General features: G+C 42.7%; 6 protein-coding genes and 3 pseudogenes across 6 annotated transcripts; 5 read left to right on the plus strand and 4 right to left on the minus strand.

Annotated features, from left to right (window-relative positions):
- Window positions 1–4,547: 4,547 nt before the first annotated feature.
- Window positions 4,548–5,180, plus strand: LOC146667378 (histone H1.4 pseudogene; annotated as a pseudogene).
- A 2,962-nt stretch (window positions 5,181–8,142) lies between these two features.
- On the minus strand, window positions 8,143–9,032 carry LOC146667379 (histone H2A-like). The gene is made up of 2 exons (XM_085408385.1): window positions 8,971–9,032; window positions 8,143–8,628 (listed from the first exon to the last, which is right to left on the minus strand). The coding sequence occupies exons 1-2, from the start codon at window positions 9,030–9,032 to the stop codon at window positions 8,256–8,258; spliced, it is 435 nt and encodes a 144-aa protein (XP_085264511.1). The 3' UTR covers window positions 8,143–8,255.
- A 2,369-nt stretch (window positions 9,033–11,401) lies between these two features.
- LOC146667380 (pre-mRNA-splicing factor SLU7 pseudogene) lies at window positions 11,402–12,206 on the minus strand (annotated as a pseudogene).
- A 683-nt stretch (window positions 12,207–12,889) lies between these two features.
- Window positions 12,890–13,360, plus strand: LOC146667381 (histone H3-like). The gene has a single exon (XM_085408453.1). It carries the CDS (start codon window positions 12,890–12,892, stop codon window positions 13,298–13,300), a length of 411 nt encoding a protein of 136 aa, XP_085264579.1. The 3' UTR covers window positions 13,301–13,360.
- A 7,863-nt stretch (window positions 13,361–21,223) lies between these two features.
- Window positions 21,224–24,655, minus strand: LOC146667382 (uncharacterized). Its single transcript, XM_085409073.1, has 5 exons — window positions 24,439–24,655; window positions 24,018–24,105; window positions 23,510–23,939; window positions 21,556–21,715; window positions 21,224–21,363 (listed from the first exon to the last, which is right to left on the minus strand). The coding sequence occupies exons 1-5, from the start codon at window positions 24,653–24,655 to the stop codon at window positions 21,224–21,226; spliced, it is 1,035 nt and encodes a 344-aa protein (XP_085265199.1).
- An 18-nt stretch (window positions 24,656–24,673) lies between these two features.
- On the minus strand, window positions 24,674–26,764 carry LOC146667383 (uncharacterized). Its single transcript, XM_085408386.1, has one exon. It carries the CDS (start codon window positions 26,762–26,764, stop codon window positions 24,674–24,676), a length of 2,091 nt encoding a protein of 696 aa, XP_085264512.1.
- Window positions 26,765–41,886: 15,122 nt separating this feature from the next.
- On the plus strand, window positions 41,887–42,874 carry LOC146667384 (RNA-binding motif protein, X-linked 2 pseudogene; annotated as a pseudogene).
- Window positions 42,875–43,164: 290 nt separating this feature from the next.
- Window positions 43,165–43,492, plus strand: LOC146667385 (histone H4-like; the record flags this gene model as incomplete). The annotated part of the gene is made up of 1 exon (XM_085408454.1): window positions 43,165–43,492. A coding segment is annotated over one exon (300 nt), but the record flags the coding sequence as incomplete, so codon positions are not given.
- Window positions 43,493–44,611: 1,119 nt separating this feature from the next.
- Window positions 44,612–45,115, plus strand: LOC146667386 (histone H4-like). Its single transcript, XM_085408388.1, has 2 exons — window positions 44,612–44,621; window positions 44,739–45,115. Exons 1-2 carry the CDS (start codon window positions 44,612–44,614, stop codon window positions 45,050–45,052), a joined length of 324 nt encoding a protein of 107 aa, XP_085264514.1. The 3' UTR covers window positions 45,053–45,115.
- Window positions 45,116–72,089: the final 26,974 nt, after the last annotated feature.

A 72,089-nucleotide genomic window follows, 5' to 3' on the forward strand; every position in this document is an offset into this window, starting at 1 on the left:
AAGGATGCCCCCTGGGCGCCTCCTGGGTGAGGTGTTCCAGGCATGTCCCGGGAGGAGGCCCCGGGGAAGACCCAGGACACGCTGGAGAGATTATATCTCTCGGCTGGCCTGGGAACGCCTTGGTATTCCCCCGGATAAGCTGGAGGAGGTGGCTGGGGAGAGGGAGGTCTGGGCCTCTTTGCTTAGGCTGCTGCCCCCGCGACCCGGCCCCGGATAAAGCGGATGAAGATGGATGGATGGATGGATTTAAAGCCATAATTTGTGTTGCAGGAACATAATTGCAATGTGTTTACATTACATAATATCATTGCATACCACTGGCGAATAAAAATAAGTTGGTGTTAAACATTAAAATATATTGACATTATACAATACATTGATATTATGATAACAGATTAATATTAGTACATCAAACATGATTTTTTAAAGTAATCTGATGTAAATAAAATACTTTGATTTGACAAGCATTAATTACTTGAGGGAAAGTGGAAAATTAAATCAGTCATACTTATTCATATTATGTGGGACCGATGTACACAATAAAATCAAGTAAATTGAAAGAACTATTTTTTTCAGTGTACGCTCTTTTTGTGCTGCCACTTTATTCACTTTTAGTCACTTAGTTATTTATTCACCTATTCAGTCACTTTAATTTTAAAACTGTATATGCTGTGTATTTATTATCTCATTCTTATTGCCTGTTTATGCCCTGTCCTTGTCTTCAACGTCATGCTGCTCCATTGTATCTTATTTGCCCCTTGGGGATAAGGGCTGTGTGTGTGTGTGTGTGTGTGTGCGTGTGTGTGTGTGTGTGTGTGTGTGTGTGTGTGTGTGTGTGTGTGTGTGTGTGTGTGTTATAATATAATACAAAGAAAATTCCAAAAAAAACCCAAATTGAAAACAGTACTTTTTCCACAAAATACCTGAACACAAGTGTTGCTCTGGCCAGTTAACTCATTTTGACAGTTTCTTTACTGTGTGTAAAATGGAAGTGTTTGGGTGTTTTATTTTCTTTTTTTTCTGATATCCAAAGTTAAGTTTGTCATTTCACAAAAAATTTGCATAGCAGAATCCAAAGAAGCAGTAAACTTAAAATTTAGTATCAATTTGTCTGTATCGTTCTGATCTGGGGTTGCGCCGTTTTTCTTATGTTGTACATTTGCACTTTATGTGGTCCTGTGTTGATTGTCCTATGTAGCACCACGGAAGAACGCTGACTTGCTTCACTGTGTACTGTAGCACTGCACATGGTTGAAATCACAAAGCCACTTGACTTTATGTGCTCGTTAACACTATAATCACACAACTAGACTAACAACTATGATAAAGGCGTGGTTTGTTTGGCCTGTTAGAGGGCAAACATTAGCTACCCTAGATGTCCAAATGGATACTAGGAAAGGTATGAATTACTACCATTAATATATATTTTTATATTAAGTTATTATTAATATGTTTTTGTATTTATTATTATAAGAAAAGGAGTCCAATGTGTTTTCTCTTCCCCCACTTGTGGTACCCCTGGATGGAAGGCATCTTTACCATTTGCCTATACTGCCTATCCCACAGGCAGGCTCTGCTGTGTCCTACGCATCCAGCTTTCCTAGCGATGCTCAAAGAGGAATTTCCGTCAAAGCTATCTTCAATCTAATTCATAATTTGTTGGCTCCGTAGCCACCTTTCTATATGCCTTTAGATAGTACAACTATTGTAGCAAGTGCTGTGAATAAGATATATCTATCTGCTTAGCACTTTTATTTTTTATGTTTAGTTAAGTGTTGTCTTACAGTGTGTTTTGCACTAAGTACCGAAGCAATTTCCTAATGTTGTAAACCTGCTCAACATTAGGAAATAAAACCCATTCTGATTCTGATTCAGAGGTGAATTTTGGTCATCTCAGTCTCTCACTAAATGCTCTTCTGTGACTGGTCAAGCACACGATGGGAGAGTGGGAGGTATTGTGCAGCATTTTACTTATCTTGGACAACAATCTGTGGTTACATTTTTTTAGTGGGTGGAAGAATAATAGAATCCTCCAGAAAAAGGAGCACAGATATACTGGGCATAATTAAATGCACTGTACTAGATTAGACTGAGGTCGCTATCCAGGACATAAGATAAGCTTTATTAGTTTATTAGTCCCTTTATTAAATGCCAAAAAATAAGAGCAATATTACTCTGATTAAATAAATGAAATAGATATAAAAATACGTTTGACTAGTAGCGACAAAAAGAGAATGTTTAATAGTGAGATGTTGGATGGTTTTTGATTGATTGATTGATTGATTGATTGATTGAATGCTTTATTGGCCATATGCAGGTTGCCCCGCAGAGAACTAGGACCCCCCCCCTCCCCCCCCCCCCCCGACTTACACACACAACAAAGACATCACATGGGAATACAGTCGGAGATCGGCAGCGTTGCAGAGAAAACACTGAAAAATTACACAACAATGGGAAAAAGTACAAGAGGAAAAAAAGAGACCTCTTCACACGCTGGGCACCTATGGGAGGACAGCATGAGAACAGGAAACAAAAAAACTCCTCTGCACAGAGAGCACATTAATGTCCACATCACAACATTAGAGCACGTGACTAGCCACAGGGGTGGATAGGGGGGTGGGAGGTAATCCGAAGGAACACAGCAGTCGTCCTACACAGCGCTACCATTTCAGCGCTGCACGCAGACCCGCCGTCTTCCCCCGCAGGAAACAAGCATCGAAGGCGTTTGGAAAGGGAGGGGGATGAGTGCGTGCTTATCAGTGTAAGTGTAAGTGTGTGCGTGTCCATAGTTCAGCTGAGACAGTGTCCTTCGCCCTATCAGGCTAAGTAAACAGTCTTCCAGCCAACCCAGGTGGCCTTGCATGGGATGGGAAGAATAGTCATCACACAGTCGTTATCAGGGAGTTGTTTTGGTGGGCTCCAGCCTTGGGCCTGAGCAGCTGGCGCCGTGGTGTCCATATGTTGAATATTGTTGATTTCTCCTTTATGCGAGCAGCGAATTTAGCACTCTGACACTGGTCTCTCGATCTCCCGTTGGAGAGCCGCGAGCCTCCCCATGATGGTATCAAACTTCTGTTCCGTGGTGTTGTCATTCTTTTGATTCTGAGACCTCACTGCAGTGAGCCGTTCTGCGATGTGTTCCAACTTTCGCTCAAGGGTGTCATTGTGAGCAGGCCCCTGTATCCCATCATACGCTCAATGGTGTTAGTTTGAGTCTTCACGGCAGCTGTAAGCGTCTCCAAGGTGTTAACCATGCTGCGTTCGTTGTGAGAGGTCGCGCCTCGTCCCGTCGCTTCAATTCCAGCGGTCAGCCTTGGGGGGGTTTGAACAGCTGGTTCCGCTCTCTTATTTCTCCGATAGGTCAGGGCCAAGCCAGCTCCGATCAGCAAGAACCCTGTTATCATGGTTCCGAATAGGTAGATGTCTTCAGCGTCCTCGATAGACAGTCCCGCCAGGCACAAGATCCTCCAGGTCTGCCACCCATCCATCGTGTATCCGGCAGGGAAAGTCCCTCCAGGGCACTCAGGCTCTCCCGAGCCCAGACTTCTCGTTGAGAAGAGGGTGTCAATAGCATTCAGAGACCAGTTGATCAAATCCATAATTCTCTTTTAGGTTTTAGAGAACGACAGTGAGAGACTGTTCCAGGGAAAGTAATGCACACGAGACAAGACAAGGACACAAGAGGCTAAGCAGGGAAGATAAGGGGAAGGAGGAGAGGAGAAAAGTGCGACCGCCTTCACCAAGAGCCAAGTATTAGCAGGTATTGAGTATTGCACATTGAGATACTTAGTGATCAGTTGGTGGATGTGTGTATTCACGTGTTCATTCGCTGTTGTTGTTTATAGTAGAGTCGGTAACTGTAGCTGGAAGGAAACGGACTGATGCAGACTAAGAGATCAGGGCCAAAGTGTGGAAGTGAGCTGCCGTAAGGTGACTAACTAATGGTGATTTCTGATATACAACAACGTGAGTGAAACTCGAGGCCGCTGTGCTTTGGTTAGAAGTGAGCAGCTCTCACAGAAGTCTCGCTGCACCGTGGGCGTCCAGCTGCATCGGTGTGTTTGCTGGGAGTTCGCGGCGTCACTTTGTCCCACAGCTGCGCTCACCAGATGCTGCTTTTAAGTCAGAGTGCGCGAACGAACATGTGTCTGAGCTGGAAAAGGGCTTTTCACGGAGCTGTGCTGCGGCTCCTTTGTTTTAGGAAAGAAAAGAGCGCAAAAAGCCGCCGAGCAGTGCTGAGCTCCGCACTGAGCTCCGCACTGAGTCGCTGAGCTTTGGAGGCTCCACAAAGCAAGAGCAGAGAGCACCAGAGCCCGACACGAGTCCGCTGTGGACTGCTCCACTGTTGGCCTGCAGTGCTGCTCACACACTCACTTTGAGCTCTTTGATCCCGAGACACGAAACACAAACTGAAGCATTGCGTGGCGCATGCGAGAGTGGCGCGCGCTACATTCACTCTCCACGGTTCTCATGGTGCGTTTAAGTGCAGTGTGACGCTTCCGAGTTGCCATCACTGCACCGTGACTCGATCAGAAGGAAAGAGGAAAATGTCAGAGGAAGCACCCGCACCTGCTGCTGCCGCCGCCCCGGCCAAGGCGGCCAAGAAGAAGACGATGGCTTCCAAGCCGAAGAAGGTGGGCCCCAGCGTGGGCGAGTTGATCGTGAAAGCCATGGCCGCTTCCAAGGAGCGCAGCGGCGTGTCCACAGTCGCTCTCAAGAAGGCTCTGGCTGCCGGAGGCTACGATGTGGACAAGAACAAGGCCCGCGTCAAGACCGCCATCAAGAGCCTGGTGGCCAAGGGCACTCTGGTGCAGACCAAGGGCACCGGGGCCTCCGGATCCTTCAAGATGAACAAGAAGGCTACCGAGAGCAAAGCCAAGAAGCCCGCAAAGAAAGCCGCTCCCAAAGCCAAGAAGCCCGCCGCTGCCAAAGCCAAGAAGCCGGCAGCAGCCGCTAAAAAGTCCCCCAAGAAGCCAGCGGCAGCCAAGAAGCCCGCAGCCGCTAAGAAGTCCCCCAAGAAGGCCAAGAAGCCCGCTGTGGCGGCCAAGAAGCCCACCAAGAGCCCCAAGAAGGTCACCAAGAAGCCTCCCGCAGCCAAGAAAGCCCCCGCCAAGAAGGCCGCCAAACCCAAAGCCAAGAAGGCGGCCACGCATAATAGCATTATTGTCAAAGCAAGATAAGATACTTTTTGGGTTTGTTTTTTTCTCATAACACTTGCAGCTTGTATTACTATCATGGCTCACATTTCACAATCAGAAACAGTTTTATTGCCAAATTGGGGGGGGGGGGGGGGGGGGGGGTTATGACATTAGGAAATTGCTGCCATACTTGGTGCAAAACAACCCTTAAAAATTAAAAGTGCTCAGGAGGTGTGTGTGTGTGTGTGTGTGTGTGTGTACATGTGCGCAGGTGATGATCAGCGCCACAATGGAACAGATGCAGAGAACACAGTATAGGGTCACGTGTTTGTGGTGGGAACAGTCATATGTACACGAGTGCTGTGTCTTCAGAAATCTACAACTATGTTTACAGTCACACCTTCATAGTCAATACATCAAACCACTTCTTATCTCTTACTATGAAGCATTATAATACAAGAAACCTTTAAAAGTCATCACCTACATCTTTTTTTTTTTTAATAAACAACAAATATGACTGGAAATAAATTAATAGATGCATGTTATTATCATCTACGTATGGAATATTTTTCCCTTCTATTTTTATTTCTAAACAGCTGTTTTAGTGGAAACACACTGTATATTTTAAGAATACCGAGCCAATATAATCAAATTAAATGCTCCACTCTACAACCCGACCTGACTAAATCTAGGCCAGTTGAACTGATATTAGGTGATTTCAAGCACACACTTTACTCCAAGCTGAACCCATGCAGCTATTTGTTGTCGCATGTATTTATTTCATGACTAATGTCATGACCATTTTGATTAATGCACATTTCAACAAATGGGCTTCCTTGGCGTTAAGGATGCGGGGGAATTCCCATTATTTCAAAATATAGACACAAAAACCTAAGCCTAGACGGAAGTGACTTTCCAAAATTTCCCAAATTCAGCAGCAGCGCTGAACACGTCGCAAATGGCTCCACATTTTCCTCCCTCTGCACCTGGATAGTTCCTGCAGCACCAGAGTACGTCCACCACACGTCCCCCTCCCCCTCTTCTGTGTTATGGCTTTTGCGTTTGACAAAGTTTGTGGTCTTGCCTCATGTGTCATGAACAATGTTCCCTCTAAGCTGCGCGCATGCGTAATTGCGCACTGCTGGCACAGTCTCTGCGCACAGAAAATCTGCGTTGCGCACAAAAAAAATCTAACCTGAATTGAAATTAAAATTAAAACTTTAACAATTCTGTTTTGCAGTGTTAGTCAGTAAGTGACTGGCTGCTCCCGTATGGGATTAGAACAATGCCACCTTATCCCATAGTCCAGCCGATAATGTGATTCACATTCGTATATACGCAGCTAATCAACGTTGTTGACAGGCTATGACAGCGTCCTTATGTGCTGACACCGGTGTTTTAGCTAGCAAAGCGGCGTGGCTGATGTGGAGTGAAGCCACGGTCATGACAACATGTACAATCTTTGGAGATGTAAGCAGGACAGACGGAACAATTGGTGGAAAAAGTGTGGACTTTATACCAGTTTTTAAATTGTGTTGATCGGCCACATAAAACCAGAGTTATGATAAAAAATATCTGCAATGTTTGGTTTTCTTCCTGAATACTGTCGTTGTTTATATTTACTGCGGGAAGAAACGGTAAAAATGGCGTTTTATAAGGAAAACACTCGAAAGCCTGTGAGCAAAAACAAAACACCCCCCCCCCCTTTCCTATTGGTCAAAAAATGTACCGTGTCAACCAATGAAAAAATGATATGGCAACAGTTTTTTAGGAAGGGGAAAAGTTTTAGGAATGTTTTGAGATGTGAGAGATTTGCGATGTTTAGCGCAAATCTTGTGTAGTGTGTAGTGTAGTCAATAGTTTTGTTGTGTGTGTCAGAACAACGAGGCGACTGCTGAATGTTACAGGTGTTACAGCAGTGATACATCTCCTGCTGTCAGGCCTGCAGGTATCAGGCTGTTGTTCTCCTTCATCTCATAGTGGACAGAAATTATTTTTTGGAGTGGCACAAATAATTTGTGTGGATTCAGATTTGATGCAGAACAGCTGATTGTTCTGTAGAAAGTTTGAAATGTTTATTTTAAAAAAACGCCTTGGCTGCATTTTTAGATAAACAGCTGCAAAAAAATTTGCAAATCTCAGTTACTTTTTTGAAGAAGTAACTATATAATTAATTGCCCAACATTGGTCATTGTATGCTGTATTTTGCAGACAGAGAGTTACAGGACTCTCTCCCAGACCACAGACTCATAATACAAGTCAGAGCTTTATATTAAAAAAACAAAAAGTTGTGTTTTCAAAGTTGGAGTTCAAGTTATTTTTACTTCCAATTGTGTTAGCATACTACACAGGTCATGAACAAGATTTTTTTTTAATTTTCATTGTAAGTGGGGCTAAAGCACTTAATTAAAAGTAGTCTAACATAAATGTAAATGCTGTAATTTGATTACTTTATTAAACCATGTAACTTGGATGGATTTGATGCCTGCGTGACCACAGTGCACACGTCTGCTGTTGCTCACAGTGGTCCAAGTGTCCGCTCAGGGAGTTTGTGTGTTCGCTCAGACACATGAAAAATTAGAGGGAACATTGGTCATGAACCACGTCGTGTCTGTTTCCACGAGCTTAGGATCTGCTTTTAATGTCAACCATGATGCATTTCTACGGCCGTAGTTAGCATGTCAGTAATGAGTAGCTCCGAATTGTTAAGACCGTAAAAATGTGATGTAGTCAGTTGTGTTGAACGTGATCTTTTGACCTGAGCAAGTTTGTTAGAATAAAGTGACAGATTTCTGAAAGATACAAGCTAACAGAGGTCAAAAAGGCACGGGCATCGGTCACGCTGCGAGAGAGACTGCAAGTGGTTTTGATCCAAGAAGAAGTGTTCAGTATTACATGAGTTGCTGAAAAGAAATATTTTCTGGAATCATTTTGAAAGAGTAATAAGAGGTAAGTAACTAAAAGGTAATGATTATACATACACACACACGGAAGTCGGCGAGAATAAGGTAATACTACATTTCCATATACACAAGGATGTTTGCTCAGAAAGAAGTGTGTGGCTCTGAAAAGAGCCTTTGTTTATTTGTTTCGTGCGTGAAGCAGAGGCTTTGGCATTTACTTGGCCTTGACAGGCTTCTCGGTCTTCTTGGGCAGCAGCACGGCCTGGATGTTGGGCAGCACACCACCCTGGGCGATGGTGACTCCGCCAAGGAGCTTGTTGAGCTCCTCGTCGTTGCGCACAGCCAGCTGCAGGTGACGTGGGATGATACGAGTCTTCTTGTTGTCGCGGGCTGCGTTGCCAGCCAGCTCGAGGATCTCAGCGGTCAGGTACTCGAGCACAGCTGCCAGGTAGACGGGGACGCCGGCACCCACGCGCTGCGCATAGTTGCCTTTGCGCAGCAGTCTGTGGACACGACCCACGTGGAACTGGAGCCCGGCACGGGATGAACGGGTCTTAGCCTTAGCTCTGGCTTTGTCTCCGGTTTTGCTTTTTTTTTTTTTTTTTTCCTCATGGATTTTATTATAAAAAGAAATGCAGTTACGTTTCTCATGTTTCCTGTAAAGACTGAATTTGAAAGGTTTGAAAGTATTTAAATGTCTCCTGTTGAAGTGAAACACCTTTTTTATTGTTGTTCTACATTTTATGGACATGCAGTTTCAAAACAATGTGTTAACATTAACTTTTACAAAATACTGTACAGTTTCTCCAGCACTTCTTTCCAAAACACAAAACTTGAGTGAATGTGGGATTTTATATTTTACTGAGTAGCTGCTCTAGTAGAGTCCTTGGGGAGAGTTTAGGGGAATCTGCCGGGACTGAAAAGGTCACTGTCCCAAGAAGGAAGCCATGGGATCATCTGGCCTGCTGCGTTTCATGCGGAAGGCCTCCATTGTTACGGCCCTAGCAGGGCCTCTCTCTCTCTCCTGAAGGTGCCTGTATGGGCATGTCCCACTACCTCCTCTGCCTGAGGTGCCACCTTTCCCTCCTGTACAGCTGACTCCCATCAGCAATTAAAGGTATTTAAGCCCAGAGCAGGGTGAGCTCTGGACCAGAGTGCCATTTGTGTGGGTACAGCTAGTGAGCTGAGTGGTTTTTCGGTGTTTCCAGCTGGTGAGCTGTGTTTTGTGGTTTTCAGCTAGTGAGCTGCGTTTTCCTTTTGACTTTTTGCATTACTGACCAACGCCTGAGTTTTGTTTGTGTTACTTTTATGGTGATAGCGGCTTGTCCGTCTCTTTTAGTTGAACTTCTTCAATAAAATTGTTTTATTCAATTGTTTCGCCTCCTTGACTCCTTTTTCTGACCCGGTCACTTTTGTTACTTCCCCCTCCCCGCCTAGACCCCCCCCCCCCCAGGGGACCGTAACAAGTGGGGGCTCGTCCGGGATAATTGAACAAGGAGTTCTGTGCTGGATTTGGTTTTTGTTGTTTATCTCGCTTTGGCACCTTTTAGAGATTCCTAACTTCCCAGTTAAGGTAGGTGAGTGTCCAGCTGAGCTTTTTAAGTTCCTCCTTCGGGCACTCTTTTGTTATTTTGCCTTTGTTATTTTTGGAGTAATCCTGGGTGGGGATTAATTCTCTGTTGGGGGTAGGCAATTCAGGGCTCCGGTCGCTGAAGTTCTGCCTTTAAAGTTGCCTCGAGCCCAGCACGCTCCGGAAGATAGGCAGGGCAAGGTTTTGGAACTGGGTAAGTTGTTTTTGTTAACGGGTGCGTGGCGAGAGGTAAGTTGGTCAGCTAAAGTAAGTTGTGTAGTTGGCTGTTAATTGTCTTAATTAAGGGTGTGTTTTCTAACCCTTCACCATCCCCAAAATGGATGACACAGCTGCTAGTGTACAGGTGTCTAGAGGCTCGTTTGTGAGCAATAATATTCACCTGGTTCCAGTCTTCTGCGAATCCAGTGTTCACAGCTTTTTCAGTGTATTCGAACGCCTAGCAACTGCACTGCAGTGGCCTCAAGATGTGTGGGGGGTGATGTTGCTGTGTAGGTTGACAGGTAAGGCTCAAGAAGCTTGTTCTGTTCTGTCTGGGCAGGATGGCCTAGTTTATGGAAAGATCAAAAGTGCCGTCCTCCAAGCCTATGAACTGGTACCTGAGGCCTATAGGCAGCATTTTCGAGGGTTGGAGTTGGCACAGGGACAGTCCTATCTTGACTTCGCTAGGGAGAAGGCAAAGCTCTTTGATAGGTGGTGTTCTGCAAGCCAGGTTAATGATGTGGGGTCCATACGTGAGCTTATGCTGGTGGAGGACTTTAAAAACTCTGTTCCTAAGTCTGTTGCCCTTTATTTAAGTGAACAGAGGGCTACAACTTTACAGCAAGCTGCCACCCTGGCAGATGAGTTTAAGCTGACTCATAAAGCAAGTGCTGTCGGATAGGATATCCATCTGCGCTATAGCGCATCCTGGACAGGTAAGAGTGGGCCAGCTAATAAGGAAAATGCAGTTATGGTTTTAAGACCTAGGCCCAAACTGTGTTTTTTCTGTCACAAGCCTGGCCATGTGGTTGCCAATTGTGTCAAACTGGCACTCAAACAGAAAGCCCACTCAACACAAAAGGGGCCTGTTTTGAGAAAAGTCAGTCGTAGCTCTCAAACTGACAAGCTTGCCAGGCCTACTGAAAGGCTAAACCTGGAGCACAATTGCTCGGTAGCACCCCGTAATCAGGGTACGAGGCCAACTAACCCTGAGCTGCCCCTGGTTGACCCTTTCTCCGGTTCATGTTCAAAACCACCCTTCAGATCTGCACCCCTTGCTAACAAGTATGTCTGTGTTTCAGTGAAGCCCGCTAGCTGCCTGCTGGGTTCTCCACACGTGATAGTTCGAAGCCCTGGCTATCCCATGGGACACTGTTTCGAGGGTTTGGGGCCACTCTCTGGGAATGTTGTGAACCCACTGAGATGGGATTGGCAGTTTCCGCAGGCAATGCCTAACCGGTGCTATGGGGTTTGGTAGGTGGAAAACCTGCAATTTCTTCATGAAACGGCTATGGAGTCACTTTGTGTTATCGTAAATTTGACAAACCATGGGTTTGCATTTATGGGAGGGGGTGTTACGGCCCTAGCAGGGCCTCTCTCTCTCTCCTGAAGGTGCCTGTGTGGGCATGTCCCACTACCTCCTCTGCCTGAGGTGCCACCTTTCCCTCCTGTACAGCTGACTCCCATCAGCAATTAAAGGTATTTAAGCCCAGAGCAGGGTGAGCTCTGGGCCAGAGTGCCATTTGTGTGGGTACAGCTAGTGAGCTGAGTGGTTTTTCGGTGTTTCCAGCTGGTGAGCTGTGTTTTGTGGTTTTCAGCTAGTGAGCTGCGTTTTCCTTTTGACTTTTTGCATTACTGACCAACGCCTGAGTTTTGTTTGTGTTACTTTTATGGTGATAGCGGCTTGTCCGTCTCTTTTAGTTGAATTACTTCAATAAAACTGTTTTATTTAACTTTTCGCCTCCTTGATTCCTTTTTCTGACCCGGTCACTTTTGTTACTTCCCCCTCACCGCCTAGACCCCCCCAGGGGAACGTAACACCATCTCCTCCTCAGTGGGCGCCTTTACTTCAAACAAGCTGTTGTACGGCCTCTTCCCCTCATCCAGCTGCATTAGCATCTCCACCTGCTTCACCTGCTTCACCCGCTTGTCCTCTGCTTCTAGAGCCTTCTTCAGCTTTTCCTTCTTCTTCTCCTCATCCTCCGAATCACTGCTGTCGGAGTCGAGCTTCTTGTTCTTTCTGTTCTTCTCTTTCATCTTATCTTGATGCATTTCTAGCAGAGTCTTGGGCTGTTCCTCCTCCTGTGGCTCAGTTATTGCCTCTTCAAATGGAGTGCACTCTGAGTTGTTAATTCCAATTCCAGCTGATCCTGTGCAGTAACTCTGTTTGACCATGGAGTGGCAACACTTGTACCCCTAGAAGCCGTCTTTCCAGTAGGAACCCCAAATACAAGTGTGGTTGTTGATGAGCACGTCCTCCTCATATTTGGAGCGAGCGACAGCCTTTTCGAGTCCTTTCAGCACAGCGCCGTGACGCAAATACTCCACGTAGTCCTCCGTCAGGGCACACAGCAACTCCCGCGGTGGTGCATCCAAATGCCAGGGTAAATGCCACCCGGGGGATTAATAAAGTTTTATTTTATCTAATCTAATCTAATAACTTTAATCTCAGCCAAACCGATTTACTTACGAACAAACAAAACACTGAAAAAAGCCCAACAATAACATTTTTAGGTTGTCTAAGTGACTTATATATTACGTTTAACCCGAGCAGCGAAAGTCCGCGGTGATCTGAAAATGATGTGCCGGGAGTTGTGCCGTTCTCAGCCGCATCACTAACCCTCGAGCTCCCGGTTAGCTGTCGAGCTGGTGGGTAGCAGACATCTCCGAAAACGTCGAAGCACTTTTGCAAATATGCGATATCTTGATAAACCGAGCAGATATTTGATGTTTACACAGCTACTTTCTCGCCTGAAAATATGTTAAAAGTTTATTTGGTGACCCAGAAAGATTAGTATGAGTAATTTTAAAACTTAGTAGCATTGCTGGAAACTGGAGTTTGGCTGGGCGCTATGAATTCTGGGATATGGTAGGCCACGCAGGACACACCCGACCCATCCTTCAAATTCGGGGAAAAGGAGGACACATTTGTCGGCTGCATTCGGAGGAGTCTACGAATTTGGACAGCCTTCGGCGCGTCGCTGTGACGTAATCGGTCTACAAATGTGGCCTCAGGAGGATGCAGCCCATGAATTTGGACACGACCAAAGAGAGAAAGAATGGCAAGAACCAAGCAGACCGCTTGCAAATCCACTGGCGGAAAAGCCCCCAGAAAGCAGCTGGCCACCAAGGCCGCTCGTAAGAGCGCCCCGGCCACCGGAGGCGTCAAGAAACCTCACCGTTACAGGCCCGGCACCGTGGCTCTGCGCGAGATCCGCCGTTACCAGAAGTCCACCGAGCTGCTCATTCGCAAGCTGCCCTTCCAGCGCCTGGTCCGCGAGATCGCTCAGGATTTCAAGACCGACTTGCGCTTCCAGAGCTCAGCTGTCATGGCTCTGCAGGAGGCCAGCGAGGCTTACCTGGTCGGACTCTTCGAGGACACCAACCTGTGCGCCATCCACGCCAAGAGGGTCACCATCATGCCCAAAGACATTCAACTGGCTCGCCGCATCCGCGGAGAGAGGGCTTAAGCTGTCTGCACGCCCTCCTACAAACAACGGCTCTTTTCAGAGCCAACACACTCACACCGAGAGCGCGCTCCTTTCTTACAATAACATTAACCTCATACAAGACAGTACAAGACAGTTTTTTTTTTATATAATAGAAGCCATATGCTTGGCATGAAGGTGGCATCCAGTAACTTGATCTAAGCACCAGTACTTCCAATTCTTTCCTGCTACACATAAGTTTACATTACTTACAGTAGAAGAAGACTGTGACACCCCTGCTCTAAAGTACCTTTAGAGTTGTTTAAATTGGCTATAAACTATGAATGTACATAACAATAAGCCTAACATGGATCAGATATTTTTCACAGTTCATGTTCAGTTCACAGGTGCAGTTGTTTTTTTTTTTTTTTCACTCCCCAAAGATGTATAAAAAACTAACAATTTAACACAATTCTTTGAACTAACTTTGAGCATGGAAACACAGCATCGTCATGTTCCGCTGGCGTTGATCCAATACCTAGGCCACATCGCTGATGTTGGATTGAAGCTGACTTTTGGGAACTCTGTTAAACTAATCTCACTGCACAAACTGTGTTCAGACTTTGACACTAACATTGATAACATACAGAAAAATTATACTGTGAAGCTGTCCAGATCAGTCCAGTCAAGTAGAGATCATAGATATAGTGCTCCCACAGTATGACTCCCCGCCGCTTTCAAGTCAGAAAATATAGTATTGACATTCTGAATAATCTGTTGCGATCATCTGTGAATGCTATTGCATGTACTAAAGCCAATATAAACACACTTCTAAAACTACATTGATTCTGGAAGTATGGACGTTCTGGTATTCAGAGTTTCAAGGTAAAACCTCATTAACAACCTATTTGATCTGGGGACAACTAATAATATTTCATGGCATGACCTTCCCCCCCTATCTGGCTCCGTTGGAGGCACCACTGGTTATTGGCCTTTAATAAAGATATTAACTGGATATAAACTGTTGGATTGTCTCTGTGACACATGTAGTACTCAATCTCATATCGTGTACAGTACACAGCTACTGCACCCCAGGCACAGTCATGCTGTTCCTCATTTCCGCCAAAGGCCAGTAGATGGCGTAGTTGCAAGCACTCCTGTTTTCTTTTACGTCCACAAATCAGATGTAAATTCAGGAGTCCTTCAAGCAACCCCTCACATTTGTTTCTGTCTGTTAGTTATGGTTTTTTTTTCTCTTAGTCTCGATACTACGAAGAAAAGAACCTGTCAAAATGAGTGGGCGCGGAAAGACCGGAGTAATTGGTTATTAGTTATGTAATCATGCCCCCGTATGCCCCATTATCGTTTGCTTCAAACTTCAGCAATTTATGGGTGAGACTTAAGTACATCGGAGACGGGGACCCCCCGACCCGTGATTATGTTGCTGAAGAGCTGATATTGCAAACATCATGGCTGAATGTGCAGGACATATACTCCTTCATTGCTCTCCCCAGTAAACGGGATTTTGAGCTGTGTTTCACCGAAGAGGCGCCCTTACGTCACTTCTTAGAGATCTCTCTTTCCAACGCATCACATCCGAAATGGAAAGACTGGCAAGTGGAGTCTTCTGTCCAGGTAGAGGTAGTGACTCTTGTTGTTAAGTTCTGGACTGGAAGGATTCCAGACCAAGATATCGAGTTATATCTTAAAAGGTATTGCGAGATTCTTCAACCCCCAGTCAAGCCAGTGGATAAATTCGGATTCTGGTATGGAGTCCGAAAATACAAAGTTCGGATGTGTAGAGACGAAGCTGGACATATAATCTCTATCCCTAATTCCATCTCGTTGGGCCCCTACAATGGCAGGATTATTTATCCGGGCCAATCGGTGAGGTGTTTCATCTGCCAAGGTCCAGACCACCAGGCGAGAGAATGCCCCACTGTCAAATGTTGGAAATGTGGTGAGTTGGGCCACAAGGCTAAAATTTGCCAAAACGAAAGTGAGTGCTCCCTCTGTGGTGCGAAAGGGCACACCTTCTTTAAATGCCCCAAGTCTTTTGTGAATATACTTAAATCTTCCCAACAACCTCGACCTTCTGCCACCATGGATTTCCCTTCTTTGGTGGATCCTTCCCAAGTCTTGGATCCCCCCGTGAGTGACCAGGTGAGAGAGCCCCCTCCCTCTACTCCCCCCCACCTTCCTCCTACGGCTGCCTCACTGTCACTCCCAGTTTCGCTTGGATTGGACAATCCACAAGTGGATGATCAGGATACCCAGTCTAGCCCTGTTCAAAATGAGTTACCATCTCCACTGTCTCAGTCAAGTAAAAAAAGTGACGAGAGTGATGAAGAGCTAGATGGTAACCTAATCATAGAGACATCGGATGGTGAGAATGAAAGCGATAGTGATGACGAAGAAATTGACAGCGAGCAGACACCTGATGACGACGGAGATAGCGAGGACCATGGATCCTTCCCTCTCTCAGAGGCGGCATCTCTGGCTCTTGCTTCGCTGCCCGGGGAAACGAAAGTAAAACGGAAGACCTTCTTTAGTGGAAGTCACCCAGCCCTCAACGAGCACGTCAACGAGGATACGAGAGGAAGCAGAAAAAGGAGCGTTTCTGCTTCTAGCTCTGGAAGAGATAAGCGGAAGGATAATAGACCAAGTCCTCCGTGAGTAATATTTCTGAGATGGTCTCTCCTTTAGTCAACCTATGAGTAACATCAAAATAATAACATTTAATGTCAGAGGTCTCCAATCAGATAAGAGCAGGAAAAGGAAGGTTGATTTCTTAAAAAGACTTGATTATGATATTTTGTGCCTTCAAGAGATGAGATTAAAGACACACGTAGATGTATGTGAATTAAATAAAATGTGGAACACTGCCCATTCAATAATATCGATAGGGGAAGACAGCTCTGACGGAGTGGGTATTTTCTTTAAAAAAGATGCGGTGAATATAATCAAAAGAAGAGACATAATACCGGGACGACTCCTCCTTGTTGATTGCTGTTATTACGGGCAAAGGTTGCGTATTATTAATCTTTATAATGCACCGGAACGAACGAAAAAGATACAATTGTTGAAAAAATTGAAGTATTTATTAGAGATTGGTTTTAATATAATTCTATGTGGAGATTTTAACATTGTTACTGAAGCAACTGATAGAATATCCAAGGTTGAATTTAGAGAACTGCGGGAAAGCAAATTATTGGTTAAAATTTGTAAGGAAGCAGCACTCCGTGATTTATACAGGCACTTGCATCCACATACCGTCCACTACACTAGATTCGATTCGTTAACTAAAACAAGGATTGATAGATTCTACATATCACATAATGTTCAAGGTCTGAAATATGACACTCTTTTAACAGACTTTTCTGATCATATGGTGGTTATGGCCACAGTGTCGTGTTGTCCCCATGAATTTTTGAACTATTGGAAATTGAATACATCCTTGTTAGCAGACGAGTTGCTTGTGTCCGAAGTTAAATCTGAAATTAGGAAAATATTACATCTTAAGATTTTTACTACTTCTTTCTCGGAACTTTGGGAGCTTCTTAAACGACGTATGTGTCAATTTTTTAAATTTAAAGCGAGAGAATTAAATCATGCAAAGAATGTAAAATATAACGAAGATGTGAGTAGATATATATATTTAAGAAATAAGAAGGAGAAGGAAGAGGAGAAGGAAAATCAACTGATGTCTCTTAAAGAGGACATTGATCGAGTCAATAGAGAAGTTTTATTTAATATGTTGCGACGTACTGACTTTCACGGGAACAGCGATTATATGATTTTAATAATCAAAAGAAAAGTCGAAATGATTTTATTGTCTCAATTAAGGATAAACATGGAAAGTCAGTTTTTAAAGAAGAGGGGAAAAGACAAGTAATTAGAGATTATTGTTCGGAGATGTTTTCATCCATAGTTACAAACAGCGACGCTATTAACAATTTTTTGAGTGAGGTTGAACCATTAGATTCTGTCATTTATGAAACTTTGATTGGAAAAATTAAAAGAGAGGAAGTGGAGTCAGTAATTAACCAACTTAGTACCGATAAAACACCTGGTCTGGATGGACTCCCCTCTGAATTTTACAAAATTGTGAGTAAAGAACTGTCTGAATTGTTAACTCAGTATTTTAATGAAGGAATAGAAAGAAAAACAATGGGTAAATCGTTTTATGAGGGAGTTATGTGTTTATTATATAAGAAAGGTGATAGAGAAGATATTAACAATTATAGGCAACTGACAATAATGAATGTAGATTATAAGATTTTTGCTAAAATAATTATGTCTAGACTAGAGGATGTATTAGATATTATCATTGAAAAAGAACAAACATGCGCAATTAAGGGACGATTGATGTGGGATAACTTAAGTATGTTAAGAGAGATTATTTATAATGGCAAGGATTCAGAACTCTGCATTTTAGGATTAGATCAAAGGAGGGCTTTTGATTCTGTTTCCCACTCTTATTTATGGAAAGTAATGAAAGCTTATAATTTTCCGGACCAATTTATTTCTATTATCCAATTGATTTATAAAAAGTCCTTAGTGCGAGTTAAGTTAAATGGAAAGCTCTCATCCCCTTTTAGTGCTGAGTGCGGGGTTAAACAAGGATGTCCCTTGAGTGCTGCGTTATATGTCCTTGCAATTAATCCCTTATTGAAAAGGATAAATGATGATAAACGGATCAAGGGATACGTCCTTGATAAATCCCTTAAAATCGCAGCTTTGGCGTATGCAGATGACGTGACGGTGATAATTAGAAACCAAAACGAACTGTCTTCAGTTATGGAGATATTACACCATTACGAACAGGCATCAGGTGCCAAGCTGAACCAAGACAAAACTGAAGGGGTGTGGCTTGGACATCCGACCAGACAACCTAAAATGATGATCTCTCTTTGTAGGGAGATTAAAATTTTGGGTATATGGATTGATAATACTGACTCTAGTTTACTAAATTGGAATAAGAAAGAAAATGAAATTAAAATGGAAATTATGAAATGGGAAAACAAAGATACAAATTATAAAACACGTATTAATATTGTAAAAACACACATAATTTCGAAACTTCTTTTCCTTGCCGCAATTTTTCCTCCTCCGAGAACAACTGTAATGAAAATAAGTAAGATGTGCATTAAATTTATCTGGGGATCCAATCGAGAAGTGACTAAGAGAAAATTTATGTACAAGAGTAGGAAGCACGGGGGTTTGGGAGCCCCAGACTTAGAGATTGTTTTGCGAATTCCTTTTATAAAAATTACTCAAAGCGCAATTTCTCGGGGTGCCCCGTGGGTTCGAGGGAAGGAGCAATTGTGGCAAAAGAAAAGAGGCAGGGCCAGAGCGGGCGTTCCATACCACAGACTTATGTTTGGTGACTTATCAAGTCAATGGGAACAATATAGTTTAAATATTCTCCAAGACAATACGAAAAATATCTATAAAAAAATTAATGAAACCAAAAATGAAGGTGTAATTCAATATAAGTATGCAAATGAAGATGAAAACCTTTCAATAGTTAAAAATATACAAGACAAATTATTATCTGAAAGCATGAGAGACGTGGTATGGCTCATCTCGCTCGGGCGCCTCCCCGTGAGAGCGGTGGTACAATGGAGTTGCTTTGTTACCACCATGAAATGTCCTATGACAGGCTGTGATGAAGATGAGACCCTAGAACATCTTCTATTGGATTGTTATAGGACAACTGAGATCAGGCAGAAGATGACAGAGATTGGCTATGATGTGGATGTTAATATTAAAGCAGTTAAATATGGTTTGTTTAAAGAAAAAATGTGTGACGACAAAAGGAGACTCTTTTGGTTAGTAATGTGTGTAATAAACACACATATTTGGAAAACTCGTACCAAAGGAGTACTTGAACAAAAGATGATAGGTAGTGATGTGGTGAGTAAACATATCATTACAGACCTGCGGAGAAGACGAACAATGGACCTGAAACTTGGGAAAGTTTTCCCCTGGAACGAATTAAAACTGTAAGTCTTGTGAACGTTGTGTGGACTCAGATGCTAGATTTTCCCCCTTGTTTCTCCTTTTTGTATGTGCTCATGGTTTTGTATATGTAATTGTATGTGTATGTGCATTTTATATGTAAACTTGTTTACTTTAAATAAAGTTAAAAAAAAAAGAAAGAAAGGGAGGTTTTATGCGATACTACACAGAAATGGCGAGCGGTAAAAAGAGTATGCTGCTGTCCTCTTTAGCGGTCTATGGAGATGATTCGGAGCCTGACTCTGACCCTGAACAAGAAGAATCAGGGGGGCGTGTAGGAAGCCTTGTATATCGCTATGATGAGGATGACCTGAACCAAACTGTGGACCCAGAAGAAAAAGAGTCTGCAGATGAAGACGGCAGAGAAAACAACTCGGAAGTGGACGAATCTGACGAGGGGAGGGACGCAGATGACTTTGAGATCTCAGAAGCAGAAAAAAAGGACCCCAAGGAGCTAGTTGCTCCGTTTTCAGAAAAGGTGAGAAACATGTCACCTGACGAGATCAAGATCCCCCCCGAACCCCCCGGACGCTGCTCCAGCCATCTACAGGAGAAGATTCCCCAGCCAACATTTATATGTGGGGCCCATATGGTTTGGAAATGGGCTGAAAAATGGGCCCCATATAGGATTGTCCGCGGGTTCCGTAATGGCCCCATGTTAAATGCCCATATAGGTGTTATATTGGTAAAATCTAGGAACTAAATGGGCCCCAACTGGGCAACATACACAGAAACCCACCCGGGCCCCATCTTTCAATTTTTTTGTGGGTACCACGTGGGCACCACATAGGCTAAAAAGTGGGTTTTAAGTGGGATTGTCCGCGGGTTCCATAATGGCCCCATTTTATAAGCCCATCTTGGTGTTATATTGGTAAAATCTAGGAACTAAATGGGCCCCAACTGGGCAACATACACAGAAACCCACCCAGGCCCCATCTTTCAAGTTTTTTGTGGGTACCATGTGGGCACCACATAGGCTAAAAAGTGGGTTTTAAGTGGGATTGTCCGCGGGTTCCATAATGGCCCCATTTCATAAGCCCATCTTGGTGTTATATTGGTAAAATCTAGGAACTAAATGGGCCCCAACTGGGCAACATACACAGAAACCCACCCAGGCCCCATCTTTCAAGTTTTTTGTGGGTACCATGTGGGCACCACATAGGCTAAAAAGTGGGTTTTAAGTGGGATTGTCCGCGGGTTCCATAATGGCCCCATTTTATAAGCCCATCTTGGTTTTATATTGGTAAAATCTAGGAACTAAATGGGCCCCAACTGGGCAACATACACAGAAACCCACCCGGGCCCCATCTTTCAAGTTTTTTGTGGGTACCATGTGGGTTCCACATAGGCTAAAAAGTGGGTTTTAAGTGGGATTGTCCGCGGGTTCCATAATGGCCCCATGTTAAATGCCCATCTTGGTGTTATATTGGTAAAATCTGGGAACTAAATGGACCCCAACTGGGCAAAGTACTCAGAAACCCACCCGGGCCCCATTTTTCAAGTTCTTAGTGTGTACAACATGAGGAAAACATGAGCTAAAAAGTTGGAATGGCATTATCAGTGGGTTCTGTAGTTGCATCTTACTTCTTGTTTGAATTGGCTAATTTCTGGCACTGGGCGGGTCCCATGTAGAAAAACAGCCACAAAATCAATTTAACAGACGGCCAATACGGCTTCTGTGACGCAAAGACACTAAATATATTAAAGCTGACTGCAAATAGAAACATCAAGAGGGGACACAAAACACATTTTGTTCACATTTATTTTGTCACACAACTGTGGGTTTAAGTAACTGTATTCCAAGGAGTGTGAACTTAAAAAACTAGAAATATCAAACTACATTCAAATTGCTTAGAGTTGGAACTGTAGCAACATGGGAAAAAATAAGAAGGGAAACTCAGAACCTTGTCTTGAATCAGCAGGGGTGTCTGTTATGTTTTTTTACAGAGCCGTTAGTCTATTTTGTCCCCTAGCAGCCCTCAGTCCTCCTCTGTCTCTAGCTCCAGTGAACCATTTGGAGAGAGCTTTCTCTGCTTCTTGCAGGTTGACTTTTGCAGTCAAAGAATTCTTCTTCAGTGCCTCTGCAAATGAAGAGGAAAAATGGGTAAGCCAAAGTAAAGGTAACCGTAGCTTACTTCCTTTGGTAATGATTTACAAAGAACAATGTTTATTTCACTTTCTTGCCTCAAATATATAAGATGGCACAATAACCAATCTCACTTACACTTTCAAACACTTTATTTAAAAAAGTGTCTCACGTGAAATTAACTTACCGTACACAACATTAAAGAGGCGCAAATCTCGGAACTTTTTCTTCCCATGTCGGCCAAGCAAGTTGTACTCCACGGCAAGCTCGGGTGATATGAGGAATTTCATCATTCTCCTTGTAGCATCATCTACACTTGTTCCCCCTATATCTGCTACCATGGCAACCTGAGGGGAACATACAAAAAGGACAGATTAGATACTGGCATCTGGGTAGGATGCCTCCCTGGGGAGGTGTTTTGGGCACATCCAACCAGGAAGAGACCCAGAGGAACACCCAGGACATGCTAAAGGGACTATGTTTCTCTGCTGGCCTGGAAATGCCTTGGGATTCCGCTGGAGGAGCAGGGCCAAGTGACTGGAGAGAGCGAAGTCTGGGCCTCTCTACTTAGTACCGGATTGGGTCACAGGGGGAGCAGCCTAAGCTTAAGATAATGGACCAGGAATGGAGGATAAATGGACGCTTTACATATTACTTAATGTTAATTGTGTGGAGATAAAAAAAATACTACACAGCAAAATCTCCAGTGTTAAATTAACACTGGAGAGTGTCTATATGGGTCCACACCTCTGAGTGCCACACCTCTGAGTGTTAAATACAACACTGTTGAGTGTTAAATTAACACTTTTGACAGTGTTATATGTTTAAAAGTAACCTAGTCAGTTTTGAAGATTAACAATGGCTAACACTGAGCAGTGCTGATTTTCTAACACTGGAAAATAACTCAAAATGTTAGAAATATTCCAGTACCGTCATGGACAACCACCATGGTGGAAAACCAAAACAGCAAAAGTAAGAGGGAATTCATGACGATGTTTACGTGAAGCGAAATTTTCAGTGTAGTTTGGATCTTCTTTTGCTGCTGGTTCAGTCAATATTGTTTGGATTAAGATAAAACCTGCAGCTTCAGAATCTAGCACAAAAAACACAAAGTGCCGTCGGCTGAGAAAGGCCACATCTCACTGATTCTGATCTGTCGGCGGGTCTGCGCTTTGTGTTTACATCTTTGTGCAGAATGCGTGTGCCTGCTCTCATTTACTTTCTCCAAACTAAAATAGGTTTTATTTGATAAATCTATAATCAAAACCCACCCCTATTCCTTACCCCTTTATCATTTATCCATAATGTTAAGCAGGACACCTGTGAATATTTTGTTGTTTTAGCTGTAAAAGTGTCATAAAATCAGCTGTGAGTGTGTGTGCTTTTATCCCTTTTTTCAGGATTACTTCTACTTTCCACATCTGCTAGGTTTTTTTCTCTACTGTATACTATAAGAGTGTCATCAGGGATTAATAACAGAAAAGGGCAAAAAACAAACTTGAAATTTTACTGTTTTTTTAACTGAAAAAGGGACTCATAATGTACATGAATAAAAGATTTAGAATAGGCAATTTGAATTATTAATTGTAAAACAGAACAAAAACAATTTTGTGACCTTTGGCCCTGTGGTTTGTTTTTGGGCATCTCTTTTCTTCTAAATAAGTCCAGCTGTGTTGGGCCCCTGGTAGAGCTCTGGTTGGAAGAGACAGGTTGGAAAAACCTGTCATCGGCGACGGGTTGGGGGCTAAAAGGTTAAAATAAATAGGAACTGGCCAGAATTTGCATAAACTATCATAGCAGAACAAATATAAGAAATCTACCCGTTATCAAAATCAGAATCAAATGCTTCATTAGAATAAAAAAATGTAACTTTCTGGAAGGTAAACATGTGGTATAAAAGTAACATCTCAGAAAAAAAAAATATATATCATAGCAACAGAAAGACATGGTAGCAGATGTGATGGTCTCTGGCCTGCTTTGCTGCCTCAGGACCAGTAAGACTTGTTAAATGAAACCAATTGTGCTGTATACCAAAAAAAATCATGAAGGAGAATGTCTTTCAGAAAATATATCAAAGAATGTTTTCTGACTACTGTATAAAGAACAGTGGCAAGCAGAATGGGGAGGGAAAAAAAACTTACTACAGCAGACATGCGACTGGAGTCCTCCAGTTTTCCATTAAGAGCCTCAACATCGTCTTGAGTTTTAAGAGGTAAAACAACCCCTTCAGGGACCTCCGTAACTGAACCGTTTTTCTGATTCAGCAAGGCATTTAACATCTTGCTATGAACCAGTTGAGTCTCCTTCACTTCCTCTAAAATGGCAAGTACTTTCGAGAACATGGCTTCACAAGTAGGGCTGGCGACACTCCGGGCAGTGGGGCTGGCGGCACTCCGGGCAGTGGGGCTGGCGGCACTCCGGGCAGCGGGGCTGGCGACTACACTATTGTTTTTTCCAGAGGGTCGCTTAAGGAGTTGTTCTGGAGGCGTGGGTGGAAGTTCCTCATCTGAATCAGAAGGCTCACTTGATTCAGTGTGGCTGCTCAGTTGATTGATCAGTTTAACACTTGGCCTAGAAAGGTTAAGCACAGAACATTTATGACACTGCAGGAAATAAACTTCATCTTGTTTGTATGCTATTACCACTTACTTTCTTTTTCTTAAGCCATTCTCATTGTCCGTCAAGTCTGATGAATACTCTGCTTGATGCAACTTTGCCCTGGCATTTGCATAAGTTGCTATAACATAAATTGTACAGAATACAACATGTAAGATACAATGTAAAGAAGAAATAAATCTGCAAAAACAATGACAATGAAAAAATGGTTTCCAGTAGAATAGAATAGAATAATCCTTTAATTGTCCCACAAGGGGAAATTTGGTTGTAACAGCAGCCAGGAAGACACATATACAAACAAACAGTACACAGGACACAGAACAGAAACATACAATAATACAGTAATACAGGGCCTTACATTTTCAAAAGCCTCCAAGTAAAAAAAAAAAGTTCATGTATAAACTTTTAAAGAAAAGGAAATACAGATGTAGTGTACAAATAAAGTCAAACTTACCTGCATTTCCCATGACACGGACATTGCAGAGTATCCAGTTGCTGGTTGGTGGTGTTCCTTCCTTTACAGCCTTTGTCACATTCACCAATGAGGCAGGAGGCCACCAGCATAATTTTCTCTCTGCGTCATGGAACCACTCTGATGGAATGATGTCTACCTTCTTGCAGCCATCAGAGTCAACTTCATCCACAAACTCGACCACACTGAATGAAGACATCCTGTAAACGCCATTGAGTTACATGCTGTGTAGCTGAGGCAAAGCTACAAATGCATTACGAAAAGGTAACAAAATAATTGGTTTTGTAAATTTAGTTACAGGAGCACTAGCAAGATGACCTGACAGTTTTGACAACAAATGTACACCCAGAGATGTTGAATCAATAGGGTAGTTAAAAAACGCTGTTCCAGTCTCAAACAGTTCAAACAAAACATGTATTTCTCCGATGAACAGCACAATGTTCCGCACAACTGCAACTTTGCCTTCAAGATCAAAACAATTTGTTCCATTGGAGGTGGAGATTATTTGATTTCCATGTCTGTACATCTTGTACTGAAAAGAATGATGGACAAAAAATTCAGTCATCATAGGTCCAGATGTATGTGGCTGTGTGAGTACACCCTCTGGCATTTTGCAAGACCTGTGAGGATACAATTGCTTTTCACAAACTCGTCTGACAATTTGCTGTACAGGATCCTGTGGTCTTCTCACCATCTTTTTTAACTGTCCCAAATAATTCTCAAATGGAAAACATGAAACCAAATCCAGAGGGCCATACTTTGTAGCATCATCTGCTAGGTGCAAAAGACTGTGTGTATTGTTAACTAAGAATTTAGTCCCATAAATCTTAGCAAAGTTGGCAACAAAGCATCTCAATAAATTTTTTGCATAATAACAGTACTCTTTACACAAAGGAGACAAAAGTATCCTCATAGCAGATGACAAAACCAGGAAGTTCTTGTACTGTGGATTGCACAGTTTCTGGAAAAGCACAACTGGTCCAGTATACAACAAAAATTGTCTTAATTCTGTAGCTTTCCATTGTCTGTACTCCATTAGGGACCGTGGCTTTCTGGAAAACGTGCGTGGCAGACTTTGCCTATACTGTTTTAAGTGATCTGAAATGGCAGACAGAGTAGAAGTAGGAACCCGACACTGCAATGGTCCCTTAATCCACAGGGCAAGTAATTTACGTACAATACCCAAGCAAATTAAATGCATATAGTCTAAGGGAAAGGCTGAAACCATGCCAATGCCTAGCTCTTGAAGAGGTGATTTGGAGTTGTGGTGATCTTCATCTAACATTTCTTCAAACTGAGAATCTGATCTGAGACTTGAATCCATATCTGGAAAAATAACTTTCCCATCAACATAAACACCATACTGTGTACAGCGCTCACAAGAACTGTAGCCACCATGACCTTTGATGCATTTTAAATAAGCTCTAGCTGGGGTGTCACAGATAAAAGCATCTGGAAGGGGTACATTGAAGTGTTTTCCATTGAAAACAATACCAGTATTTGTGACCTTTTTTGCATCTTCTATAAAATCATGCATGTAGTCGTTCACCGACTCAGGTTTGCAGGGACCAGCATATATACCCATCATGAAAACATTTGCTTGTGGCAGTTCAACTATCTTACCTAAAATAGGCCACAGTTGCATATTAGAGCTCTTAAAGAGAGGCAAACCATCAACATTCACACGAATGGTTAATGTATCAGTTTTCAGTTCATGTTGATTTATCATTTTCAGTTCTGACAATACTGCACTTTCAAGACCAAAATGGTAGTACCTTCCCCTGCCAATCTGTTTCACTTCACAGTCTTTTAATGTACTGAGCAAAGTTCTGGGATCCTTTGGCAAATCTAGAACAAGCTCCAAAAGTATGGTTAAGAGCTCTGACAACACAGAATGAGACACATTTCGGTTTGCTGCCCATTCAGCAAGTTTCCTCTTAGCATCAGAGTTTGACTCCACATCAGGAAAGTCACAGTTTTGTTCTTCATCCGCTTCACTATCCATGTAAAAGTCATTACTATTAAAATCCAGAGGTAAATCTTCATCCAAGCTGTTACTCGAATATTCCTCTACATTGTCCTCTGCCTTGTTGATAGTCTCATCTTTATTTTCTATATCTTCAATATTTTCCACTGCTTCATCCACAATCGAATGTTTGTTCGCCACATCTTCAGTGTATTGCAAAGCCTGGTCCACAGCCTTCTCTGCAAGTTCCACAGCATCTAAAGCAAGGCTCTGTAAATGCTGCTGAACTATAACTTTAATTCTCCTTCTCCTCGTCCGTGATTTGGCAAGAAGGTAATCCATTTCACTAAAATACACAGAAGATTGTGTGCAGAATAGAAGTGTGAGCCATTTTCACACATACAGCAATCCAAAAAATTGCAGAAGATATTCTGAAGAGGAATACAGTAGCTTGCAAAAGTATTCACCCCCCCTTGAACTTTTCCACATTTTGTCACATTGCAGACACAAGCAGGAATCATTTTTATTGGAATTCCATGTGAAAGACCAACACAAAGTGGTGTACACGTGAAAGTGGAATGAAAGTCATACATGATTCCAAACATTTTTTTACAAATACATAACTGCAAAGTGGGGTGTGCGTAATTATTCAGCCCCCTTTGGTCTGAGTGCAGTCAGTTGCCCATAGACACTGCCTGATGAGTGCTAATGACTAAATAGAGTGCACCTGTGTGTAATCTAATGTCAGTACAAATACAGTTGCTCTGTGACGGCCTCAGAGGTTGTCTAAGAGAATATTGGGAGCAACAACACCATGAAGTCCAAAGAACACACCAGACAGGTCAGGGATGAAGTTATTGAGAAATTTAGAGCAGGTTTGGGCTACAAAAAAATTTCCCAAGCCTTGAACATCCCACGGAGCACTGTTCAAGTGATCATTCAGAAATGGAAGGAGTATGGCACAACCGTAAACCTACCAAGACAAGGCCATCCACCTAAACTCAGGCCGAACAAGGAGGGCGCTGCAGAGAAAGAGAGAAATGCAGCCAAGAGGCCCATGGTGACTCTGGACGAGCTGCAGAGATCTACAGCTCAGGTGGGGGAATCTGTCCATAGGACAACTATTAGTCGTGCACTGCACAAAGTTGGCCTTTATGGAAGAGTGGCAAGAAGAAAGCCATTGTTAACAGAAAACCATAAGAACTCCCGTTTGCAGTTTGCCACAAGCCATGTGGGGGACACAGCAAACATGTGGAAGAAGATACTCTGGACAGATGAGACCAAAAATGGAACTTTTTGGCCAAAATGCAAAACGCTTTGTGTGGCGGAAAACTAACACTGCACACACTCTGAACACACCATCCCCACTATTGGTCTTTCACGTGGGATTCCAATAAAATTGATTCATGTTTGTGGCTGTAATGTGACAAAATGTGGAAAAGTTCAAGGGGGCCGAATACTTTTGCAAGCCACTGTATTTGGAAACATTGTTTGTAAAAAACACTTCAGCCAGAGTGGAGATTTTCCATCAATCTACACTGTAAAATGTATAAATCAGCAAGTGATAAATTATCACTGTTGCTGGTATTTTCTCAAAGAGTTGTATGTGATAGAAATTGCTGTTTATAGTCCTTCTGTACATCTGCATGTTGCTTCCCAATTAAAATCTATAATTGTGGGGATTCATATTCATGTGATACTTATAACAACAGTTATCAAGTATACCAATTTAACTTTGCTGATGTGCTTGAAGGAAAATGGTTATTTCCATGTATTTCCCTATTCTGCCTTTAATTTTGAGGAGTTCCTTCTAGCTGTTACAGTGCTATGGGCTCAAAATGTGGTCATAAATATTTTGTACTTGTAAATCAGGATTTGTATGTGTAAAAAAGATTTGTGTGTGTGTGTGTGTGTGTGTGTGTGTGTGTGTGTGTGTGTAAAAAGAATTTGTGTGTGCGTAAAAAAGATTTGTGTGCTGACTTAGCCAAAAAAACCCTGCAAGTTACAAGTATGAATTTTGACCCTATTTTTCTTCCTTTCATCTGATTGGTCAATGTCATGTCACAAATGTAACAATCCAATCAGAGAACAGATGGGTTTGGCTGTCGGAGGGGCGCTTTTTTGAACTGCAGGTCTTTGAAGGGAATAAATGCCCTTTTACATGCCAACCCAGCGTTTTCCTTCATCACCATGAAGGAAAACAGTCTGTGGTCGTCCGACTTTGGTGATTTTTGTGTCACAGGTCTACGTGCTTAATACAGGGACTTCCACAGCCTTTTCAACAGCGCTGCGGGGGGGGCAGTGTTTTGGAAATGACAGTCTTCATTACAAAGCTTTCTCCATTATGAATTAGCATACATGTTTTTATTGAACATTTGAAGAACTAGCAAAAAAAACCAGAAACTCTTGTAGAGGACATAAAGTCAGAGATAGAAACGACAAGGAGCAGGTGCATCTAGTACAGGTAGAGCTGCTGCAAAAACCCACAGAGCCCAGCAGCCAGCGCTACAAATTCTGGATCCTTTGCTTTTAGTTAGCAGTTAGCATTAGCAGCACATCCTGCGTCTGATATGAAAGCACTTTTATGCTGCGCACTGTGACTCACAGCAATGGTCCCGGGTCAGCCCTGACTTTGTGTTAAACTAATCCTAAAGTAATAATGGTATTTCTAACCAGTGATATACCACAACTTTATCCTTTCAACAGCTGCTGAAAGTTAGGTGACCTAGCTGCTATCGGATATTTATATAGAGATCCTCCAGCTTCAAACTGTATCACCCTTCAAGGACCTGCAGTTCGAAAAAGCTCCCCTCCGACAGCCAAACCCATTTGTTCTCTGATTGGATTGTTACATTTGTGATTGACATGACATTGACCAATCAGATGAAAGGAAGAAAAATAGGGTCAAAATTCGTACTTGTAACGTGCAGGGTTTTTTTGGCCACACACAAATTCTTTTTACACATACAAATCTTTTTTACACACACAAATCTTTTTTTTTACACACACACAAATCCTGATTTACAAGTACAAAATATTTATGACCACATTTTGAGCCCATACAGTGCACCTAAAACAAAAAATCTGCAGTGATTTACATTTGTTGAATGATCAGTTTTGTAAATTAACAGTCTGTTTGTGTGCACAGCTTACAAAACTGTACTGTAAGGCATGCTCTGATTGCATGCTAAAATGTTGTTGCTTAAAAATAAAATCTGTAATACATTATGCTGATGTTCTTAATTATCAAGACTTATTAAAAAGTAGATACACAATTTCTATAGAATGGAAAACAACTCAGTTAATTTTTGTTCCTATGAATACCAGCATCTTAAACAACTCCAACAACTATGACGAAAAACGCTTTCCTGCTCCCCTCACCATCCGCTGATTAACACTGAGCTGCTGCTGTCAACACCATCAAACTTATTTAATGTTTAATGTTAGGTTATTTTTAAATCTTTACCAAAGCTTAACAACTATGGATGCTCACACCTGCTGCTAAAAAACTGTTAGAAACTACAGGAGTAATTTCTTTTTTTTTTTTTTAAAACGGCACTGCATTTTTATTGGTTACCATGTTTATTACCACTTTTATCAGTAAAAACCTTCCTATAAAGTATAGATTTCAATTCAATTCACCTTAATGAGCTGCACTACTTACAGTCCTGTGAGCTCTGGTTACTGACAGCAGGTGTGAATGTTTGGAGTCCTAAACTCAGATAGAGATTAGAATAACAAGGGAATGTAAAATGTTTTGATGCACCTGACAGCAGCAGCTCAGAGAGAACTCCAATTGTGAGGGGAGGAGCAAAACTGTCAGAGTTGTGGGACATGTGAAGAGAGCACTGTTGGCATTATGTTAGCACAAAACATTGAAATTTCAATAGATGTCTAATTATGAAATTGGTCATTGACTCCTGCAGCTAAATAAACATTTATTTACCAGAAGAAAAAAAAATAGTAATGCACTCCTTTCACAGATGTCCCATTAACCATCACTTTTCAAAATAATCCGTTCAAGCTATTGAATATGGCTAATAAGTAATACAAATAATATGAAAATGACTTACATGTCAAAGATGGTGTTTGAGATCCCAAAGAATCTAAATGTCATAAGGAAATAAAAGAAAGTACATGAGAAAGAAAAAGTTGCAAACGTTTCCATTTTTTCCAGGATAATTCAATATAGGAGATTTACTTACTAATCCACAAAATGAACAGTGTAATTATAAGTTTGAAATGCACTGCAAGTGTTTATATGGTAAACTGATCAACTCCAACAGCAAACACTGGCAGTGCAAAAATGTACCTAACTAGCTGACAGACTTTAAAGTCACGGGAAGATATATATATAAATGGTGACATATCCCAGAACAAATCTGAACATAAAAATATTATTAATTGTCTATCTTCAGCAACTGTGTGCTGTACAAGCACTATAAAATTTTAACATGTTTCATTTACAGTTGAATGACACAAAATCACTTAGGGGGGCACATATGACCTGCAGGCTGCACTTTGGACATCCTGCAGTAGACTGCTACATAGACTACTTAATTATGCATAGGGGGATATTTAGTGAAAGACTTCATTTTATTAAATAGTTAATTAAGCCATCAATGGGAGTTAGATTTAATACTAGTGTTTTACACAGCATTCAGCTATAGTAACATGTTCTGCATTTTCCTACATCACCATCTGATCTGAACAGCTGCACTTACTTATTAAATTAATAACTGCCTTGGACATTTTTCAGTAACCAATAACTGATTTTTCTGTGCGTTTTCACCTTTCGTCCACACGTAAACGGCATTTACGGTTACTGAAAGCGGAGACTTTTTTGAAATTCATGCCAGGGTGGAGATTTTCGAAAACCGTTTTTGCGTTTAGGTGTGGATGAGGGAAACAGAGGAAACGCAGCATCAAAGGTCTGTGCCTTTTTTGACATCACACCATGTGCCAGGTTATTGCTTCGGTGAAATGAATTTCTACAATGACTTAGAAAAAATACCATTACTGTTAATTTTACTCTATGCAGTGTTTCAATGCTTACATATACACAGTTACTGTCCCTCCACACATAGGACTCAGTTCTGCTTCTATGCACCATCTTTGTTTACTCTTTCCCACCGAGGCTTCATGACTTCTGATTGGCCAACATTTCTACACGTTAGGAATATATCGCCACCTGCTGCTTTGGCATGTTCCTAGCAGCGTTTTGGCTTTTACTAGTGGACGGGATTTTTTTTTTTTTTTTTTTAAACGAAAACAGAAAATGTCCGTTTTCAAAATTACCCATGTACGTGTGGACGTAGCCTAAGAGAGTGATCCAGGCAGTGTTTAGGCTGAAAAAGCTGTGTTTGTCCCCCCCCCCTTCTTTTTGCACACCATAAATGCATATCTGATAACATTACCATTTAAGCTGCAGGCATGTACTGCAGTAATTTAATCATCTCATATTTTACACCCCTATAAAGTGAGCTTGCCACATTGCACATGTATGTCACGTACACTAACTGCCATTTTGTTTACTGAGTAGTGCATAATGGCCGCATTACCTGAGCGGGAATCCACTAAAGCACAGTACTAAAAAAATAAAAAAATCATTACTTTTTGAATTAATTAAAAATAGCTGGTTGCAGATGCACAGAGGGAGAAAAAACGCGGTGTACATTATATTACCTAAATTCACAAACTGTATAGAGATATTGGTGCGATGGAAACAGAATAAGATAAGATAAAATGTACTTTACTGAGTAGAATATAGGCAGTAGGAGTTTTGTGAGTAACTTTTAATTATATTCGCCAAAGACAATGACAGTAAATTAACCCAGTTTCACCTGCTAGCTAAGGATGTTATATGCCTCTCTCCCTTATACCGTTTAGGACAAGTATAGAAAGCAACTAAAATAACCATTGATGATAACTTATCAAACCTTCAGTATTTACCTTGGTGTTAGTTTTAAATTCCTTTAAATAATCGATGTCCTCCACGTACTCCAGGAACCAGCAAGTCAAAAATCTGCTCACAACTGAGGACAGACCACACTAGTCCATAGGCGGCGCAATCTGCTCCTCCCTCATTTCAACAAAAAAGACCGCGAAGACTGGTTGCCGCTCACTTTAAAAAACAACTTTATTTAAAAAGTTGTTTTTTTCATAGGCGGCGCAATCCGCTCCTCCCTCATTTAAACAAAAAAGACCGCGAAAACTGGTTGCAATAGGAACTGCTCACTTTAAAAAAGAACTTTATTTAAAAAGTCATTTTATGGGGGGCTCTTCAACTGGTGGGGGAGATTGTCACATCTTGCAGGAGCTTTCCTCTCCTCAGGAGCTCCCTCTGCAGGAGGGGGAGATACAGGAGAGGTGGAGGAAGATCTCAGCCTGGGTGTTTATTGTCTTATGTAGTCTGGAAGATGAGTGGATGGTGGGGTGGGTGCAGTTTTCTCTGTGGTGGGGTTGGGTGGACTGTCCCGGGCTCTGTGGGGCCGGGCGGCGCTGCTGCACTGGGCCCGGTCTGGATGGGCCTGGGCCCCCTTTCCCTGGCGGGTCGCGGAGTACGGGGGTGCCTACTGGGGTCAGCGGGGGAGCTGGCCCCAGGGAGGGGTCACTTGCCCCTCCCTTCCTTCCCTCCCCATCTCCAGCTGCCTCCCTCTTCCCGCTCCACCACAACCACCCACACATGCAGGGCCTTGGAGTAGGGGTATGTCACCAGGGTGCAGAGGAGGCTACCCCCCCCCCCCCCCCCCCCCCCCCCTCTGTCCCCTTCTGGCTGCCTCTGCCTCAATTTTATCCCACAACTTAGACATTCACATTACTCACACTCTCATTACACATACATATAGGATCTTGGGGGTGGGCACGATACACGGAGTCCAAAGTACCATCAGGGTGTACACCTCACCCCTGGCGTCGTTGCCCACCTCTCAATTTTAAATACACGTAGACATTGAGGGCTAGCAGGAGGGACCATGCGCTTACCTGCTGCTCTCTGGCAGGTAGCTCCAAGCCCTCCTGGGTTTTAAATGCACCTTAGAACACACATGCATCAACATTACAATGAGCGGGTGGAGGGAGGTTTGGAGTCTTCTCTCACCCCCGTTCTCTGCGACCTGCTGGAGCAGGGGGGCTAGGACTAGGAGGAGGAGTTGGCCGTCCGACTGCGGTCTGGAGTGTGGAGCCTTCCTGCTGCTGCGGAGTCGGGGCGGTCTGCCTCCCCCCACCGCAGGGAAAAGGGAAACACCACCTGGGTCTGGGTGCAGTTCCCCCCTCCAGGGGCGGGGGCACCTAGACCCGGTTTGTAGAGTACGCTTGGGGAGTGTGATCGTGTGTACAACGTCTCTTTATGTCTGTCTCCACGTTGGTTGAGTGTGGAGTAAGTGCATATGAGAGCATGAGGGTGGGAATGGATGTTTGTATCTGTGTGTGCCTGTATGTCTGTGTCTATATGTCAGGTTGGGTGTCAGGCGCCACCTCTCTGGGGACATCTCAGGCCCTCCAAGGTTTGGAGGCCTATCTCCCCCTACCACCACTTCCCCTGCCAGTGGCGGACCCCCTCAGACATCGGTGCGTTGGTGGTTCTTTGTGTCCGGGGATGGGCGTCCAGGTACACACCGGCTCACTCCTTGGCGGCCGCTTATCGGGGCCTGGAGCCTGGGGCTCGCTCGGGCCACTTCGGAGGTGGGGTGCCCCCGGCCTCTCGGCCTGGGGCTCGGTCACTCAGGCGCAGCTGGCTGCCGGCGGAGCTCACGGGCGCGTCACTGCAACTCCCCCTGGCTTCTGCTCCGCGGCTGCTGAGTGAGCCCTCATCTGGGACTCTCCTCAGCTCTTTCCGGGACAGTGGCGCGGCTGCCCCTCTGTTGGTCTTCCTTGGTCTCTTGTGTTCTGGGGGCCTCTGGATGTCTGGAGTTTTGATCTCCTCCATACCTGCTTCATGCCCTGGAGGACGGGGCTGTGGCCCCCCCACACCCTCTAGCAGATCATTACATGAAGGAACTTTTTAAAAAACAAAAAAGAAGCGCGTCCATGCTCACAGGTGTACACACGGGTGATCACACCCACAAACTACACCCTTTTTGGCTCCTACCTCAAAGCACACTGTTCTGTTGATCTTATGTGCTGCACAATAATGTTTAACATTTAGTATTTACTGTCATATTCCCATATATCATTGGGATGTTGTTTATTCTATTACTCTTGTTCTCTTCTGCTTGTTTTCTTTTTTCTTTCTCAGCAGGTGATCCAGGTGATTGATATATGCATTTTTTTTTGCTGCCCATTCTGTTGGTTTTTGTCTTTTGCCCTTCTCCCCCGTCCCTCTTCTCAGCTGTTTCTCTTTCCCTCTTTCTTTCTCCCCTTCTTTCCCCCAGTCAAGTCTGTCCCGTATTCAGTAAGTGAAAATAAAATAAACAATAAAAGGTGAATCAAATGGACCATTACGGCAAGGCTGGGATGGTCAGTTTGGTAAAGTAAATCCGTTGGGCATCTTTCTTTGCCTTTAGACAACAATTCTGAGGGCAAAAGAGCCAAACGGGACAGGCCAAAAAAAAAATAAAATAAAAAAAATAAAAATAAAAAGTCATTTTATGCCTGATACAAACATTTTAAAAGGCAAACCATGCACAAGTTAAAAAGATAAATTTTAGTTTTGCTTAGTTTTTTAAGTATAGGAATGGTTAATATGTTTTAAAAAATCATATGTAATTATTGTCAAATAACATAAAAATAAAACAACATAATAATAAAAGCATAATTGACAGAATATATCATAATGATAACAATATCAACACCTCACTTAAAAGAATCAGAATCAGAATCAGAAAGGGTTTTATTGCCAAATGTTGAGCAGGTTTACAACATTAGGAAATTGCTGCGGTGCTTGGTGCAAACATACTGTCATAAATGCTTAAATAGATATAAAAATAAAAATAAGAATAAGAATTAAACGTGCTAAGTAGATAGATATATACATGAGTGCAGGTGGTGATCAGTGCCAAACATGGAATGATGCAGTGACACAGCGTAGGGTCATGTGTTAGTGGTGGGAACAGTCATACGGTTATTGTTCATGTGTCCAAGAGGGGAAGAAACTGTTCTTATGGCGAGAGGTTCTGGTGCGAATGGACCGGAGCCTCCTGCCTGAGGGGAGCAGGTCAAACAGACTGTGTCCAGGGTGAGAAGGGTCAGCTGAGATCCGAGCTGCACGCCGCAATGTCCTGGAGGTGTACAGGTCCTGCAGAGATGGGAGTCTGCAGCCAATCACCTTCTCAGCAGAGCGCACAACACGCTGCAGTCTCTGTTTGTCCCTGATAGTGGCTCCAGCGTACCACACGGTGATGGAGGAGGTGAGGATGGACTCGATGATTGCAGTGTAGAATTGCATCATCGTCCGTGTTGGCAGGTTGAATTTCTTCAGCTGCCTCAGGAAGTACATCCTCTGCTGGGCTTTCTTAATGACGGAGGTGATGGTGGGCTCCCACTTCAGGTCCTGGGTGATGGTGGTACCCAGGAAGCGGAATGAGTCCACAGAGGTGATGAGGGTGTCAGTCAGGATGATGGGGGGGAGTGGGGCTGTGTGCTTCCTGAAGTCCACAATAATCTCCACTGTCTTCTGGGCATTCGGCACCAGGTTGTTGTCGCTGCACCAGGACACCAGTCGTTCAACCTCCTTCCTGTAGGCAAACTCATCCCCGTCCGAGATGAGTCCAATAACGGTGGTGTCATCTGCAAACTTGATTAGCTTGACAGACTGGTGGGTGGAGGTGCAGCAGTTGGTGTACAGGGAGAAGAGCAGAGGAGAAAGAACACAGCCCTGAGGGGAGCCGGTGCTGATGGTCCGGGAGTCCGAGACATTCTTTCCCAGCCTCACCTGCTGCTTCCTGTCCGTCAGGAAGTCAGTGATCCACCGGCAGATGGGATCAGGCACATTCATCTGGGAAAGCTTGCCTTGGAGATGGTCTGGAAGGATGGTGTTGAAGGCAGAGCTGAAGTCCACAAACAGGATCCTGGCGTAGATTCCTGGGGAGTCCAGATGCTGCAGGATGAAGTGTAGAGCCATGTTGATGGCGTCATCTACAGACCTGTTGGCTCTGTATGCAAACTGCAGGGGGTCCAGGAGGGAGGCCGTGAGGGTCTTGAGGTAGGAGAGAACCAGGTGCTCAAATGACTTCATGACCACAGATGTCAGAGCCACGGGTCTGTAGTCATTTACTCCAGTGATCCTAGGTTTCTTGGGGATAGGGATTATGGTAGAGGACTTGAAGCAGGCAGGCACATGACATACCTGCAGTGAGTAGTTGAAAATGCCAGAAAACACTGAGGCCAGCTCGTTTGCACAGTGTCTGAGGGTGGCAGGAGACACACCGTCTGGGCCAGGAGCTTTTCGAGCATTCAGACTCTTAAACTGCTTCCTCACATCTGCTTCATGAATATGAAGAGTAGTGGTGGGAGGAGGTGGTGTGAAAAGCTCTTCTAAATAAACAATAGAAAGGTTTTTGAAAAGTTCTTTTGAAAAGTTTCAAGTGTCAATACACCATACAGTTGAGGCGTGACTGCTGGAAAGGCTGCATTCCCTTTGCATTAGTTCAAAGAAAATATAAATTATTTCTGGTTATATAATTTGTGGACTCAAGTTGAAGAGTAAGCTTTATACTGAGGAGCTTTTACATATTGGATCTGATCAACCAAAACTTTCAACTTCTACAGTCTTTTTAGTTTTTCAAGTGAGTTATGCTTCCACATATGTAATATAGCTAATGGTCTTTTCTCTAATGCAGTATAGTGTGTCTGATTTACTGGAAATCGTCAACTGCATGTTTGCTAATGTGAACAGTCCTAATTGAACAACTGGAAATCCTGAATTTGCACAAAATGGCAAATCTGTATTTTTCTCTGTATAATTCACTTATATCTTAGGTTTTAATGTGTATTTTTTTGCTTTTCTTGATATTGCATGCTATAATGTTTTTTTTTCTATTCTTATGTCCGTTTTCATCACATTTTATTGCTGCTGTGACAAGTGAATATCCCCAAGAGGAATCAATTAAGTTCTTATTTTATCTTATCTGAGCCTGACCATGCAGAGCACTGAAAGTTCAAATACTGAGGCTAAAAACTGAGAGGGTCAAAAATGAAAAGTAAAGAATATTTGACTGTGCCTAAGGATATCAGAAGTGATAGACTGAGGTTGTGCCAAATATTTTAAAGTTAGGGTGATTTGTTAGAGAATGGTACTCATGGGTGCCGTCTGCAGGTTATAAAAGAGAGTTATGTTCTTACTTCCTTTTGAGATTCTTTTTAAAATTTGACTTTCACAACTCCCTGGATTGTGTGCAATCTGTGATGGGCTTGTTTGGAATAAATCCTCCTTTATTCAAATAACACTTTCTCAGGCTCTTCACAGAAGAAGAATCCTCACATTCAAAATGCACAGCATGTGCTACCATTTTAAACCCATGTACACATTTACCATCACTGACCCAACTAGGACCTACATTGGATACCCACCCATATGGCTTTCATGTGAGAAACCCAAGTGGGTCCCATATATACTAAACAATCTTGAGCCCATGTAAAATATATGCCCATATTAATTTAACATAACCCATTTGGGGCCCACATAGACATGTTTTCAGGGTCTGACTTGCATTTGCCCATGTGTGACCCATATAGTTTGACCAGGTGGGCCCCACCTATGTCATCAGTGCTAAAAATATATATTGATTACCTCACTTTGCCCCACCTGGGGCCCACATAGACATGTTTTCAGGGTCTGACTTGCATTTGCCCATGTGCCACCTATATAGTTTGACCAGGTGGGCCCCACCTATGTCATCAGTGCTAAAAAAAATATATTGATTACCTCACTTTGCCCCACCTGGGGCCCACATAGACATGTTTTCAGGGTCTGACTTGCATTTGCCCATGTGTGACCCATATAGTTTGACCTGGTGGGCCCCACCTGTGTTATCAGTGCTAAAAACATATATTGATTACCTCACTTTGCCCCACCTGGGGCACACAACAACAGCCTATCCTTAAATTACTGTGTTTGCCCATGTCTATCCCAGGTGGAAAACCCAAGTGGGTCCTACATGTGTTTCCCATTTTGGACCAAGTTAAGTGTTTCCCATGTTTGACCCAGCTAGGACCTACTAAAAGTGCCCACTTGGCATTGCCCATATGGGTTTAATGTGAAGAACCCAAGTAGGCCCCATACAAAAAGCCCAGTTTGAGCCCATGCCCATATGGTACCCATCCAGCCCGAGCAAAAACCAGGTGGGGCCCATATATACATGTTGGCTGGGTCATAAGCTGTATAAGAGGAAGCTCCATGGAGATTTTGACACAAACGCCCATATCCAGCAAAAGAAGAAATTTAGAAACCCAAGTATTTACGAGAAGCTCATTCAGTTCTGCGCCATAGATGAACTGGGAACCAACTACCCAAAAGATATGTTCGATCCTCATGCCTGGTCGGAAGACTCTTACTATGAAGCTCTCGCCAAAGCTCAGAAGGTGGAGATGGACAAACTGGAGAAAGCCATGAAGGAACGAACCAAGATTGAGTTTGTCACGGGGACTAAGAAGGGCACCAACCCCTCCAGCACAGCAGCCTCCACCACCAGCAACACCACAACTACATCCACAGATACCCAGAAGAGGAAAAGTAAGTGGGACTCTGCACTCCCTGTGACCCTGGCCCAAAAAAAGAAAGGGAGGTAAAGGACTCGGCAAAGGAGGCGCAAAGCGTCACCGTAAGGTGATAACATCCAGGGCATCACTAAGCCAGCTATCCGCCGCCTGGCTCGCCGTGGTGGTGTGAAGCGTATTTCTGGTCTGATCTACGAGGAGACCCGTGGCGTGTTGAAGGTGTTTCTGGAGAACGTCATCCGCGACGCCGTCACCTACACCGAGCACGCCAAGAGAAAGACCGTCACCGCCATGGATGTGGTGTACGCTCTCAAGAGACAGGGCCGCACTCTGTACGGCTTTGGTGGTTAAGCTTACTGCACTGACGACAACAACAACTGCAACAAAGGTCCTCTTTTTTTTTTTTCTTTTTTTTCTTTTTTTTTTACACATACAATTACATATACAAAACCGTAATCACACACCACTCAATAATGAAAAAGGAGAACAAGATGGAAAATCTAGCATCTGAGTCCACAAAACGCTTTTAAAACTTACAGTTTCAATTCGTTCCAGGGGAAAACTTTCCCAAGTTTCAGGTCCATTGTTCGTCTTCTCTGCAGATCTGTAATGATATGTTTACTCACCACATCACTACTTATCATCCTTTGTTCCAACACTCCTTTGGCACGGGTTTTCCAAATATGTGTGTTTATAACACACATTACTAACCAAAAGAGTCTCCTTTTGTCTTCACCCATTTTTTTCTTTAAACAAACCATATTTAATTGCTTTGGCTATGACGTTGATGTTAATATCAATCTCTGTCATCTTCTGTCTTATCTCAGTTGTCCTATAACAAGCCAACAGAAGATGTTCTAGGGTCTCATCTTCATCACAGTCTGTCATAGGACATTTCATGGTGGTAACAAAACAACTCCATTGTACCACTGCTCTCACAGGGAGGCGCCCGAGCCAGATGAGCCATACCACGTCTCTCATGCTTTCAGATAATAATTTATCTTGTATATTTTTAACTATTGAAAGATTTTCATCTTCATTTGCATACTTGTATTGAATTACACCTTCATTTTTGGTTTCATTAATTTTTTTATAGATATTTTTCGTATTATCTTGGAGAATATTTAAACTATATTGTTCCCATTGACTTGATAAGTCACCAAACATAATTCTGTGGTATGGTCAACCCGTTCTCACTCCCAAAGCGTAACATTTTACGCTAGGTGACAAATCGTCACCATATTACGTTTTCGGCTACCCACCACGTTCCTAAATGACGACCTCGGAAAAAGAGGAAATATGAGAACCGTCTGGACTGAACCTACACATGTTCGCTCTTTTTCTTCAAATCGCTTAGAAACACGCTATTTAACATCATTAAAGTCCTGGTTACGGTCTGGAATAAGGTTATGGTTAGGGCTAGGGATAAGGTTAGGTTTAGGGCTGGAATACAGGGCTGGAACGTCTATTACCGCGGGAGCGTCATTGCACTGGATTCCAGCCATAACCCACCGCGTACCATAAGAACGCCGAAGGTCTCCTTTCGCGTTCCTCAGGAACGCCGCGGGACGTGACAAAACGTCGACATGTTACGCCTCGGGAGTGAGAACGCTCTGGGATTGTCCAAACCAAGCGAAACTGGGAGTGGCAGTGAGGCAGCCGTCGGAGGAAGGGGAGGGGGCTCTCTCACCTGGTCATTCACGGGGGGATCCAAGACTTGGGAAGGATCCACCAAGGAAGGAAAATCCATGGTGTCAGAAAGTCGAGGTTGTTGGGAAGATTTAAGTATATTCACGTAGGACTTGGGGCATTTAAAGAAAGTGTGCCCTTTCGCACCACAGAGGGAGCACTCACTTTCGTTTTGGCAAATTTTGGCCTTGTGGCCCAACTCACCACATTTCCAACATTTAATAGTGGGGCATTCTCTCGCCTGGTGGTCTGGACCTTGGCAGATGAAGCACTTAACCGATTGGCCAGGATAGAAAATCCTGCCATTATAGGGGCCCAACGAGATGGAATTCGGGATAGAGATTATATGTCCAGCTTCGTCTCTACGCATCCGAACTTTGTATTTTCGGACTCCATACCAGAATCCGAAATTATCCACTGGCTTGACTGGGGGTTGAAGAATCTCGCAGTACCTTTTAAGGTATAGCTCGATATCTTGGTTTGGAATCCTTCCAGTCCAGAATTTAACAACAAGAGTCACTACCTCTACCTGGACAGAAGACTCCACTTGCCAGTCTTTCCATTTCGGATGTGATGCGTTGGAAAGAGAGATCTCTAAGAAGCGATGTAAGGGCGCCTCTCGGGTGAAACACAGCTCAAAATCCCGTTTACTGGGCAGAGCAATGAAAGAGTATATGTCCTGCACATTCAGCCATGATGTTTGCAATATCAGCTCTTCAGCAACATAATCACGGGTCGGGGGGTCCCCGTCTCCGATGTACTTGAGTCTCACCCATAAATTGCTGAAGTTTGAAGCAAACGATAATGGGGCATACGGAGGCATGATTACATAACTAATAACCAATTACTCCAATCTTTCCGCGTCCACTCATTTTGACAGGTTCTTCTCTTCGTAGTATCGACACTCAAAGGAAAAAACTGCTACTGCAGTACACAGCTACTGCACCCCAGGCACAGTCATGCTGTTCCTCATTTCCGCCAAAGGCCAGTAGATGGCCGTAGTTGCAAGCACTCCTGTTTTCTTTTACGTCCTCAAATCAGATGTAAATTCAGGAGTCCTTCAAGCAACCCCTCACATTCGTTTCTGAACAGCCAAAATGAGTGGACAAGGTAAGTGAGATTAGCCATTTTTAGCACAGCGTTGATATACAAACCGTATAGTCGATCATGAATCCTCTAACGAAGGTAAAGCTGATAAACGAGCTGAACGAGCGTGAAGCCAGCCTCGGGGTCAACGAGTCCGTTTCCTGGCACAGCGAGTACAAAGACAGCGCCTGGGTCTTTGTTGGAGGGTTTCCATACGAGCTGACTGAAGGAGACCTGATCTGTGTCTTCTCTCAGTATGGAGAGATCGTCAACATCAACCTCGTGCATGACAAGAAGACCGGAAAGTCCAAAGGTTTCTGTTTTATCTGCTATGAGGACCAGAGGAGCACTGTCTTGGCCGTCGACAACTTCAACAGCATTAAGATCAAAGGTCGCACGATTCGCGTTGACCACGTCAAAGACTACCGACCCCCCAAAGACGGCGAGGACATCGACGGCGTGACCAAGCATCTGAGGGAGGAGGGCTGCGCTCCCAAAGTCGGCGAGTCTTCCCCCTCCTCTGAGGATGACGAGTAGTACGCCGTACCTGCGAAGAAGCCCAAGAAAGAGAAGAAGAAGGACAGGAAGAGCAGAGCCTCTTTTTCATCACCACTTCCTGTTTCAGTCGGAGTCAAAGAGGAGAAAGAGGACACCGGGTACGACAAATACAACCAGAGCGGGCCGCCGCCAAAGCCAGGAGGACAACCGAATGGACAGACAACGAGAGACTGAGAGGGGAGGAAGAAGAGGAAGAGGAGGAGGAGAGACGCAGATCGGCAGAGAGAGGAAGAAAGGAAGAGGGGTCATGAAAGGGAGAATGACAGAAGCAGAGATAATGATAGAAGACGAGAGACGGAAAGAGAAAGAAGAAGAGACGCAGATCGGGACAGAGATGACAGGCGAAGGGAGAGAGACAGAGACGATGACAGGAGGAGGCAGAAGAAGAACATGGCTCAATACTGGAAGAAAATAACAGACATGTTTAAATCCAAGCTGAAATCAACACAGATGAATATATTTTAGTCCATTCTTAGATATTAATTTGATATTTCGTTTCATGTCAGCCTTTACTTTTATGCATTATTCCTAAATGAAAATGCTTCTGGCTCCTGTGTGAGCTCTGAAACATTCAGCCCAGCACTGGTGTCACTGCTGGGCTCATCGCACCACAGCGAGTCTTAAGTTCAGGTTCTGTTTAAACTTTAAGTGAAAAAATCGAAGTCCACACGTCTGTCTGACAAAACGTTGATGTTTGTTTTACTGGAATGAGTTTTACAATAAATAAATATTTCTAAAAAAACAAAAAAAAAAAAAGAAAGGGAGGTAAAGGACTCGGCAAAGGAGGCGCAAAGCGTCGCCGTAAGGTGCTTCGTGATAACATCCAGGGCATCACTAAGCCAGCTATCCGCCGCCTGGCTCGCCGTGGTGGTGTGAAGCGTATTTCTGGTCTGATCTACGAGGAGACCCGTGGCGTGTTGAAGGTGTTTCTGGAGAACGTCATCCGCGACGCCGTCACCTACACCGAGCACGCCAAGAGAAAGACCGTCACCGCCATGGATGTGGTGTACGCTCTCAAGAGACAGGGCCGCACTCTGTACGGCTTTGGTGGTTAAGCTTACTGCACTGACAACAACAACGGCAACAAAGGTCCTTTTCAGGGCCACCCATCTCCTCTGTAGAGCTGATCCTATCTCTTTTGTTTATGTCTAGTCAAGTTCTATCAAACTTCATTACTAAAAATGATCCATGTCTTTTGAATTGAAAAAAGAAAGAGAGTGAAATAGAAAACGAAGTAGCTAAATGGGACAATAAAAATACAAACTATAAAGCGCGTGTGAATATTGCGAAAACACACGTAGTCTCAAAGTTGTTGTTTCTGGCTACTGTCTTTCCCCCTCCTCACAAAACTGTTATTAAATTAAGTAAATTGTGTACCAAATTGATTTGGGGGACAAACCGCGAAGTAACACAGAGGAAATTAATGTATAAAGGAAAAGAAAATGGAGGATTAGGAGCGCCAGATCTTAGCATTATTTTGATGATTCCTTTTCTAAAAAATGTATATAGCGCATTTGAGCGAAGCACCCACTGGATCCAAGGGAAGAAATCTTTGTGGAAAAAAATGAAAGGGAGAGCCCGAACGGGAGTGCCATACTTTAAACTTGTGTTTGGGGATCTTGTGGATCAGTGGAAATTGGATGATTTAAATCTTTTACAATTAAACTCAAAACAGATATATAATAAAATCAATCTAAAAAAATGAAGGTATGATACAATATAAGGCTGTGGAAAAAGAAGAAAATCAGAAAATAGTTAAAAACATATATGACAAAGTAATATCCGAGAACATGAGAGATACAGTGTGGCTTATCTCTGTCGGACGGCTCCCAGTAAGAGCTGTAGCTCTGTGGAGTTGCTTCGTTACCACTAAGAAATGCCCTATGGAGAATTGTGATGAAGACGAAACTCTTGATCATCTATTGATATCGTGTTACAGGACGGTTGAAATAAGGAGGATGGAAAAACTAGGTTTTAATATTGAAAATAATATAAAATCAGTAAGATATGGTTTGTTTAAAGAAAAGATGAGTGAAAATAAAAGAAGATTGTTTTGGCTGGTGATGTGTATTATAAATGTCCACATATGGAAAACAAGGGCTAAAGGTGTTATAGAACAAAAAATGATAAGTAGTTTCACCGTATGTAAAAACATTGTAACGGAGCTGAGAAGAAGAAAAACGAGAGATATGAAATTAGGAAATGACTTGCCGTGGGAGCTTTTATTTTTGTAATATGTAAAATAAGATGTGAATAATTTGTGCATGGTGCTTGCATTATGTGTATTTGTAATTGTGTCCTTTGATAATTAAATAAAGTATTTAAAAAGAAAAAAGAAAAAAAAGAAAGGGAGGTAAAGGACTCGGCAAAGGAGGCGCAAAGCGTCACCGTAAGGTGCTTCGTGATAACATCCAGGGCATCACTAAGCCAGCTATCCGCCGCCTGGCTCGCCGTGGTGGTGTGAAGCGTATTTCTGGTTTGATCTACGAGGAGACCCGTGGCGTGTTGAAGGTGTTTCTGGAGAACGTCATCCGCGACGCCGTCACCTACACCGAGCACGCCAAGAGAAAGACCGTCACCGCCATGGATGTGGTGTACGCTCTCAAGAGACAGGGCCGCACTCTGTACGGCTTTGGTGGTTAAGCTTACTGCACTGACGACGACAACAACAACTGCAACAAAGGTCCTTTTCAGGGCCACCCATCTCCTCTGTAGAGCTGATCCTATCTCTTTTGTTTGTGTCTGACACCATATTCTCAGGTTACTGTCACCGCTTTATTCTCTGCGTAACATCTCCCTCGTCTGGCTTCCACGTGACCTGCATCCAAATCAGCAACTATTCATGACATGTAGCACACAAATTCTGAATGTGTTTGCAACTTATTTTTGTCAAGAACTTCACTGCAGAAAGCTCAATGTACCACGTGGGTAACAAATATTTAGTATTAAAGGAAGGAGATGGCTTCTTCAAAAGATTACTGCCATAAAGATGACTTCTGCCTGAGGCTCCAATGACTCAACCAGCAGTGCGAGAGCAGCCGCTCTGTCCGTTTCAGTGTACAGTGAAGTGGACTGTTGCGATAGGTCAGAAGAAGCCTGCGCTAATTTAATGAATGCTACCTTTTCAGACATTTAGTCTCATATTTACGTTTGAACTTACTGAAAACAGTTTCTAGCCTTGACAATTCTGATGACACGAACTCTGAGAAAGATTAAAAACTGGTGCAAAACAGATGGGAACCTGTGATTATCAACATTAAAAACACTTCTTTTCATTTTGTTGTACATTGCACTGAATTAAGCCTGTCGAGCAGCTGAAACAGTTCTAGGGAATGTGCTAATTATCCAAACCCCTTTATGATTCAACAGTTTTTATTCATTAACAGCACAAAGTGAAAAACAAACAGAATCCCATACATTTCAAATCATTACGTACATTTACAGATACATATTGTAATGATCAGCAGCTGTTGCTGTAAATTAATGTAGTTTCATGCCATACCACAAGGTGGCCCTATCTGTTAACATGGGCATGCGAGCTAAGAAGCGGTGAGATACTCTTGTTCTTCCGGCTGGCTAAGATTGAATAATAAAAGTACGTTATAGATCATAAAAGGACCCCTTCTTCATAAATAAGGAGACAAACAAAACACATATATGGGAAAAGGAGGATGAATGTTTTTGGAAGTAGTTTTTAGTTTTAGCTATTTTAGGGGGATATCTGTGTGTGCAGGTGACTATTACTGTGCATAATTATTAGGCAACCTAGCAAAAAACAAATATATACCCATTTCAATTATTTATTTTTACCAGTGAAACCAATATAACATCTCCACATTCACAAATATACATTTCTGACATTCAAAAACAAAACAAAAACAAATCAGCGACCAATATAGCCACCTTTCTTTGCAAGGACACTCAAAAGCCTGCCATCCATGGATTCTGTCAGTGTTTTGATCTGTTCACCATCAACATTGCGTGCAGCAGCAACCACAGCCTCCCAGACACTGTTCAGAGAGGTGTACTGTTTTCCCTCCTTGTAAATCTCACATTTGATGATGGACCACAGGTTCTCAATGGGGTTCAGATCAGGTGAACAAGGTGGCCATGTCATTAGTTTTTCCTCTTTTATACCCTTTCATTCCAGCCACGCTGTGGAGTACTTGGACGCGTGTGATGGAGCATTGTCCTGCATGAAAATCATGTTTTTCTTGAAGGATGCAGACTTCTTCCTGTACCACTGCTTGAAGGTGTCTTCCAGAAACTGGCAGTAGGACTGGGAGTTGAGCTTGACTCCATCCTCAACCCGAAAAGGCCCCACAAGCTCATCTTTGATGATACCAGCCCAAACCAGTACTCCACCTCCACCTTGCTGGCGTCTGAGTCGGACTGGAGCTCTCTGCCCTTTACCAATCCAGCCACGGGCCCATCCATCTGGCCCATCAAGACTCACTCTCATTTCATCAGTCCATAAAACCTTAGAAAAACCAGTCTTGAGATATTTCTTGGCCCAGTCTTGACGTTTCAGCTTGTGTGTCTTGTTCAGTGGTGGTCGTCTTCAGCCTTTCTTACCTTGGCCATGTCTCTGAGTATTGCACACCTTGTGCTTTTGGGCACTCCAGTGATGTTGCAGCTCTGAAATATGGCCAAACTGGTGGCAAGTGGCATCTTGGCAGCTGCACGCTTGGCTTTTCTCAGTTCATGGGCAGTTATTTTGCGCCTTGGTTTTTCCACACGCTTCTTGCGACCCTGTTGACTATTTAGAATGAAACGCTTGATTGTTCGATGATCATGCTTCAGAAGCTTTGCAATTTTGAGACTGCTGCATCCCTCTGCAAGATATCTCACTATTTTTGACTTTTCTGAGCCTGTCAAGTCCTTCTTTTGACCCATTTTGCCAAAGGAAAGGACGTTGCCTAATAATTATGCACACCTGATATAGGGTGTTGATGTCATTAGACCACACCCCTTCTCATTACAGAGATGCACATCCCCTAATATGCTTAATTGGTAGTAGGCTTTCAAGCCTATACAGCTTGGAGTAAGACAACATGCATGAAGAGGATGTGGACAAAATACTCATTTGCCTAATAATTCTGCACTCCCTGTACATTACACTAGGTTCGACTCATTAACCAAAACTCGACTAATAGATTTTACATATCATCTAATATTAAAAGTCTTAAATATGACACATTCTTAACAGATTTTTCTGATCACACGGTGGTTATGGCAATAATATCGTGTTGCTCCCACGAATTTTTGAACTATTGAAAACTCAATACATCTTTGTTAGCAGACGGGTTGCTTGTGCCTGAAGTTAAATCTGAAATTAAGAAAATATTACATCTTAAGATTTTTACTGCCTCTTTCACAGAACTTTGGGAACTTCTTAAACAACGCATGTGTAAATTTTTTAAATTTAAAGCGAGAGAATTAAATCATGCTAAGAATATGAAATACAATGAAAATGTAAGTATATATATATTTAAGAAATAAGGAGAAACAAGAAGAGGAGGAAAATCAAATGATGTCTCTTAAGGAGAGCATTGATCGAGTCAATAGAGAAGTTTTATTTAACATGTTGAGACGTACTGAATTTCATGGGAATAGCGACTATATGATTCTAAATCATCACTTGACTCAGTCTATCAGACTCTTCTAGGAGGCTATGCTGAATTGCTTCTTCAAGAGCTTCATCTTCCTCCAGAAAAAGAGGGCTAAGTAGACAAGAGATATTAGAAATCATAAAACATGTCAGCCTTGAAGAATTTCTCACCATACATCATTAAAAAAAAAGAAAGATTAAATGTAAATCCTAAAGTTGCAGTCATTCAACAAAAAAAAAACAAACATACAACCCCCCCCCCCAAAAAAACCAAACAAACAAACATGCAAATTGGAAACCTGCATCGAAACAATATCCTAAACAACATCTAGAATGAAGGACTTCTTTAACCCTTAGACAACAGCTTACTCAAATTCTGCCAATTTATATAGAAACATCTGCTGTCCCTCATTTTCACTCTTGAATGCAGCTCTGTTTCCTGATGCTTGGCCTCACTTTCACCTGGTGTTGTAGGCAACGCATGATGCACTGAAAAAAGGAAAGAAGGTCAGCATGACTTGCTTCATAATGTTAACAGAGCCTTTATATATCCTTATATTAGTTCAAATAAAAGTTGGGCACATATTCCTCCTTGGCTGTAATCACCTGTGATAATCCGTAAACATTAAAATCAGACAAATTAATGATGCTCTCATCAAACAAACCCCCAGGAATTATTACTCACTGCAGTAACACTAACTAGTCATCAAAATCAAAATCAGACAAATTAATGATGCTCTCATCAAACAAACCCCCCAGGAATTATTATGCACTGCAGTAACAAAATCTAACTGGTCATTGACCTTAGAACCTCACTAGGTTTTCATTCACGTCACATACCTCGTCTTCTCCGGCAGACTGGACTTTCAAAGTCACTGTCAGACAGCTCTTCTGGTTCCTCCTGAGGGAAAAGAAAGCATGTTCTACATAAAATCAAATACAGTTGCACCAAATCACTGGTAACACAGAGACACATGGCTGCACTAAAAATTGTTTACACCTGCTAAAAGTGCAATATTAATTAATTAAGAAAATTACGTTAAGGGAACAGACTCACTTTTTAGACAATAAATATTTCTGCACTGCAATATAAAATGTTTACCTGTGCAGGTGTTTGTATCCCTGCCATTATATAGAGGCAGGTGGTGGAACAAATCGAGCCAACTTCTTGGCCACCCCAAAGAAAACTGCTAGAAACATTTGGTTTCATTAGTCGTTTACATCCTCTAATTGTACTCAAATACTGAAAAGGGAATGTCTGGCCAGTTTACAGTGCAAATGTTCTTCTGAAGATTGCTGCTACAGTGGGGGCAAAAAAGTATTTAGTCAGCCACCGATTGTGCAAGTTCCCCCACTTAAAATGATGACAGAGGTCAGTAATTTGTAATGGAAGACATAGGCATTCATTGGGCTAAACTTCAGATGACATCAGTGAATGTTGACTTGCTATCCTCTGTTCTTGAATGTGACAATAAAGTTAGTTTTACTGCAGAAGTGTTGCTAGGAGTGTTTAAGCATTTACTTTATTTAAATTACAATTTTAGGACAACCTGTGTGGGTCTTACCATGTTATGGTATTATAGTCACTTATCACAGTTGGTCTCATTTCCCACAAAAAAAATAAATAAAAAAAATTAAATTTAAACTTACCTGTAATACTTACCTTGACCGCTATATTTCCTCCAAGGAGAGGCATCTAGGTCTGGAAGGTGTGAGCTCCAATTGGAGCCTGATTTTTTTTTTTTTCTTGTTTTCTTTTTCTTATCTGTGGGAAAGTAGCATTCAAATACAAAAAATGAGTCCACTGTAAATACCATTATACATACATACATACATACATACATACATACATACATACATACATACATACATACATACATACATACATACATACATACATACATACATACATACATACATACATACATACATACATACATACATACATACATACATACATACATACATACATACATACATACATACATACATACATACATACATACATACATACATACATACATACATACATACATACATACATACATACATACATACATACATACATACATACATACATACATACATACATACATACATACATACATACATACATACATACATACATACATACATACATACATACATACATACATACATACATACATACATACATACATACATACATACATACATACATACATACATACATACATACATACATACATACATACATACATACATACATACATACATACATACATACATACATACATACATACATACATACATACATACATACATACATACATACATACATACATACATACATACATACATACATACATACATACATACATACATACATACATACATACATACATACATACATACATACATACATACATACATACATACATACATACATACATACATACATACATACATACATACATACATACATACATACATACATACATACATACATACATACATACATACATACATACATACATACATACATACATACATACATACATACATACATACATACATACATACATACATACATACATACATACATACATACATACATACATACATACATACATACATACATACATACATACATACATACATACATACATACATACATACATACATACATACATACATACATACATACATACATACATACATACATACATACATACATACATACATACATACATACATACATACATACATACATACATACATACATACATACATACATACATACATACATACATACATACATACATACATACATACATACATACATACATACATACATACATACATACATACATACATACATACATACATACATACATACATACATACATACATACATACATACATACATACATACATACATACATACATACATACATACATACATACATACATACATACATACATACATACATACATACATACATACATACATACATACATACATACATACATACATACATACATACATACATACATACATACATACATACATACATACATACATACATACATACATACATACATACATACATACATACATACATACATACATACATACATACATACATACATACATACATACATACATACATACATACATACATACATACATACATACATACATACATACATACATACATACATACATACATACATACATACATACATACATACATACATACATACATACATACATACATACATACATACATACATACATACATACATACATACATACATACATACATACATACATACATACATACATACATACATACATACATACATACATACACACATACACACATACACACATACACACATACACACACACAATATATATACACACATATATATTTAAATGTGTTTATTATCTTTTACAAATATAATGCAATAAGGCATACAGAAAGACCTACCAGGGGATCAGTGGAGAATAGAGGTCTCAAGTACAGGGGATACAGGAGTAAATGGGTGGAATACTATGGACCTCTGTTGCCAGTGCACCTGAACCGTTTTGACAGAATAACAAAAGCTCACGTTCCTTTTTTTTTTTTGGCCTGTCCCGTTTGGCTCTTGCCATCAGAATTGTTGTCTAAAGGCAAAGAAAGATGCCCAACGGATTTACTTTACCAAACTGACCATCCCAGCCTTGCCGTAATGGTCCATTTGATTCACCTTTTATTGTTTATTTTATTTTCACTTACCGAATACGGGACAGACTTGACTGGGGGAAAGAAGGGGAGAAAGAAAGAGGGAAAGAGAAACAGCTGAGAAGAGGGACGGGGGAGAAGGGCAAAAAACAAAAACCAACAGAATGAGCAGGAAAAAATAAAAAATAAAAAATCCATATATCAATCACCTGGATCACCTGCTGAGAAAGAAAAAAGAAAACAAGCAGAAGAGAACAAGAGTAATAGAATAAACAGCATCACAATGATATATGGGAATATGACAGTAAATACTAAATATTAAACATTATTGTGCAGCACATAAGATCAACAGAACAGTGTGCTTTGAGGTAGGAGCCAAAAAGGGTGTAGTTTGTGGGTGTGATCACCCGTGTGTACACGGACGCGCTTGTTTTTTTAAAAGGTTCCTTCATGTAATGATCTGCTAGAGGGTGTGGGGGGGCCACAGCCCCGTCCTCCAGGGCATGAAGCAGGTATGGAGGAGATCAAAACTCCAGACATCCAGAGGCCCCCAGAACACAAGAGACCAAGGAAGACCAACAGAGGGGCAGCCGCGCCACTGTCCCAGAAAGAGCTGAGGAGAGTCCCAGATGAGGGCTCACTCAACAGCCGCGGAGCAGAATCCAGGGGGAGTTGCAGTGACGCGCCCATGAGCTCCACCGGCAGCCAGCCGTGCCTGAGTGACCCAGCCCCAGGCCGAGAGGCCGGGGGCACCCCACCTCCGAAGTGGCCCGAGCGAGCCCCAGGCTCCAGGCCCCGATACGTGGCCGCCAAGGAGTGAGCCGGTGTGTACCTGGACGCCCATCCCCGGACACAAAGAACCACCAATGCACCGACACCTGAGGGAGTCCGCCACTGGCAGGGGAAGTGGTGGTAGGGGGAGATAGGCCTCCAAACCTTGGAGGGCCTGAGATGTCCCCAGAGAGGTGGCGCCTGACATCCAACCTGACATATAGACACAGAAATACAGGCACACACATATACAAACATCCATTCCCACCCTCATGCTCTCATATGCACTTACTCCACACTCAACCAACGTGGAGACAGACATAAAGAGTACACACGATCACACTCCCCAAGCGTACTCTACAAACCGGGTCTAGGTGCCCCCGCCCCTGGAGGGGGGGAACTGCACCCAGACCCAGGTGGTGTTTCCCTTTTCCCTGCGGTGGGGGGAGGCAGACCGCCCCGACTCCGCAGCAGCAGGAAGGCTCCACACTCCAGACCGCAGTCGGACGGTCAACTCCTCCTCCTAGTCCTAGCCCCCCTGCTCCAGCAGGTCGCAGAGAACGGGGGTGAGAGAAGACTCCGAACCTCCCTCCACCCGCTCATTGTAATGTTGATGCATGTGTGTTCTAAGGTGCATTTAAAACCCAGGAGGGCATGGAGCTACCTGCCAGAGAGCAGCAGGTAAGCGCATGGTCCCTCCTGCTAGCCCTCAATGTCTACGTGTATTTAAAATTGAGAGGTGGGCAACGATGCCAGGGGTGGGGTGTACACCCTGATGGTACTTTGGACTCCGTGTATCGTGCCCACCCCCAAGATCCTATATGTATGTGTAATGAGAGTGTGAGTAATGTGAATGTCTAAGTTGTGGGATAAAATTGAGGCAGAGGCAGCCAGAAGGGGACAGGGGGGGGGGGGGTAGCCTCCTCTGCACCCTGGTGACATACCCCTACTCCAAGGCCCTGCATGTGTGGGTGGTTGTGGTGGAGCGGGAAGAGGGAGGCAGCTGGAGATGGGGAGGGAAGGAAGGGAGGGGCAAGTGACCCCTCCCTGGGGCCAGCTCCCCCGCTGACCCCAGTAGGCACCCCCATACTCCGCGACCCGCCAGGGAAAGGGGGCCCAGGCCCATCCAGACCGGGCCCAGTGCAGCAGCGCCGCCCGGCCCCACAGATCCCGGGACAGTCCACCCAACCCCACCACAGAGAAAACTGCACCCACCCCACCATCCACTCATCTTCCAGACTACATAAGACAATAAACACCCAGGCTGAGATCTTCCTCCACCTCTCCTGTATCTCCCCCTCCTGCAGAGGCAGCTCCTGAGGAGAGGAAAGCTCCTGCAAGATGTGACAATCTCCCCCACCAGTTGAAGAGCCCCCCAGGTGGCTCGACGCACCGGCGGCACCCTGCTCCAGGGCTGGGCCCCCCATGCACCCACCCGCCCACAACCCCGGCAACACACCAACCAGGACCCAAGCCCCCGAGGTCCGGTCTGGGTCCCAGCCCAGAGACGGAGCGCCCCCAGAACCTCACGCCCATCCCGGACCCACCCAGGGGCAGCCAGGCTACCAGGTCAGTAACCCACGTCCGTCAGCACAGACCCTCCCCTAGCCCCGCTGCACGCAGTCGCGAGGAAACAGTCACCGGAGAGCCAACAGAGCCCCTAACCGGACATGACCGCTACCCCGGGTTGAGCCCCCCAAGGAAGATGCCTCCGGGGAACCCCCCGACGCCCTAAGCCTGTCCCTACCCCCACACCAATCACAACAGTGAAGGCGGGACCAAACTATGACCCCCCACCCCCACTAGGTGATGGAGCTGATCAAAGGAGCCCAGAGCAATTGATCTGATGTGGTGGCAGAGGCTGTATCAAGACTAATGTAATCTAATAGATTATTTCTATATTGGTTAGAATTAAGATTATTTTTATTTTTCCAGTTCATGAGGACTGTTTTCTTGGCTATGCATAGGGCAGTGAAAACCATATGGGCGATATTCTTTTCTGAAGTGACATTATCTAAGCTGCCCAAACACACACACTAAGGGGGAAGTTGGAATGTTACATTTCAGACACTTCGATAAGTCTTCACATATCTCGCGCCAAAACTTCTGAACTGGTGGACAGAACCAAAGAGCGTGGATATAATTGTCCGGTGAATTGGTTTGGCAGTGTGAGCAGTTGTTGGTAGACGTAAAGCCCATCTTGAACATCCGATGACCTGTATAGTGCACTCTATGTAATATTTTGTATTGAATTAATTGAAGACTGGGATTTCTAATTAGATGAAAGGTTTTTAAGCAAATCTGAGACCAGAAGTTTAGGTCTAAGTTAACTGATAAATCCGCTTCCCATTTTGCAATAGGAAGTGATATTGATTCATCTGTTTTAGAAAGCATTCTGTATATTTTGGATAGTAATTTGGGGGGGTTTAAGAGTAAGAAATTGAACCACACTTGGTGGTGTTTGTAGTTCAACTTGACCCGGTTTAAATTTCTTTTTTACTATGGATTTAATTTGTTGATATTCTAAAAATCTTTTCTTGTTGATCCCATATTGTGTAACTAGTCCGTCAAATGAAATAAATTCTGTTCCTTCTAGTATATGTTCTAAATATTTGATTCCTTTATCACTCCAATCTGAAAAGTTTATCATATTATTGTTTTGTAATATGTCAGGGTTGTTCCAGATAGGTGTACGTTTGCATGGGATTAATGAAGACGCCGTCAATTTTAGAAACTCCCACCATGCTGTCAGAGAAGAGCTGATGTTGATGCTTTTAAAGCATTCATGTCGTTGGATGTTTGAGCTGATAAATGGTAGGTCTGAGATCTCTAGATTATTGCAGAGTGCTTGTTCTACATCTAGCCAAGGTTCATCTAAGAGGGTATGTTTAGCCATCCTGAGATAAACTGAAGCCTGTTGGCTAAGAAGTAGTGCTGAAAGTTAGGCAGTTCTAGTCCTCCTTTATCCTTGGTCTTTTGTAGTGTTTTTAAGCTTATACATGGGGGTTTATTTTTCCAAAGGAATTTGGACATACATGAATCTAGAGATCTGAACCAATCTTGTGGCGGTTTAGTTGGGATCATTGAGAATAAATAATTTATTTTTGGTAAGACCATCATTTTTATAGCGGCAACCCTTCCCATGAGTGATATGGGTAGAGATTTCCATCTAGCCAGATCATCTTCTACCTTCTTTAAAAGTGGGATATGGTTTAATTTAGTTAGATCTGCAAGCTTGGGAGAAACATTAATACCTAAATATTTTATATTTCCCGATTGCAGTGGTGTAGAAGAGGAATTATGGAAGTAGCAATTAATCGGAAGGACTGTAGATTTTGACCAGTTAATTGAGTAATCTGATATTCTTGCAAAAGAGTTTATCAATTCAATCACCCCAGAGATATTGGTTTGTGAATTTTGGAGAAAGAGTAACACATCATCCGCATAAAGGCTGATTTTATGTTCCACGTTCTTGCATTTTATGCCCTTAATTACTGAATTCTGTCTAATTGCTGCTGCTAGTGGTTCAATAAAAATTGCAAATAGTGAAGGGGAGAGTGGGCATCCCTGCCTGGTGCCCCTCAAGAGACAGAAGCTGGAGGATGTCTGGTCATTTGTTCTAACACAAGCTGTTGGGGAATTATATAATATTTTTAACCAGTTTATGAAAGAGGATCCAAAACCAAATTTGTGTAAAGTTGCAAATAGAAATTTCCAGTTAACTCTGTCAAATGCTTTTTCTGCGTCTAAAGAGAATATTGTAGTTTCTAGGTTTTTACTGTACGAGTAGTCTATCAAATTAAGTAATCTACGTGTATTTGTTGATGAGTGCCTACCTTTTATGAAACCAGTTTGGTCAGGATGAATTAAGAGGGGGGTTATTTTCTCCAGTCTCTTTGAGAGAGCTTTGCAGATTATTTTAAGGTCTACATTTATAAGGGATATTGGACGATAGCTTGAGGGATATACAGGGTCTTTGCCTGGTTTTAGCAGGAGATTAATGTTTGCAGAATTCATATTTGATGGAAGTCTGCCCTTTTCTTTAATTTCCAACAACGTTCTGTAGAAAACTGGTGCTAGAATCGACCAGAATTCTTTGTAGAATTCTGCAGGAAAGCCATCTGGACCTGGAGCCTTATTATTGTGCATACTTATCAGGGCTTCCTGGAGTTCACCTGGTGTCAGTGGTGAATCCAGTGCCATTGCTTGAGTGTCCAATAATTTTGGAAGAGTTATGTTGTCCAAAAACTGATCAATTTCTTTTTTAGATGGGTTTATTTGTGGTGAATACAACGTTTTATAGAAATCCCTGAAAATGTTGTTTATTTGTATCGGATCATATATTGTGTTCCCAGATAAATCTTGAACAGCAAATATAGTTGTTTTTTCTTTATTTATTTTTAGCTGGTTTGCTAGAAATTGACCGGATTTATTACCATGTTCATAATTTTGTAGGCGTAGTCTTTGTACTAAGAATTTTGTTTTTTTATCAATTATCTCATTTAATTCTAGTTTTGTTTTGCGTATTTTGTTCAATGTTTCCTGATCTTGGTGGGACGCGTAGGCTTCTTCTAGTGATTTGATGTTTTTTTCTAATTCCTGAATATTTTTGTTTTCTTTTTTCTTTTTATGTGATGAGAAAGAAATTATTTTACCTCTCATCACAGCTTTCCCTGCTTCCCATAGAACAGAAGCTGATGTTTCGGGAGTGTCATTATAGTTCAAATATGAAGTCCACTCTTTTTTAAAATATTTAATAAAGTCTTCATCTTTAAGTAGTGATATATTAAATCTCCAGTTTTTTCTTGGTGTAGTATTATTCTTGTGCATTAGTGTTAAAGATACAGGACCATGATCGCTGACAGCTATAGGGTGAATCTCAGAGTTCCCGCTGTATTGAGCCTATCCATGTCTTCATTTAGTCCAAGGTTGAGGTCACCTCCAAGAACAAGTGTGCCATCTAAGTGTTCAGAGTGCACTGAAAAAACCGTGAAAGAATGAGGGATCATCAACATTTGGACCATATACACTTGCAATACATAGCTTTTTATCACGTATAGATAGTTTAATGATTAAGAATCTGCCCTCTGGATCTATAACTGTATCGAGTACTGTGAAATTAATATTTTTATGTATTAAAATTGCTGCTCCCCTTTGTCTAGAATTATAACAAGCTGAGAACACATTAGGAAACTCAGGTGTTTTAAGTTCATTCGAACCTCTAAGAGGTCTGTGGGTCTCTTGTAATAGGACAACATCTGCCTGTAGTTTTTTGAGTTGGTTAAATATTTTTAACCTCTTTTCTCTGGAGCCAGCTCCATTTATATTCCATGTAATGAACCTCAGTGTACCCATAGATGTTTGTGTATAACTAGGGATGTATGCTGTGTGCGTTGCTTAGACAGGTGGAGAGAATACGTCACTTGTTCATAAATAAAGAGAAGGAGAGAGAGAAAAAATGTGTGGCGAGATGCTCCCTGAGTCTGACTTTGTGTATGCATAGTTACTAATATGAGTAGGCTTGGCTTAAGTGTGTGTGTGTGTGTGTGTGTGTGTATCTTATATGACTGTGTGCGCTGTCTGACTGATGTAAATGTGCTGCCGTTGAGCGCATGGTGCGTATGTGTCGAAATAAAGGAGGTTTGTGGATGAGTGTCGAAGCAGGTGATCGAGGCAGTGAAAGGAATAAAGAAAGAAACCAAGGACAGGGGTGAGCAGCATAAAACCAAGAGGGGGAAAAGAGAGGAGGAAAAAAGAGGAAAAAAAAAACCAGAAACAAAACGTAAACATTCCAATTAAATCACTGACGGAGAGTGACGGTGTTAATTCTGCTATGAAATCACACTTTAAGATGCGATTTGATACTGGTAAGTTAAACAGATGTTAATGCAAGTTAGTGTGAGTGGATAGGGAAATGGTGCAGCTGATTCTTATCTGGTGTGAGGTTAATACAGCCACGGAGTGATGTTGGGGTCGCGGTGGAGCTGTCCGTCCACGTACAGCCGGTCCACAGCGATGACAGCGCGGGAGCCCTTCTGGATGAAGCCGCGTCGGATTGGGAAGAGGACCCTGCGTCGTTCCAAGCTCACGTTCCTAATACCTAACCTAGCCAGATGCCTTGATTCTCCCCACCTGACCCTCGAAGTACGTCGACCTTCTCCTACAAGCACAAATAGTGACACACAATCTGCTCATGATTATAGAGATAGCAATATATGGAGTGCTTATTTATCTATGTTTTAGAATGGCTCTTCATATAGACCCTAGTATTTTGGTACATGGAAGAGATGCCCCTACCAAATACACTTAGCCCTAACCTTAACCAGGCATCTTAATATCAGATAAGTGGTGTATACCTCTCCTCTCTCCTCCTCTAGTCGCCTAAAGGGAACAAAACCCTGATCGGAACACAGAATCCTAACCTCAACCAGAGGTAAATTAGGGATAAAAATCCTCTTTCCCCTTTTGATTTTTAATTCCCTACTCCATGATGCACAGTTATAAGGTCTAGATAGACCAACTTGAAAAGCATCTTACCTAACCTCAACCAGGGGTCCATTATAATAGGAACAGGGGTATTTGTCTCTCCTCCTCCCTCTCTCCCCTCCCCTCTCCCTTTTTTTCTTTTGTTTTTTTCAGAATGATTCATGAACGGAACCCACTCCACCAGAAACACCCAAATCCAGTCCGGATTCAATAGACTATTACTCTTCATCTTCTACATGGTTTTTTATTTTTGCTGTTTTTTGAAAAAAACAAAAAACATATTTTATATTTTTATTTTTTTCTCCCCAATCACGTTCCTGCTCCGGATATTACCCGGTGTCGGGTTCTCCCCATTGGCCCGCGACAGCCCCAAGACTCCCTCACGGGCCCCACTCCCCTACCCAGTAATTAATTAATCTTGATTTTGGTTGGTGTACTTTTTTTATTCCTCTTTTTTATACAATCATTTTCATTCAGGCAGATGGGTTACCTAAGTAACATCCAGAGTGGTACCAACCAATGAGCTCAATCCTCATTAACACACCTGTCCATTCTTCACTGTGACTCCCTCTGATGAAGCAGCAACAGGCTGCGAAACGTAAGGGGTAGAAGCTGTATTGGGCCCAAACGGAGCCTTTTTGACAAAACTTATTGGTCTCAAAGGGTGGAATATAATTCCAACCTTGTGGACTTCTAGAAATTGGTTTTATTGGACTTAATTTCGTCCGCAATTGGCTTTTTTAGCCTTTTTTAAATTTCCTTAATAAATATTTGGCTTTTAGTATGTCAGTGAGGCCTTACCTTGTGGAGAAGCCTGCTTAAATCACACTTCCATTGATTGGAGGTCGGAATCCGTGGGCTGGAGGGCCCCCCTCTTTTCTCCTCCCTTCTTTTGTCATCTTTTGATAAGGGACAGGACTTAATCTACAAACAGAGTGCTTTGGACTCCTACCTGGATAAATTCACGGACACAACACCGGGAGAGACAGAAAAGAACTGCTGGAGACCCAGGGTGGAGTGGAGCCGAGGCCCAAACACAGGTGAGCCTCATTTACTGACTATGGATTTTTCCAACAGGTTCCAGCGGGCCCAATCCAACTTTCCAGCGGAGGTTAGGAGGAACCCATCTGCTAGAAAACACCACAATAATTTTCAGAGGGTAGGGGGGGAGGGAGAGGGGGGACAAACAGGCTCACAACGTAACCGTTATTCTGTATATCAACCTTTAAATGCAAATACTAGACAGACTGCAAAAAGTTATTTCAAATTAATGCAGGCCATACACCATAAAAACATCATTGATAAAGCTATTTTGACTCAAACTCCCCCTAAGGGAATGGCTAGACAGATAACAAAGCTCACGGCATTCATTAGACCTTCCTCCCCCACGGAGGAACTCAGGGAGGCAGTAAACCTGAACACGCAGACATGGCTACAGAATAGCCTCTCCATACTGCAGCAACATTACGCTAAAATCGTGTTAGAATATCAATATACAATTTGGGACGACACAGCTTTTCAGGTGGCAGCAAATTGGATGATAAAACGCTATAAAGCTAGATTAGCTGCAGACACTCTGGGAGCTACCAGATCCTTATTGATCGAACAATTGGAGGGCTCAGACATCTGTTTCCTCGCCGCTTGTAGATTCTGTGGAAGAGGAAACACTGGAGGAACTAGACCTAGAGAATGAGGAGGAATTCCCACCTCTGAGCCAAGTCAATAGATTAAACCAAACCTCCCTGTATCCTGAGGTTCAGATCATGAGGAACCCCACCGCCCGGGATTCACAATCGACTCCCTTATTAGATGACCATGTACCACTACCACAATTTAATATCACCGGGAGTACTTTGCCAAACCGGGTTATCTCTCCTGTTCTCCCTGATAGCAACCAGCGGTCCACTGAGTTTACTCTTGGTCCAAAACCAACAGATGAAAGGCCTCCTGTGCCATCGTGTCCTCCTCACGAGCCTTTGTCCCCTCTCGACTTCACATCCAGAGTTGATTCTAGGGGAGGGGGAGAGACCTGGGGGACTTGAGGTTAGGCCTGTGGCCCCTCAGACTGACGAGGATTTGTTCCAATCCACAACAAATTGGGAAAAATCTACAAATAGAGCAAATAGAAGTGAGGTACAAATTAGATCCGATCCACAGAAAAATGTGATCACAACTAAGTCCCATTCACTTCATCTGTCTAAAAATGTATACTCTAATGTCTCGGTATTACAGACCAGCCCAGAGATACAAACCTGCAGCAAGAGGTCTCAAACGACCAGCAAAACCTTTTCTTCTGCTGCCAGGGCCTCAGCTAATGATGCAGGGACGCCCCCTGGGGGAGCACAAAGCATGGACTTTAACTCCATTGGTGAAAGGAGTGTAAGCGGCCGAACGAACTTGGTGGGAAACAACTCCAACATGATGATGGGGGGGTCTGTAAACCACAGTGTGACTAAACACAAAGGCATGAAGACCCCATCTGACCACAAAAATGACCACCTTGCCGCTCCTCCAACCAAACTTGGCTCCTCCCGGGGCTCCGCTCCTGTAACAACAGAAAACAGACAAGAGAGACAGACAGCCACCGAGAATCAACAGGTTGAAAATATTAACCAGTGTCACCTGACGTATCATAAAGCCCGCAAGGGCAGAAAAATCATAGATTGGGTATTTCGTGGGACTCGACCAGTTTGGTTCTTAGGGGACTCCAACCTAAATCGTGTACCAGCTTACAATAATGATAATATACAAATTGATAGTTACCCAGGGGCTTCATTTTACCATTTTCTCCAGATTCTGGAAAAGACACCAATCCATCCAGATGTCAAATTAGTAGTTTTATCCATCGGAATCAATAACAGGGACCAAGATGCAGATAAAACTTCCAATAAACAATTGAGAATGCTCTATAAAAGGGCACAATCTGTCTTTCCAAATGCCGATGTATTCTTTCCCTTAATTAATTTTTCACCTCTGCTTCCAAAAGAACAGAATCTAACCAGCATCAACAACTTTGCGATTAAACGATTTCAGGTACTGAACCCGCTCCCGGGTGATAAGTTTAATACTGTGGGGGATAATATCCACTGGACACCAGAAACAGCCCAAAACATATTGGTGAACTGGTGTAAACAAATTAATCTGGATTTTCAGTAGCTTGTTACCCTAAGCAGGGAGGGACACCGTCTACTGATCTATCATGGAACTCGAATTGTAATGTATTAAATCTATCTGAATTGTTCTGCCCCACAGAAAAGCAAGTGCACTTACTGGAACGGGGCTTAACCTACATACCGATTCCAAAATCATATGATAGGCTTGGTTTACGAAAAGATCTTCATTTATATCACAGAAGAATCAAACTTATGGATTATTTCTCACAAACCAATTATAAAAACAAAGGTAATACAGAGGCAAAGTTTACCTTACCGTCTCACTGGGAGCCAACATGGGAACAGATTAGTGGGGAGGTGAAGGAACTCATACAGTCAGACATTCATAATTTTCATCAGTTTCTTCTGTTCATAGATGGAGGGATGGGACGGGCTGAGGAGGAGAGGGAAATAATTAGGGAGCTGCAGGAAAACAAAAACATTGTGATTACACCTGCAGATAAGGGCAGTAAAATTGTCATCATGGACAAACAACAGTATGTAGGGGAGGCACACAGACAACTTGTAAATACCAAATATTATAGACCAATTGGGGAGAGTTTACAAAAAACGTCCCAGAGTCAGATTTACGCCGTCATTAATCGGCTATATTACAAAAAATACATCACCGCTAAACAGCGGGACTTTTTGTTTGGACCTACTTCCCCCCGTGAAAGACAATTTTATTTGCTACCTAAAATCCATAAAGAACCGGAAAGCTGACCAATACCACATCGGGTGCCGTCGGGCAGACCTATAGTGTCTGACTGCAGTAGCGCCACTTATAACGTCTCCCTGTACATAGATCATTTCCTGGGTCCTCTCTCTACTAAACATCAGAGCTACTTGAAAGACACCTACCATTTTTTGGAAGTTGTTAGACGATTAGTGCTACCCAGCAATGCCCTGTTATTCACAATTGACATCGAGAGCTTATATACAAACATTAATACGGATTTAGGCTTAAGTACAGTACGAAACATCTTTAGAAGGAATCTGGATGCTCAGAGACCAGATGAGGAGGTGTTACAGCTTTTAGAACTTTGCTTGAGGTGTAATGACTTTGAGTTCAATGGCAATCGATACCTGCAGGTGGAAGGAACAGCAATGGGGCACAGATATGCTCCCTCTTATGCCAACCTCTATATGAGTGAATGGGAAGCGGGTGCGTTGAGTAAATGCCAATGTAAGCCTCTTTTTTATCTTCGGTTTCTTGATGACATCATAGGAGCCTGGTCACACAGCAGGGAGGAGTTTGATGAGTTCATTAGCGTGTTGAATAATCATCACGGGTCAATTAAAGTAAAGTATACATTAGACGCAAATGAGGTCAACTTTTTAGATACAACGGTTTTCTTCGAGCAGTTAAATGAACAGCAGAAGAAAATACTTACTCGGGTGTACTTTAAACCAACTGACACCCATGCACTCCTTCACAAAGCTAGCTATCACCCCAAACATACATTCAGGGGAATTGTGAAATCGCAGATTATTAGATTTTACAGAATCTCCTCCCGTGAAATAGACCTCCAGAAGTCCATTATGATCTTGTTCCAAAGCCTCAGACGAAGGGGGTACTCAAAAAGATTCCTGAGAACAATTAAGAGTAAGACCCTATCGGAATTGGGTTCCAGAGAGGGAGAGATTCTCTCACCCCAAGTAGCTAGTCAGGGACGGGGGGGGCAGAGGAGGATAAGGAAATTTTGCATCTGATCACAATGTACTCTACCTCATACTTACCTTTGAACAGGACCTTCAAAATGAACTTTAGATTTCTAACTGATATACCCCCCCCCCTTTCAAAACTGTAGAACAATAGTGGCCAACAGGAAAAATAAAAACCTTAAAGATATGTTGGTTAGAACCAGACTTGGAGGCCACCGACAGGGAAGAACACAAAGCTTAGACCAGCATTTTTTAAATGCAGTGCAATACCTGTTTAACCCACATGGTGGTGCTGGAGCTCCAATTCTGGACAACTTTACACCCAATAGTAGAAATATAGTTTATGGTATCATTTGTGAACAGTGTTTGTTAATATATGTCGGTGAAACGGGTCAGACTCTGACGGAAAGATTGAAACAACATTTGTATAACATTAGGACAGACAGATTGAATACTCCTCTAGTCAAACATTTTCAAATCCACTCACCAAACTCCCTGGGTATCCTGGGACTGCAGTCCTGTGCATCATGGACGGGGGGGACAGAGGAGGAGACATGAGGACCTGTGGATCAGAAAACTAAACACCAAAGCTCCTCTTGGGCTAAACTTCAGATGACATCAGTGAATGTTGACTTGCTATCGTCTGTTCTTGAATGTGACAATAAAGTTAGTTTTACTGGAGAAGTGTTGCTAGGAGTGTTTAAGCATTTACTTTATTTAAATTACAATTTTAGGACAACCTGTGTGGGTCTTACCAGGTTATGGTATTATAGTCACTTATCACAGTTGGTCTCATTTCCCACAAAAAAAAAAAAGTCTTCCATTTTCTGATGATTGCTCCCACAGTTGATTTTTTCACACCAAGCTGCTTGCCTATTTTAGATTCACTCTTCCCAGTCTGGTGCAGGTCTACAATACTTTTCCTGGTGTCCTTCGAAAGCTCTTTGGTCTTGGCCATAGCAGCGTTTGGAGTCTGACTGTTTGAGGCTGTGGACAGGTGTCTTTTATACAGATGATGAGTTCAAACAGGTGCCATTCATACAGGTAACGAGTGGGGGACAGAAAAGCGTCTTACAGAAGACGTTACAGGTCTGTGAGAGCCAGAGATTTTCCTTGTTTGAGGTGACCAAATACTTATTTTCCACCCTGATTTACGAATAAATTCTTTACAAATCCTACCATGTGAATTCATGGATTTTTTTTTTTCACACTCTGTCTCTCACAGTTGAAGTGTACCTCTGGTGCAAATTACTGACCTCTGTCATCATTTTAAGTGGGGGAACTTGCACAATCGGTGGCTGACTAAATACCTTTTTTTGCCCCACTGTATTTCTTCTCTAAGTTGTGCTTCAGACCAGTCAGATGTAAAGGAGATCTTCCCAATAAGGCCATCTTGTGCTAGTTTTGCTCGTGAATCTCCTCTCAGTATGAGAAACGTTGATGCTGAAGACAAGGGCAAGCACACAACATCTTTTGTATAGTGTTTGCAGGTCTTGTTTTTTCTCACAAAATGTGAGCGCGTAGCATGAGCTTGAGGAACTGATGGAAGAGGAACCTGAAATGAATTCAAGCACAGATACAGATAGACACCTATGCATTACAATACATCCGTAAGGTTTCTGTTATCTGTTCATTAAAAAACAAAACAAAACAAAAAACTGTAGACTCAGACCATCTTACTATTGTCTACCCATTACACAGAAAACTGAACCTCTTGTACCTTGTAGATTAGCATTTGGTGATTGTTGGTCAAGTTGGTGATTCAGTCCCCAGGTGCTCTAATCTACAGCTACCAATGGGTTTATCTAAGTATGACTGTGTTCGCACACAGTCATACTTAGATAAACCCATTGGTTTGTCTAAGTACAGAAAAAGTGCTTGTATTAATCTGTGCCTGTGAATGGGTAAATGAGATCTGTTGTATAAAGTGCTTTGAGCACTCAATTAGAGTAGAAAAGGCCTGCAGTTAGGTCAGTGTGTATTTGGACCCTAACAAGTTTTATTTTGTTGCCCGTTTACTGAAACATATTCCAATCAAAATTATATCATGGACATGATGTGCAGACTCAGCTTTAATTTAGGGTATCCATATTAAAATGATGATGTAATTACCAATTAAGCAGATAAAAGGCCTGAAATTGATTTGAGACGTAGTGTTTGCATTTTGAAAATTTTACTGTGAACAGACAACATGCGGTCAAAGAGAACATAACAGAAAAAAGAAAATTAAGAAATTAATACAGCCACTACAGTGACCATCAAAACAATGAAAAATATTGCCGTAAAAAAAATTTTGCGACACCACAGAACCAATGATAGCGTATAATATGAAACGATAGATGTTTTCATATCGTCATATCGAACAGCCCTAATACAGAGGGTTCACTGCAAGGTGCAAGCCACTCATAAGCCTCAAGAATAGAAAGGCTAGAATGGACTTAACAACAAAACAAAACAAAACAAAAATCTAGTAAAAGCCAGCTAAATTTTGGAAAAACATTCTTTGGACAGATAAAACCAAGATCAACCTCTATCAGAATGATGGCAAGAAAAAAGTATGGAGAAGGGTGGAACGGCTCATGATCCAAAGCATACCACATCATCTGTAAAACATGGCAGAGGCAGTGTGATGGTTTGAGCATGCATGGCTGCCAGTGGCACTGGTAGTGTTTACTGAATATGTCACACAGGACTGAAGCAGCTGAATGTGTTCAGAGACATACTGTCTGCTCAAGTCCAGCTAAAAGTAGTCACATTGATTAGGCAGCATTTAATAATACAGATGGACAATGACCCAAAACATACAGTCCAAGCACCCCATGACTTTAAATTAAAGTAAAGAAATAGAATATTCTTGAATGGCCAAGTCAGTCACTGGATTTTAACCCAGTTGAGCATACATTTCACTTGTTGAAGACTAAATTTAGGACAGAAAGGCCCACAAACAAACAGCAACTGAAAGCCAATGCAGTAAAGGCCTGGCAGAGCCTTAGTAAGGAGGAATGCCAGCATTTGGTGGTGTCCATGACTTCAAGACTTCAGGATGTCATTGCCAACAAAGGGTTTTGAATAAAGTAATAGAAATTAGAGATGGACCGATCCGATATTACGTATCGGTATCGGTCCGATACTGACCTAAATTACTGGATCGGATATCGGAGAAAAATAAAAAATGTAATCCGATCCATTAAATATCACGAAAGCACCTCACAAAACTTGCAACAAGCCGTAACTCGCCTCAGAACGTTAGCACGTCGGAGCAGTATGCATCATGTGATAGAGCGGCTGTGGCATGCGGGACCTGTCGGTGGTCTGGGTAGCATTTGGAGCTTCGCTAGCAACCCGGCATTTCATCTCCGACAAAGTTATCCCCGAGAGAAGTACAGCAAGTGTGTAAGTCCATCTCTGAATGTAAAGCATTCCTGCGTTAAGCTTAACAAGCGACTGCCTCTTCTTGCTGCTATTTCAATCATGAAACTGGTTAATGATCAGCTGATCGGCTTTTCTGTCGCGAGTCCGTCTCTCTTGTTTGTTTTTGGCCCACTTTGCACCGGAAAGAGGAAACCACAACTTAGACATTCACATTACTCACACTCTCATTACACATACATATAGGATCTTGGGGGTGGGCACGATACACGGAATCCAAAGTACCATCAGGGTGTACACCCCACCCCTGGCGTCGTTGCCCACCTCTCAAGGTTAAATACACGTAGACATTGAGGGCTAGCAGGAGGGACCATGCGCTTACCTGCTGCTCTCTGGCAGGTAGCTCCATGCCCTCCTGGGTTTTAAATGCACCTTAGAACACACATGCATCAACACTACAATGAGCGGGTGGAGGGAGGTTTGGAGTCTTCTCTCACCCCCGTTCTCTGCGACCTGCTGGAGCGGGGGGGCTAGGAGGAGGAGTTGGCCGTCCGACTGCGGTCTGGAGTGTGGGGCCTCCCTGCTGCTGCGGAGTCGGGGCGGTCTGCCTCCCCCCACCGCAGGGAAGAGGGTAACACCACCTGGGTCTGGGTGCAGTTCCCCCTCCAGGGGCAAGGGTACCTAGACCCGGTTCGTAGAGTACGCTTTGGGAGTGTGATCGTGTGTACAGCGTCTCTTTATGTCTGTCTCCACGTTGGTTGAGTGTGGAGTAAGTGCATATGAGAGCATGAGGGTGGGAATGGATGTTTGTATATGTGTGTGCCTGTATTTCTGTGTCTATATGTCAGGTTGGATGTCAGGCGCCACCTCTCTGGGGACATCTCAGGCCCTCCAAGGTTTGGAGGCCTATCTCCCCCTACCACCACTTCCCCTGCCAGTGGCGGACTCCCTCAGGTGTCGGTGCATTGGTGGTTCTTTGTGTCCGGGGATGGGCGTCCAGGTACACACCGGCTCACTCCTTGGCGGCCACGTATCGGGGCCTGGAGCCTGGGGCTCGCTCGGGCCACTTCGGAGGTGGGGTGCCCCCGGCCTCTCGGCCTGGGGCTGGGTCACTCAGGCACGGCTGGCTGCCGGTGGAGCTCATGGGCGCGTCACTGCAACTCCCCCTGGATTCTGCTCCGCGGCTGTTGAGTGAGCCCTCATCTGGGACTCTCCTCAGCTCTTTCTGGGACAGTGGCGCGGCTGCCCCTCTGTTGGTCTTCCTTGGTCTCTTGTGTTCTGGGGGCCTCTGGATGTCTGGAGTTTTGATCTCCTCCATACCTGCTTCATGCCCTGGAGGACGGGGCTGTGGCCCCCCCACACCCTCTAGCAGATCATTACATGAAGGAACCTTTTAAAAAAACAAGCGCGTCCATGCTCACAGGTGTACACACGGGTGATCACACCCACAAACTACACCCTTTTTGGCTCCTACCTCAAAGCACACTGTTCTGTTGATCTTATGTGCTGCACAATAATGTTTAATATTTAGTATTTACTGTCATATTCCCATATATCATTGTGATGCTGTTTATTCTATTACTCTTGTTCTCTTCTGCTTGTTTTCTTTTTTCTTTCTCAGCAGGTGATCCAGGTGATTGATATATGGATTTTTTATTTTTTATTTTTTCCTGCTCATTCTGTTGGTTTTTGTTTTTTGCCCTTCTCCCCCGTCCCTCTTCTCAGCTGTTTCTCTTTCCCTCTTTCTTTCTCCCCTTCTTTCCCCCAGTCATATCTGTCCCGTATTCAGTAAGTGAAAATAAAATAAACAATAAAAGGTGAATCAAATGGACCATTACGGCAAGGCTGGGATGGTCAATTTGGTAAAGTAAATCCGTTGGGCATCTTTCTTTGCCTTTAGACAACAATTCTGATGGCAAAAGAGCCAAACGGGACAGGCAAAAAAAAAAAAAAAAAAAAAAAAAAGAGGAAACCAGCGGCTGAACAACAGCAGCACGTTTAAGCTTGATAAGCTGTTGTTAGAATTTATTTAATATTACTTTCTACACCAGGATCTTTTTCTACGTAGCTGACGGCTGGTAACTGTGCAGGGGCGGATCTAGCAAAGTTTAGCCAGGGGGGCTGATAGGGCATTAACAGGGAAAAGGGGGCACAAAGACATACTTTTCTTTCTTATTCTCATTTAAAATGTCTAGCTTTTAATAAATAATTATCTGACACCCAAAGTTTTAATTTGATGTAAAATGAATACAAGTCAATTACTGTATATAGTGACTATTAAGTCTAATATATATACCCTAGTAAGCTATAGTACTTTTTCCTTTGGGAAGGTACCATCTGTGCAGTCTGCAATTTTGTTGAAGAAAGATGTTGAATCTATTTAATATTTCTTGAAAAATAATTGATTTCTGTGCATTTTTTTTCACACTACATAAAATTAAGGTTGATTACTATGAATTTTTTTTTTTTTTTGCATACAGGTATAACAGAATAGCTTTAGTGTAGTTGTTGTTTTAAACTTGAGTATGAACTTATACAAAATGCAGCAAGATATTTAAAAAGACAGTTTTGTTGATTAACTCATTCACTGCCAGCCATTTTCAAATCAGGTAACTCCCCACTGCCAGGGTTTTTGAGCATTTTTACTCATTTTTGAAGAGCCACAGAAAACTGTGTGTTATGATCATATAAACGCTGAACCTACCAAAATGAAGAACAGACTCTCTTCTTTCATCCAAAAAAAAAGCTTGTTTCTACCATTTTCCATTCTTTAGTAATCAGCTGTAGAAGAGAGGTGGGTTCCACCAAAAATGCCTGTTTTGACCAAAAAAAGGGAGAAAACGAGCTTTTTGTGAAAAATACATTTCAAGCAGAAAAGTGCCTTTGACACTAATATTTCTTGCTTTGTGACACCTCTAACATATAAAATAGTTTTTCACTTCTATAAAACAGAAATAACACTGAGAAAGGTTATGTTTTATCAAAACAATTTATTTACAAATATATGAAAAAATAAAATGTACATAGTGAAACATTTATTCACAATGAATAATTCACTTTTGTGTGGTAATCATTATAACACTTTCCGGGATGCAAGGGCACACAACAAGACTTGCACCACATTTTTGTCTCACTGCGCAATCCCTTACGTGCGCAAACCCTGCACCTCCTTGCAGGTCTACTTTTACTGCTGGTGGGCTTCAGTTTTTCAAGTTGGTGCCTGCCTAGGTCACCGTCTAGCCTGCTATCAGGGTCGGTGTTGTAAGGTGCCCTTGGGGTTTTTCTGCCTTTCCAGTCACCTTCCCCTTCAAATCCCACACCTGCCCCCTCCCATTGAAAAACGTAATTGACGTCTATAGACGTCAATGGCAGTCAACGTAAGTTTTTCAATTGACGTCTATAGACGTCAATAGCAGTCAACGTAAGTTTTTCAATTGACGTCTATAGACGTCAATGGCAGTCAACGTAAGTTTTTCAATTGACGTCTATAGACGTCAATGGCAGTGAATGAGTTAAAAAACACTATATCGGATTCATATCGGTATCGGCAGATATCCGATACCTAAGGTAATTAGACAAATTAAATAACTGAAAATAAAATGATCATTTCTATTACTTTATTCAAAACCCTTTGTTGGCAATGACAGCCTGAAGTCTTGAAGTCATGGACACCACCAGATGCTGGCATTCCTCCTTCAGTTTTCTGTGTAATGGGTAGACAATAGTAAGATGGTCTGAGTCTACAGTTTTTTGTTTTGTTTTGTTTTTTAATGAACAGATAACAGAAACCTTATGGATGTATTGTAATGCATAGGTGTCTATCTGTATCTGTGTTTGAATTCATTTCAGGTTCCTCTTCCATCAGTTCCTCAAGCTCATGCTACGCGCTCACATTTTGTGAGAAAAAACAAGACCTGCAAACACTATACAAAAGATGTTGTGTGCTTGCCCTTGTCTTCAGCATCAACGTTTCTCATACCGAGAGGAGATTCACAAGCAAAACTAGCACAAGATGGCCTTATTGGGAAGATCTCCTTTACATCTGACTGGTCTGAAGCACAACTTAGAGAAGAAATCGCAGCAATCTTCAGAAGAACGTTTGCACTGTCAACTAGCCAGACATTCCCTTTTGAGTATTTGAGTACAATTAGAGGATGTAAACGACTAATGAAACCAAATGTTTTTAGCAGTTTTCTTTGGGGTGGCCAAGAAGTTGGCTCGATTTGTTCCACCACCTGCCTCTATATAATGGCAGGGATACAAACACCTGCACAGGTAAACATTTTATATTGCAGTGCAGAAATATTTATTGTCTAAAAAGTGAGTCTGTTCCCTTAACGTAATTTTCTTAATTAATTAATATTGCACTTTTAGCAGGTGTAAACAGTTTTTAGTGCAGCCATGTGTCTCTGTGTTACCAGTGATTTGGTGCAACTGTATTTGATTTTATGTAGAACATGCTTTCTTTTCCCTCAGGAGGAACCAGAAGAGCTGTCTGACAGTGACTTTGAAAGTCCAGTCTGCCGGAGAAGACGAGGTATGTGACGTGAATGAAAACCTAGTGAGGTTCTAAGCTCAATGACCAGTTAGATTTTGTTACTGCAGTGCGTAATAATTCCTGGGGGGTTTGTTTGATGAGAGCATCATTAATTTGTCCGATTGGGGCGATCGTGGCTCAAGAGTTGGGAGTTTGCCTTGTAATCGGAAGGTTGCCGGTTCGAGCCCCGGCTCGGACAGTCTCGGTCGTTGTGTCCTTGGGCAAGACACTTCACCTACTGCCTACTGGTGTTGGCCAGAAGGGCCGATGGCGCGATATGGCAGTTTCGCTTCTGTCAGTCCTCCCCAGGGCAGCTGTGGCTACAACTGTAGCTTGCCTCCACCAGTGTGTGAATGTGTGTGTGAATGGGTGGATGACT

The sequence above is a fragment of the Rhamphochromis longiceps genome, linkage group LG6, assembly GCF_057381845.1.
Source record: "Rhamphochromis longiceps isolate RC_006_pf linkage group LG6, R_longiceps_female_GT1.1, whole genome shotgun sequence".
Lineage (NCBI taxonomy): Eukaryota > Metazoa > Chordata > Actinopteri > Cichliformes > Cichlidae > Rhamphochromis > Rhamphochromis longiceps.

Bases quoted from the DNA above. Each gene is read 5' to 3' on its own strand.
- LOC146667383 (XM_085408386.1), bottom strand. From the start codon at position 26,764: ATGGATTACCTTCTTGCCAAATCACGGACGAGGAGAAGGAGAATTAAA.
- LOC146667379 (XM_085408385.1), bottom strand. From the start codon at position 9,032: ATGGAGGCCTTCCGCATGAAACGCAGCAGGCCAGATGATCCCATGGCT. The intron at 8,629-8,970 runs GTGACCTTTTCA...AAAAAAAAAAAG, and splicing joins ATGGCTTCCTTCTTGGGACA to CAAAACCGGAGACAAAGCCA.
- LOC146667381 (XM_085408453.1), top strand. From the start codon at position 12,890: ATGGCAAGAACCAAGCAGACCGCTTGCAAATCCACTGGCGGAAAAGCC.
- LOC146667382 (XM_085409073.1), bottom strand. From the start codon at position 24,655: ATGTCTTCATTCAGTGTGGTCGAGTTTGTGGATGAAGTTGACTCTGAT. The intron at 24,106-24,438 runs GTAAGTTTGACT...TTTATGTTATAG, and splicing joins CCGTGTCATGGGAAATGCAG to CAACTTATGCAAATGCCAGG. The intron at 21,716-23,509 runs GTAAGTTTTTTT...TGTTCCCCTCAG, and splicing joins CCAGTCGCATGTCTGCTGTA to GTTGCCATGGTAGCAGATAT.